Here is a 72089-nt window from a genome sequence, read left to right as displayed (position 1 = left end):
AGAGGCCCTCGGGGCCCAGAGAGTCCTCGGCCGGAACCCGAGCCCTTGCCTCTGGCGTTCACCTGACTCTGTGCTCTGGTTAGAAGCAACACTGCATTTACAGCTGCTCAGAGCAGCACTTTTCTTCTGGGAAACGTTCCTCCAACCTCACTCTAGTGAAGGTTGCCAAAAACAGTACCTCACCCTAGACATGATGACTGGGCCAGAGACAGGCATTTAACCGGCCAAGACAAACAGGAGTAGATTTTTCAACTTTAAAAAAAAATCACAGCATTTCATATCCTAACTAGGCAATACATTTATGTAGTTCAAAAATCAGAAATCCTAGAAAGGAATAAAGGGTAGCCTTTTCCTCCTACAACTGGATACTTTGGATACAAATACTGAATACAAACAAACGCAAATTTATCATCCCCTTTTTTGTTACCAAAATGCAGCATGAAGTACACATTTTCTGCTCCTGGATTTTTCCCCTAATGTTGTATTTTGGTAGTGATCTTTCCATATCACTATGAGAAGTACTTCCTCACCTGTATTTTTCTAATCACAGTGCCACAAAGTATTCTGTTGAATATATGCACCATGCTTTATTTAATTGGGCTTCCTTTGTGGCTCAGCTGGGAAAGAATCTGCCTGCAATGCAGGAGTCCCCAGTTTGATTCCTGGGTCAGGAAGATCCTCTAGAGAAGGGATAGGCTACCCACTCCAGTACTCTTGGGCTTCCCTGGTGGCTCAGCTGGTAAAGAATCTGCCTGCAATGTGGGAGACCTGGGTTCAATCCCTGGGCTGGGAAGATCCCCTGGAGAAGGGAAAGGCTACTCACTCCAGTATTCTGGCCCGGAGAATTCTATGGACTGTATAGTCCATGGGGTCTCAAAGAGTTGGACATGACTGAGCCACTTTCACTTTCACACTTATTTAATCAGTGCCCTCTCAAGGGATATTTATAATAGGTTATTTCCTATCATAGAGCTTCCCAGGTAGTGTAGTGGTAAAGAATCCGCCTGCCAATGCAGGTGACTCAAGAGACTCGGGTTCAATTCCTGGGTCAGGAAGATCCCCTGGAGAAGGAAATGGCAACCCACTCCAGTATTCTTGCTGGAAAATTCCATGGACAGAGAAGCCTGGGTGTGATCCATGGGGGTCACAAAGAGTTGGACATGACTGAGCACACACACAATGTTAAATATTCAACTTCCTATCACAGCTGTTTCAAACAACACAGGAATGACTAACTTTATACATATATCATTTTACACATCTAAGAATACATATGACAAATTCTTAGAAGTGAAGTTGTTCGACTTGCTACACATGGGCTAATACAGGAGTTGCACCGATTTTTCACTCTCATCTTTAATGTTCAGAAATGTCCATTTCCCCACAACCATTGCAGGTGGTGCTAGTGGTAAAGAATCTGCCTGCCAATGCAGGAGACGCAAGAGATGCGGGTTTGATCCTTGGGTCGGGAAGATCCCCTGGAGGAGGAAATGACAATCCACTCCAGTGTTCTTACCTGGAGAAGCCCGTGGACAGAGGAGCCTGGTGGGTTACACTCCATGGGGTCGCAAAGAGACAGACACGACTGGACAGAAGCACACACACACACACGTCAGTAGAGAACCATGGAACTTTTACGGGAAGTTATTTTAAGGATTATTTTATAAAAATATTAATATTCCCAACAAGATTTGGAAGGGATAGCCAGCAACTATCTAGTTTAGTTGGTTTAATTTAATACAACCTGTTTTGATGGTTTAACTGGTTTGAGCCACTCCACAAATGCATGTCGAATCTCTCTACTTTCCCTAATTACCTACTTGAGTACACAGAAGCCTCATTAACAGTTGGCTGAATATATCCCTCTTGAGACTTGCCATCCACCCAAAGTGTATTACCCAAAACTCCCAGGAGGTTACTTAGTCACAAAGGAAGCAGCCTCGCCTTGTTCAGTAATTCGGGAGAGAACCAGGATCCTGGTATCCTGGGACAAACACAGCCCCTCACACCAGACTGTGGCTGCTGGACCCACACTTGTCCTTGCATGTTCGCGCCCAGGGATAGATCCTGTGCGAGCACCGAGGGTCACAAGCTCAGGCACCGAGGTGGTGGCTCTGCTAGTCCGCATTCACACCCGCAGTCTCTTCCATGGGCTGGAAAGCGGCAAACCGGCCTAAAAAGTGCCCCGGGAGTTTCTCGTTCTAGCACCTGCCACATTACAGATGATCAGGGAGAAAGAAAACTTTTTCTCTACCCTCTTATGTTTAGTCCTTGGGGATGTGCAAGTTAAACTGACAAAAGCCAGATTAGCAAGAAAAAAGACAGGTATTTATTCATGGCTGTACACAGGAGTTCAAAGGGGGAAAAACCGTGACTCACGGGGAGGGGAAAATGTGACTTGCAGTTAGAATTGGGCCTTATGTAACATCTTAACAGGGGATGAGGAGGGCAGAAGGGTGCTAATGGAAAAACAAATGACTTTTTAGAAAGATAAATGGACCCTTAGGAGAACAGATAGGAATATGATAATTTTGTGACAAGGTCTGATGGAGCATGGTGCCAACTTCTTGTCTTTTGAGAAGATTAGAGTTGTTCCTGGAGAGGGTATGGCTGACCACTGAGTTTGTGGGGGAGGTTCTGCTTTTAGACAAATAGAGGGTTTTAGGTAATCAAATGCCTTGAACTCAAAATAATTTTTATGCCAAAGGGGTATATTTAGGGTGGCATATCCTGATCCCCTTGACAACCCAGAACCACTACCTACCCATCCAACTCCCCACGGGTAATGCCGATTTCATGGAGATTCCTTAAAATAATGGAAATAGAACTGCCTTATGACCCAGCAAGCCCACTGCTGGGCATACACTCTGAGGAAACCAGAATTAAAAGAGACATGTGTACCCCAATGTTCATCGCAGCACTGTTTATAATAGCCAGGACATGGAAGCAACCTAGATGTCCATCAGCAGATGAATGGATAAGAAAGCTGTGGTACATATACACAATGGAGTATTACTCAGCCATTAAAAAGAATACATTTGAATCAGTTCTAATGAGGTGGATGAAACTGGAGCCTATTATACAGAGTGAAGTAAGCCAGAAAGAAAAACACCAATACAGTATGCTGCTGCTAAGCTGCTAAGTCGCTTCAGTCGTGTCCGACTCTGTGTGACCCTATAGACAGCAGCCCACCAGGCTCCCCCATCCCTGGGATTCTCCAAGCAAGAACACTGCAGTGGGTTGCCATTTCCTTCTCCAATGCATGAAAGTGAAAAGTAAAAGTGAAGTCGCTCAGTCGTGTCCGACTCTAGCGACCCCATGGACTGCAGCCTAGCAGGCTCCTCCGTCCATGGGATTTTCTAGGCAAAAGTACTGGAGTGGGGTGCCATTGCCTTCTCTGCAATACAGTATACTAACGCATATATATGGAATTTAGAAAGATGGTAACGATAACCCTGTATGCAAGACAGCAAAAGAGACACAGATGTATAGAACAGTCTTTTGGACTCTGTGGGAGAGGGAGACAGGGGCATGATTTGGGAGAATGGCATTGAAACATGTATAATATCATATATGAAATGAATCGCCAGTCCAGGTTCAATGCATGATACTGGATGCTTGGGGCTGGTGCACTGGGACGACCCAGAGGGATGGTACAGGTGGATGGAGGGAGGGGGTTCGGGATGGGGAACACATGTATACCTGTGGTGGATTCATGTTGATGTATGACAAAACCGATATAATATTGTAAAGTAATTAACCTCCAATTAAAATAAATAAATTTATATTTTAAATAAAGAGCAACACATTTTGAAAAATGCTTTTCCCTTGACAGTGGAGGCCACTCTCCTTATCCCAGCCTTTTTGAGAAAGTTGCCCTCAGAGGTACCAAGATAACTCTCTCAGCGGCTACACCATGACATAGAGGATGACTCCTCTCACTAAGACAGCGAGAGCAAAGTACGCTTGGCAGCAAGGTGCTCTGACTCTGAGCCATCTTCCCACGGAGCTACTTGACACAGTTCTGACACAGTGACATGACGGGGGCCCTCATATCTGGGGACTACAGGGACAGAAGGCTCAAAAAGTAAAAGAGTGGCAGATTTCAGTTCAATACTGGGAAGAAATTTATAATGATGAAAGCTGTTCCAAGAAAACTAGGTCTAAAGTTATCAGGACCTGTGCAAATGCACAGCTGTGCACAGATTATAGGGCTCATAAACTAAGAAGGACACATGGATTATTGAACAAACGGTACTGGGGAGAATGACCATTTCTGAAGGGGGACGGGTAGTTAGATTTCATTCAGACTTCACAATAAACAAAAATTCATCTGTGTTAAATATGGGCTAAACACTTTTAAAGAATGTAAAAATATAGACTAAAATGTAAGTGATAGCTTTTTCTAAAACGAAGGTGTTTCTATGGATAAAAGATTTCAGCGAGAAAGATACAAGTCCATAAAATTAAAAATATCTTTCCATCAGGCTCTGTATCAACCTAGAGGGGTGGGGTGGGGAGGGAGGTGGGAGGGAAGTTCAAGAGGGAGGGGATACATGTATACCTAACAGCTGATTCATGTTGAGGTTTGACAGAAAACAACTCTGTAAAGCAATTACCCTTCAATTAAAAAATAAACAAATTTTAAAAATATCTTTCCATCAAAATCAACAATAGCAAAAAGGCAAATTATAACTTAGGAAAGAAATATTAAAAATAACTATGAAAATATAAATATTGCTTTAAGTCATAGAGAGTTCTTTGAAGGTAACTTTCAAAACAATATCATCCAGCAATCCCACTCTTTTCCATCAATGGAAACAACCTAAATCTCCAACCTAAATGACTGGATGAAAAAGATGTGGTTTCACATATATACATACACACACACACACACACATGCAATGGAAATAGCCATAAAAAAGAACAAAATAATGCCATTTGCAGCAGCATGGACAGAGCTAGAGATGATCCCGCTAAGTGAAGTTAAGTCAGAGAAAGACAAATATGATATGATATCACTTAGATGTGGATTAAAAAAAAATGAACTTTGTATTTACAAAACAGAGACTCACAGACATAGAAAACAAACCTATGGTTACCAAAAAGAAAGGGCGGAGGGATAAATTGATGAGACTGAGATTAACAGATACACACTGTTAAGTGTTAGCTGCTTGGCTGTGTCCGACTCTTTGCGGCCCCATGGACTGTAGCTCACCAGGCTTCTCTGTCCATGGAATTCTCCAGGCATCAATACTGGAGTGGGTTGCCATTTCCTTGTCCAGGGGATCTTCCCCACCCAGGGACTGAACCCAGGTCTCCTGCATCGCAGGCAGACTCTTTACAATCTGAGCCACCAAGGAATACCCACTGCTATATATAAAATAGAAAACCAACAAGGACCTACCGTAGAGCACAGGGAACTGTATTCAATATCTCGTAATAACCTATAATGGAAAAGAGTCTAAAAAAGAATATATATATAACTGAGTCACTTTGCTATATACCTGAAACTAAGGTAACATTGTAAATCAACCATATTTCAATTAAAAAAAAATAACTAAAAACAATATCACATCAATAGAAAAAAATGAGCAGAGAAAAGATAGAATTACAACACAGCACAATGAATATCTATTGTAAGCGTATGAAAAGAGCCATTGACTATCTCTAGATCCAAGAAACACGAAATAAAACACTGGCATGTGTCATTTTTTTTTTTTTACTATAAAATTGACAGAGCTTTAAAATGATAAAGCAGGCAAACTCTTATTGCACTTAAAAAAAAATAAATAAGAGGGGCAGGGCTGGTTTTACAGTGGGAAGCTCCCCACCCTTGAAGAGACTGAAGAGAAACTGGCTACTAACCCATAGCGACTTCCCTGGTGGCTCAGACAGTAAAGCGTCCGCCTACAATGTGGGAGACCAGGGTTTGATCCCTGGGTCGGGAAGATTCCCTGGAGAAGGAAATGGCAACCCCCTCCAGTACTCTTGCCTGGAAAATCCCATGGACGGAGGAGCCTGGTTGGCTACTGTTCATGGCGTCGCAAAGAGTCAGACACGACTGAGCGACTTCACTATCTATCCATCTAACCCATAGCGAAGGGGACACTGAGGACGCTGGGCTGCAGGGAGAGGTGGGGGCTGAAAAGTGACAAGCACCGCTCTGCTTCTCTGGGCTTTCAGTGCCGTCCCAGGGTTGGATTGCCACACCACAGACCTTCACAGTAGAGACCTTCCAGAAAAACAGGTTCTGCACGACCTTGTTGTCTACATTTCTAAGTTAATGCATCCAGTGCTTATATCCTCCAAGAAGTGGCTTGCGGCGGGGGGCCAAGATAAGCAGTCAAATTAAGGACAAGCTCAGTTTGTCCAAGGTAATGTGATACAGTATGTACCAAAAAAAAAAAAAAAAAAGTCTGCCTACATCTGTCTGGCAGCTCTTTTGTCAGTGATGAGTTATCGAATGCCGCCCAGTGCAAGGGCACTCCAGAGGCCCAGTTGAGCTGGCACGGCGTGACAGCTTCCTGCGTTCCCCTGGGGAAGCAGCCTCAGTAAGTAGCAGCTACTGCTGCAAACCAGAAGCCTGTGACCAGCAGGTTCACTGCACAAAGTATTGATCCTTAATTATTGATCCTCTTAAAAAGAAGACGAGTCTTCCTCTCTCTGGCCTGCTTCCTCTCCCTCTCTCCCTCTGTCTCTCTTTCTCCATTAATACACCTACGCAAGGAGGTATGTCAGGGCGAAAATATTCAAAATGGGTGCTCTCTAATAATTCCCATCGAGGCCATCACTGAACCGTGGGGGCTGGCTGACACACTGTTAGGCTCATCCCCAATAATGTTAACCTTGCCTCCTCCAGCTCAAGGTCAGCTTCGCTCTTCAACTGCATCTAAAACTATTATCGTTTTGAATGTCCTAGAAATTAGCTGCCACCTTGGCTACTGTGTTAGTGCCAGTCCCTGTAGGATTCTACACCTCCTGAGAGGCAGGGCACACTTTTCTTTGAGCTCCAGGACAATCCAAACCCTTATGAGTACTGCAGGTCTCAACCGGGTAGATGGATACTCTGTATCCCCTGTTAGGGGGCTGGGCCTACAGGGACAGGAGACCTGGGACCAGCCCTCTTTCTCTGTCTCACAGGCTCAGCCCCCAGGCTCATCTCTGCTCTTAAACATGTCAGCCAGCAGACACACACCAGAAGCCCCATACAACAGGGCCAGTCTGCAGTGCTACCCAACTCCTTGCTGCAAACAAGCCCTGCTTAAGCCCCTGGTGGCCCAGATGGTAAAGAACCTGCCTGCAATGCAGGAGACCTGGGTTCGATCCCGGGGTTGGGAAGATCCCCTGGAGGAGGGCATGGCACCCCACTCCAGCATTCTTGCCTGGAGAATCCCCATGGACAGAGGAGCCTGGCGGGCTGCCGTCCATGGGGTCACAGAGAATCAGACTCGACTAAGAGACTAAGCACACAAGCACCAAAACTATTATCAAAAATAGTAAACAATACAATAAACGTTAAAAGATTTAATGAAGTTCTGATTTTTTCCATGTAACTTCTTCAGGTTTTTTTTTTTTGAGGTATAGTTGACTAAAATACATTAGTTTCAGGTGTACAACATAATCATTCAGTATTTGTATCTATCACAAAATGACCACCACAATAAGTCTAGTTAGTTAACATCCATCCCCACACAGAGTTACAAAGAAATTTCTTCTTGTGATGGGAACACTTTTGTGTGTGATGAGAACTTTTCAATATCCACTCCCTCAGCAAACTTGCAAATATGCAGTGCAGTATTAGCCACTGTAATCACCCTGCTGTACGTTTTACGCCCGGGATTTATCTTATAACTGGGTGGTTGCACCTCTTGCCTTCCTTCACCCATTTCGCCTACCTGCACTCCCACCTCAGGCAGCCAACCATCTGTTCTCCGCCTCTGTGCACTTACTTGTTTGTTTTTAAGATTTCACAGATAAGTGGTATCAAACAGCCTTTGTCTTTCTCTGCCTGATTTATTTCACACAGCAATATGCCCTCCAGATCCATCCATGTTGTTGTAAACAGATTTCATTCTTTTTTATAACTGAGTAATATTCCATTGTATATATATACCACATCTTCTTTAACCACTGATCAACTGACAGACACTTAGGTTTTGAGGGTTTTTTAAAACATAAATATATTTTTCAGGTTTTTTTTCCTTATGGAAAAGTTAGTCTCTCAGTCGTGTCTGACTCTTTGTGACCCCATGGACTGTAGCCCACCAGGCTCCTCTGTCCACACACTTTTCCAGGCAAGAATACTGGAGTAGGTTGCCATTCCCTTCTCCAGGGGATCTTCCTGACCCAGGGATAAGTTATAATAAAACATTGAGACTAGTTCCCTGTGCTGTACAGAGAGGCCAGGTCGTCTGCCCAAGTCACATAGCTAGTATGTAATGGAGATGGTGTCTAGACATCTTCTCTGAACTGCCTGGAAGCCACGGCCACTGGCAAAATGGAGGAGGGACCTCACCATCTGGCTCTGATTTTCAAATGAGAGCCTGTGGCTGGAGGTCTCTCTGCCCTCTCTGATCTGCAGGATGTCCTTCCTGGTCCCTGGTGGGCAGCCTCTCTCTGCAGGAGCAACAGGCTCCACGAGGGCTGGGGGAAGTGAGAGAAGAGGAAGAGGCACCTCCCGAATGGACTCATCTTTCCCGACCTTTCTAGGACATCCGGTTCCTGAGCAATAGGAACTCATAATCCAGCTGCTTCTGCACACTCAGGTGTTCACCCAGGTGGCATCCATGCGGTCAACAACCGCTTGTTCCTCCAAGGCAACAGCTGGCTCTCGGGAGCTGGAGAACCTCTGGCCGGGCAGCTGCCCTCATTCCTACTGCCCACAGCCATCCAGCCTCCTCCTGTGCCTTCCAGCCCTGAGCGCCTGTTTCTTCCCTTCCCAGGCACCACCAGCAGCAGGCTGGCATGGGAGAAGGACAACGTTTGCTTCCAACCATCAGTGGTTGGTCCGGGGGCCCGCCCCGAGCTGTGGATTCTGGGCCCAGCCCTCTCTTCTGAAAGGTGGTGGTTTGACTTGGATGGAGATGTGTAGGCACCTGCCAAGTTCAACACACAGTGGAGACAAACACGGCTCTATCCCTGAAAGCCTCCACCTAAGACCAGGCACAGACAGGGCAGTTCATCTGGGGAACAAGGCGAGGGGTGGAGGCGGGAAGGGGGGATGTCGGGGGATGCCAGGCTCCAGGGCAGCCAGATGGAGGGGGGAGAGGGTGGCTGGAGGGCTGCACCCCCGAGGCTCTGAGGGAGGAGCGGCGGGTTGATCTTTCCACCGCTGCCCACCTCCTTCTTCCATCTAGACACTTTCCCTTTGGCTGCAAGAGCACCCCATAAGGTTTGATTGATGTCTTTGGTGGTTGTTTTAACCGGTCCTCCTCAGAGAGGGTTTTCAGCCTGTCCAGGGGCTGGCGCAGCCTCAGAGCAAAGCAGGCTCTCCCACACCCACTCCCTTCTTCCCCGAGCATCGGGGCCCCCCACCCCACCCCCGGGGTGACAAACCTCCTCCCCCGCACCCAGCTCCAGCCCCTTCTCTGTCACCATTGCACCCAGGGAGAAAATGCACCACGTGTAAAGCAGATTCAGACCAAACAGCCCTGGAATGTAGAAGAAAGCCTTGCTAGGATGCCCAACAGCTCTGTGTTATGTGTCCCGGGCAGAGAGGAAGGACAGGGCAGACCACAGAATTACCACTTCCGGATGGTTCCCACCTCCTTCCTATAATCAACTGCTTTGGCCTCCTTGAAGAGCTCTTTAAGAGTCTCCACATTAGCTGATTTGAGTTTTAGTCGTTGTTCTTCAATGGAAATGAATTTTTTTTAAAAAGGTAACCACCCACCCTGAACAGCAGGCACCCAGATAACAGAGAGAGTCTGTAAGTTTCTAGATAGAGCTGACCCTGATCTGACACACATACAGCTGAACTTCACTCATTACTACAAAATTACTAGTTATACCAGTCCTCCCACTTTTAATAGCAACTTAATGGCTGTTTATTAAACTCTCCCCAGTTATGCCACAGCACTGGAAAAGGTCAGTTTTCATTCCAATCCCAATGAAAGGCAATGCCAAAAAATGCTCAAACTAGTGCACAATTGCACTCATCTCACATGCTAGTAAAGTAATGCTCAAAATTCTCCAAGCCAGGCTTCAGCAATACATGAACTGTGAACTTCCTGATGTTCAAGCTGCTTTTAGAAAAGGCAGAGGAACCAGAGATCAAATTGCCAATATCTGCTGGATCATGGAAAAAGCAAGAGAGTTCCAGAAAAACATCTGCTTTATTGACTATGCCAAAGCCTTTGACTGTGTGGATCACAATAAACTGTGGACAATTCTGAAAGGGATGGGAATACCACACCACCTGACCTGCCTCTTGAGAAACCTATATGCAGGTCAGGAAGCAACAGTTAGAACTGGACATGGAACAACAGACTGGTTCCAAATAGGAAAAGGAGTACATCAAGGCTGTATATTGTCACCCTGCTTATTTAACTTTTATGCAGAGTATATCATGAGAAACGCTGGGCTGGAGGAAGCACAAGCTGGAATCAAGACTGCCAAGAGAAATATCAATAACCTCAGATATGCAGATGACACCACCCTTATGGCAGAAAGTGAAGAAGAACTAAAGAGCCTCTTGATGAAAGTGAAAGAGGAGAGTGAAAAAGTTGGCTTAAAGCTCAACATTCAGAAAACTAAGATCATGGCATCCAGCCCCATCACCTCATGGTAAATAAATGGCGAAACAGTGGAAACAGTGGCTGACTTATTTTTGGGGGGCTCCTAAATCACTGCAGATGGTGACTGCAGCCATGAAATTAAAAGACGCTTACTCCTTGGAAGAAAAGTTATGACCAACCTAGACAGCATATTGAAAAGCAGAGACATTACTTTGTCAACAAAGGTCTGTCTAGTCAAGGCTATGGTTTTTCCAGTGGTCATGTATGGATGTTAGAGTTGGACTGTGAAGAAAGCTGAGCGCTGAAGAATTGATGCTTTTGAACTGTGGTGCTGGAGAAGACTCTTGAGAGTCCCTTGGACTGCAAGGAGATCCAACGAGTCCATCCTAAAGGGGATTAGTCCTGGGTGTTCAATGGAAGGACTGATGTTGAAGCTGAAACTCCAATACTTTGGCCACCTGATGCGAAGAGCTGACTCATTGGAAAAGACCCTGATGCTGGGAAAGATTGAGTGCAGGAGGAGAGGATGAGATGGTTGGATGGCATTACTGACTCAATAGACATGAGTTTGGGTAGACTCTGGGAGTTGATGATGGACAGGGAGGCCTGGCGTGCTTCGGTTCATGGGGTCACAAAGAGTCGGACATGACTGAGTGACTGAACTGAACTGAACTGAACTGAATTACGGCTGCTTAGCATATCAAAGGGCTTGGGAAAATACCCGCCAGATAACCTTGGGAAGAAAGACTGACCCAAGTATAATGGCTTAGCATGGACCTCAGGAAAACAGCAAGAAAGAAGGTGAAAGTCATCCTTAAAAAAAACAAACCATGAATTGAAAAGTGATAATACACATACATAGGAGCCTGATGTACAATATTCAACAACTCCCTCCCGCTTTTAAGTAATTTAAAATACAGTGACATGCTTTACACTTGGACTCAGCATGATGTAATTCCCATTGTGATGACAAATAGAGCTCTCACATGTACATACTGTATATAAACACAAACCCTGGTACCCTCTGGGCAGGTTAAGTGATTCTAATCCCTCATGTTCACCAAGCTTGATTTCTACCTTGTGCTGTCTCTAGACTTTCACAGCTGAGTGGGATCCCCCTGTGCTACCAGCAGTACCTACATTGAGATTTTTCTGCACATCAGGCACTTCCCATATTCATTTAATTTAACCCTTAGGACAGCTCTTAGGTTTTGCTATCATTCCCATTTTACAGATGAGGCACTGAGGTTCAGAATGACTTATGTTAAAACTAAAAAGTGCCCAAAGCCAAGATATAATCAATGATTAGCAAATTCCAGAACCCCTAGCTTAATCACTATGCCATACTTCCCTAGCTCGATACTAATTCATTAACTGTTACCTTAACATCTTATTAAAGGGAGTAGGTGTCACTGGGGTACCCCTTCTCCCTTGTTTAATAAACCTTTGCCTTTGTATTAGTTTCCTATTGCTTCTGTAACAAATTGCCACAGACTCAGTGACCTAAGACATCATGTACTGGGCTTCCCTGATGGCTCAGTGGTAAAGAATCCGCCCGCCAATGCAGAAGACACGGGTTTGATCCTTGGTCTGGGAAGATTCCCACACAGCACGGAACAACTAAGCCCGTGTGCCACAACTATTGAACCTGTGCTCTAGAGCCTGGGAGCCACAACCACTGAAGCCGGAGCACACAAGAGCGCACCTCCACAGTAAGAGAAACCACCTCAATGAGCAGCCCAAGCACGCAACCAGAGAATAGCCCCCACTCTCTGCATCTAGAGAAATCCCACACAGTAACAAAGACCCAGCACAGCCAAAAATAAATAAATGAGACAAAAACATCATATACTTATTATCTTACAGTTCTAGAAATCAGAAATACAAAATAGGTCTCATGGGGCTAAAATCAGCATCACATGGTTATAGTCCTTTGGGAGATGCTGGAAGAGAATCCATCTGCCTTTCCAGCTTCCAGAGGCTGACTGCATTCCTTGGCTTGCGGCTCTACCTGCAAAGCCAGCAACGGCATCGTTCTGATCTCGCTTCTGTCATCACATCTCCTCCGACTCTCCTGCCTCCCTCTTCCACTTCCAAGGATCCTGGTGGTTATACTGGGCCCACTTGGATAATCCAGCATAATCTCTCCAGCTCAAGATCCTTAATTTAATCACATCTGCAAAGTCCCTTGTGTCATCTAAGATAAAGTAGTCACAGGTTCTGGGGATTAGGATGTGGACACCTAGTGGGGAGGGGCATCATTCTGCCCACCCTGCCTCTAATGACTGTGACTCTTCCAAGGACCTCCTTTGGGTTCCTGGAGTCACTCTTCCCGCAAGCAGAGAGAGCTGGAAGCGTCTGTTAGTGCTGCCAACTATCCTCATTCCTGGGAATGAGACTTCTCATGCTAAAACCAGGATAGTCCCAAATCAACTAGGGTGGCTGGTTGCCTCATCCCAGGACAGACCTTAGCCCGTTGGATTATAAAAACCCAACTCTCTTGCCTTAAGTTTGGACAAACTCTGAGGAACATTAACCCTCCAGGGTTCAGCTAAAGGAATGGGCAGAGGCTGTTATTAATTAATTTTGCCTAAAATTACATTCTTGCCTCACTTCTCTCCCCTTCCTGTCCCGCTTTCCCCTCTTTTAGTGAATCCTACTAGGAGCAGTTCTTTAACAAACCATACTTTGAGGTGACAAGCCTAAGAAAGAAAGGTTACAGTCGCTTTGTTTACGTCTATTGAACAAACACTGAGTTCCTCGAATGTTTCAGGATGAAAAGCTAACAGAAGCCCGTCCCCACCCTCAGGAAGCTCCGTGAAAAGAGTAGAGACAACTGAGTGGAACCCATGCAGTATCATCAGCATTGAGACAGGCACTCAAAGCACCTCACGGAGGGAGTTTCTCTGGTGGCCCAGGGGTTAAGAACCTGCTTCGCAACACAGAGGATGTGGATTCAATCCTCCGTCCAGGAACTAAGATCCCCCAGGCTGTGGAGCAACTAAGCCCACGTGCCGTAGTTAGAGAGTCTGTAGTTAGAGAGTCTGCGTTCTGCAGTGAAAGATCCCGCAGGCCGCAACTAAGACCCGACACAGCGAAATAAAGAAATATTTTTGAAAAAAGCAAAAACAAACACATCATGGAAAAGCAAAGGAAGGATGCAGACCTTGAGGGAAAAGCCACAGGCAGAGTTGATCATTAAAGACGCTCAGAGTATATTTTGAAAGCTACACAGCGCCATTAAAGAAGACACACATTTCAAGCAATTTGTGTGGGTCAAGGTCAAACCTCTCTGGAGGTACAGCAACAGGGAAACGTCCTCACCAACACTTGTTAGTTGTCGTTTTGATAACAGCCATTCTAACAGGTGTGACAGGCTATCTCACTGTGGTTTTGATTCAAAGCTTTTTTGATTAAAAAAAAAATGCAGAATAGTAAGTGTAGACTTGTATTTCATATTTTCAACTAAACATATATATATAGTACTTGGATAAACAATCAAAATCATTTTTTAAAAGATCACTCTGGCAGAATGGGAGGAGACCTGATGAACGGGAGCACACCAGGGTAAAAGACTGCAATAAGAGACTGATGAAACGCTTAATGCCATAGTGAAGTGACCAGATTTAAGGACCTGGAGTGAGGCAGCAATGATGAGAGAGAAAGAGATGAATTCAAGAGATACTGTCAATGTATCAAATGAGAGAGCTAAGCTTAAGCTCTTGCTTTGAGAAACTGAGTGGGTGGAGGTGCCATTAACAGAATGAAGAATACCAAAGGGAAGCACGTTTGAAGGGCAAAGAGACAGGGAGAATTGGGCCTGTGGGATTTTCTTTGGGAGATGTTTAAGAGGCTTTTGAAAACATTTGGTTAATATCGATTTTTACATATCCAGTGACAAGGCCCCTAGCGGGAGGGGACAGGGAGGGCAAAGTGGGGACAGAGAGGGCAAAGTAGGGACAGGATTTAAGCAGCCAGCCCTCTCCCTGTTTTCTTCCTCTTCTAAATGAAGTTTCGTCCTGGAGGAGGCAGAGGTGGGTGGTGACCAAGTCCTCAAGTTGGTACACTGAGCTCCCATCCCCCAAACCTGGGAGGCAGCTAATACAGCTGCAGATGCCCCTGGGCGTCCTCTCATAAGAAAAGGAAATCGCCTCCCGGAAAAGCCAATTCTAGGTTCAGTTAATAGCTGAAGTGTTCACAGACGACTCCCTTTGATAGAAGAAGCTGAAAATAATTCACTTTCTCCTATCGCCACAGATCAAACTGGGGAAATTGTCAGAAACTACTCCACAAAAAAAGTGACAGTTTTAAACTGTTTCAGGAATAAGTTACTTCAAAATCAAACCTCATATGCTATTTGGAGTGGGGCGGGGTGGGGGGACCTTCCCCGATGGCTCAGTGGGTAAAGAATCCACCTGCAGTACAGGAGACACAAAACACCCAGGTTCAATCCCTGGTTTGGGATGATCCCCTGGAGAAGGAAATGGCAACCCACCCCAGTATCTTGCCTGGAGAATTCCATGGATGGAGGAGCCTGGCGGGCTGCAGTCCACGGGGTCACAAAGAGTCAGACACCACTGAGCGACTGAGCTCACACAGAGCACATGCTATCTAGGACACACCAGAGAAAAAGGAAAGGAAGAAAATGTCTTCACTCTGTTAAAGACATTGACATAGTGCTGACATCAGATATTTTAAAAAAATATGATATTTTTTAAAAAAATCACTCCAATATTTATAAATATATATATGAAAAGTCAGAATATAATAGCAATAGACTCTTAGGATATTTTAGAAAATAATTCAAGTGGGATTTATTCCAGGAAGGTAAGCACAATACAAAATTAGGAAATTTAATATTGTATCTCTTCATATTAATGAATCAGAGGAAATCATGTGATAATCCTGAAAGGTTTCCAAAAAGCACAACATCCAGATTTTTTTAGAAATTCAATAGAATTAATGACATATACGTACACAAAGCCAATGACTTATATCCTGCTTAATAGTGAAACAAGCATCTGATAAAAGGTCTCAAACAGATAAAGACACTAAACAATAAAAAAGCATTAATATTCTAAATGAGAAAGCACCCTTCCCACTATTTGTATAATTGTCATTGCATTCCTCAAAAACACAAGAAAATCAATTGAAAAACTTTTGGAAATAATAAGCAAATTCAATAAAGCGATCGACTATAGAATAAGTGCAGAAAATCAGTAGGCTTCTTTTTCACCAAGAAAAAAATTCACTTAGAAATCACAATATAAAAACAGATCCCATCACATTAATGTAAAGTACGTATGAGTAAATCCAAAAAACCAGTACATGACCTATCAGATTAAAACTATAAAATTGTACTAAAGGATCTTAAAAAAAACCATAGGAATATGGAGAGGGATGTTATGTTCTTCTACAGGAAGATTAAAAATTTTTAAATGTCACTTCTCTACATCTATAATTGAACTACTGCTCAATCAAAATCCCTAACTTTTCTAGAAACTTGATAAAAATGATTATAAAGTTCATCTGGAAAAACAAAGGTGTAAGCATAGCCAGAATATTCCCAAAATGACAATAATGAAGGGGATTAATTCCATCATATTAAATGTGCTATATAAATCTACAGTTATTAAAACAATGATAAACAGAAACAAAATAAAGGGTTAGTTATATATTTAAAGGATGGAATTTCAAATCAGTGAGGCACTGAGGAAAATAAATATCTATAACTGCCTCTCTTCTTACATAAAAACAATCTTTTTCCTAGGTCTCCTCCCTAATAAATCATTTCACATGAATCCTCAACCCAGTCTGCTACTGAAGAATTCAATTGAACCTGCATCCCCTTATTTAATTCTCAAATACAAACCTATGAAGCAGGTTTTATTCTATTTTACAAATAAAGAAAACTGAAACTTAGAATATTAAGAAACATGGCCAAGTTAAGTAGAGACCTAGGAATAAAACCCAGGTCGGGGAAGTTCCGAAGCTTATTTCTTCGGCCACTTTTAAGGCCTATTCCCCTCCCAGTCTCTCACCAGCTCCACCAGGTCGAGGCCTGGAATACCCCTTCTGAGGTTGACCCCAGTGAGTAAGGCTGGTGTGTCATGGACAAAGCTAAGTCGTTGCCTAACCATTGCTCCAAGAGTCACAAGATAAAAACTGCAGATAAAAATACCTGAAATAGTCACAAGTTCTGCTCACTATAAAGCAGTCTACCACCACATCACACCATTTTCAAAGAGCACCACCTATAAAATTCTCTCTGGTTACACATTCTACACCTAAGAATGTCAGGTCTATTCAATTGAAAATATTTCTATTTGTCCTCTCTGCCTATGCCGACTCACCCAGTGACTTGCCACTGAGCAAATGGGACAAGCTCAGAGTTCTTGATTCCACCCAAGAGCTCCAGCAGATTAGTTACCTTCCAAGAAATCTTTAAAGATTATAACACCAAGGCCTCTCATATGTGCACACCCCTAACAGTGTACTAGTCACCCTAGTTTCCAAGGCTCTTTCTCCCTGTTTACGTATGGACTTTCTGAAAACAGAAACTCATTCATATCCTTAAAACCTACAAAGATGCCTGACATTTAGTACAAATTTAATGTTCATGAATGAATGACGGATGGATGAATGATGATTGACAAGTGGATAAAGGCATTCCTCTTCAGACTAGATCAGAACAAATCTCAGAGAGGACACTGATGGTCTGACTGTGTGTGTGGCCACTTGTCTAAGGTACTTTTTTGTTCATAGAGGAGTTCTGGGAATCTTGGTTAAACTGATTGAAAAGGAGGCTGCCATGGCAGACCTGGCAGGTAACATGTTCTTTAGTCACTAAGTCGCATTTGACTCTTTGCAACCCCATGGACTCTGTCAAACCCCTCTATCCATGGGATTTCCCAAGCAGAATACTAGAGTGGGTTGCCATTTCTTTCTCCAGGGGATCTTCCCAACCCAGAATCAAACCTGCGTCTCCTGCATTAGTAGGTGGGTTCTTTACTCAGAACATACTCAAAATATAATTTGTGTCCCATTTGTCATTTGGGATTGCAGCCAACAAAGGAAATAATGCTGTGCTGAAAGGAAAAATAAATTAAAAGGAAACAAAGCTTAAGCATGCAACCTAGCTGCAAGCCAAGAATACTTCCTTCTTAAACAGGACGCTGGAGCAATAGGCATGACCCCAAACTTCGGAGGCTGCAGATGCTATATCAGAGTGGCCATCTGGAAGGAGAGTTCTCCATTTCAAACTCAGCTGTCAGTCAGAAGAGGCCAGAGAGTTCAACCAGAAGCTGGGAGACAATTATTATTGAGCCTCTAGGAGAAATTCAACATTATAATTATAGTAACTATTGCTATTATTTAATCTTAAGAGGTCTAACACTGTCCTAGGTCATTTTTAGTCCTTTGAGAAACACAGTCTTCCTTTGTTAATAATAACCTAAGACATCTGTGGAATTTATATGTAGTTATATTCTGTTCACATTTTTCTTTATCTGCATAAAATTCCCCAAGAAATTCATTAACCAGAATTTTTTATTATAACAAACTAACCCATATTTTACAAAAAATAAACCCAAGGAAAGGTTACCCCTAGACTTTTCTCTGTAACCTGGCAAGCAGGTAACAACTTAAGACAGTCTCAAGAAATCCTTGTTTATAACTAATTTAAATCCCTTGTATCAGATAGAAAGTCCTTTGGAACAGATTCAACCCCAAACTACCAGAGTCCACTCACTCATCTGCAGTAGTAAATCAAGATGAGTCTACACCCAAATCAATGTCAACATGACTCAATATGTATAAGGCTATTTGTGTGTATAAATACACACACACACTTTTTCTATCACCATAATATTATTAATTTGTTCTAAAGGTTTTTTCTCCTAATATATGCTACTACTGGATCTTTTTACATTTTAACATTTTATAGGTATTTTCCAACTCATTGATCAGCATGCTGCTGCTGCCAAGTCACTTCAGTCATGTCCAACTCTGTGCGACCCCACGGACTGCAGCCCACCAGGCTCCCCCGTCCCTGGGATTCTCCAGGCAAGAACACTGGAGTGGGTGCCATTTCTTTCTCCAATACATGAAAGTGAAAAGTGAAAGTGAAGTTGCTCAGTCGTGTCCAACTTAGTGACCCCATGGACTGCAGCCTACCAGGCTCCTCCATCCATGGGGTTTTCCAGGCAAGAGTACTAGAGTGGGGTGCCATTGCCTTCTCCTATTAATCTCCCCTAAACCAATAACAAGTTCTCCTTAAACCTGTAACTACAAAACCTGACCCTGAAGAATAACCAAACCATTTGCTATGGCAACAAATACAAAGGGAGAGGCAAGATCACTGGATATTTACCAACTCAGGATTTTTATCAATACTTTGAAAACATGTAAAATGTTTACTCATACCGACCATCAGCTCTAAGTGTCTCCTCCCCAGGGCATGAGATATCACCATAAATGAAATCTCATCTTAATTTCTTATCTAATATGAGCCCTGACTCTTTTTTTCTACCAGCCCTGACTCTTTTTTTCTACCAGGACTTTCACTGAACAATTTTGGATCCATCTTTCTTCACCAAGATACATAAAAATGAGCAAGATGGTGACTTTGCACTCAAAGGGGGAGAAGTGAAGTGAAAGTCGCTCAGTCGTGTCCGACTCATTGCAACCCCATGGACTATACAGTCCACGGAATTCTCCAGGCCAGAATACTGGAGTGGGTAGCCTTTCCCTTCTCCAGGGGATCTTCCCAACCCAGGGATCGAACCCAGGTCTCCCACATTGCAGGTGGATTCTTTACCACTTGAACCACAGGGGAAGCCCCAAAGGAGGGGGAGAACAGACATGCAAACAAAAAGATTAAACGCTGTAGTATGAAAAGCAATAATTACCATTAGTATTTACCATATGCTGGTCATGAAGCTAAACATATCTCCTACAGCCTTCCACCACAATCCTACAATGCAGACCCTAGAATTATTCCCATCTCACAGATGAGGGCCTTAGAGAGACCAGTCACATACTCAGAGTCCTATAACTACACAGTGGGAAGACAGAAGAGACGAGGCAGCTCAGGCTCCATAATGCACAAAAGACTTCAAGGAGCAGGAAGTCCCCAGGCTGAGTCTTGAAGAATGAGTGGAAGGAAGGATGAGAGGGAGGAAGGAAGAGAAAAAGAAAGGGAAAGAAGGAAAGAGAAAGAGGAAGGAATAAATTATATATATATATAAAATTCACTTTGCTGAACACCTAAAACTAACACAACATTGTAAATCAACTATGGTGGTGGCTTAGTGGCTCAGTTGTGTCCAACTCTTGCGACCCCATGGACTGTAGTCCACCAGGCTCCTTTGTTCATGGAATTCTCCAGGCGAGAACACTGGAGTGGGTTGCCATCTCCTTCTCCAGGGGATCTTCCCAATCCAGGGATTGAACCTGGGTCTTCTGCACTGCAGGCAGATTCTTTACCAACTGAGCTACCAGGGAAATTTGCCTTGTAGCAAAGCAACTATATTTATATTTTTTTTTTAAAAATGAGGAGGAGGCTTCTGGGCCAACAATTGCCTGGCTAGGGATTTAAAACAGACAATGTTGTAGGAGGTCAAATTTCTAAAAGGGCTTATAGTCACCAACTGAAATTTCTTTTTGGTTTCTTTTCCCATTTAACCAAAGTAACAAGATCACTAAAAAATTGAGTGATGTGAAATGGGGTATACACAGAAGATCCTCTTCTAATTTTCCCCACCCAGCTTGATCTTCCTCTCTTCCTAAGACATTAAGATCAGAGGTTCCTTCTTTTGGGTTAAGGTGTCTTGTCTGCTCTCTATAAGTTCCCTATTAAATGCACAGATTAGACACATAACTTATTACCCGTTAACACTCCAGCATGAACCAGTATATCAGATCAATGCTAGCCCTGGGATGTGATTGCCAGTTACTGACTGCCTAGGTGACCTGGAGCAACTCTCTGAAATATAAGATGAGGATGATTTATCTACCAAATAGGGTTGTTGCAAGGATAGGAGATGATACATGCAAAGCGCTTAATACAGTGCCTAGCATACTGTAAGCACTCAATAAATGTTAGCTCACCTAATAATTAACAAGACCTCGAGGAAGGGTGAATTAGAGGGGTTAGTCTCTAGATGAAGGGAACACCACCAGTTAGGGCAGACTTGGAAGAGAACATAACAGTGTCCAGAGGGTTAGCTCCAGAGAGATACAGAGGAACAAGAAGTCAGAGACTGGGCAAGGGGAGTCAGAGACTCGAGGGTCCTCTCCACAGTAAGGAACTGGTTAAGTCTCATATGGTCACACTTTGGTTTCCCCATGAAACTTATCAGTCTTATTCATCACTGTATTCTCAGCACCCAGTACCTCCCAAGTGCTCAATGGAATGACTAAATGACTAAATGAGGAATTACCTTTTGTATTTAAAAAGACAGTCATGCCTAGAATAAACGTAGGAGGGACACACTCTAAAATGTTCATTGAAGTTACATTCACAAGATTACAGATGACTATCTTTTCCTTTGTTTTGTTTCAAATTTTCTGCATCCATATTTAGTTTTATAATTTGGAGGTGGGGGGGGGGGCAGAAATTCCGACCGTCCTCAGTTTTCTGGACTATTCAAGATTAGATTGCTCATACTTTTCCCTCATGAAGAAGAGAACTTGATGAAACAGAGCTTCTCAAGCTCTCACGCGTGTGTTAGTCGCTCAGTCGTGTCCAACTCTTGCAATCCCATGGACTGTAGCCCTGCCAAGCTCCTCTGTCCATGGGAATCTCCAGGCAAGAATACTGGAGCAGGTGTCCATTTCCTCCTCCAGGGGATCTTCCCCACCCTGGGATTGAACCCAGGTCTCCCACATTGCAGGCAGATTCTTTACCATCTGAGCCACTAGGAAAGCCCTCTCAAGCTCTAATGTGCTTACAAATCATCCGGAATCTGGTTAAAATGTAGATTCAAATTCAGCAGGTGTTGGGCTGCGCCTGAAAGTCTGCATTTCTAACAGGTCTCAGGGGATGCTGCTAATGTTGGCCTGTGGACCACAGAGTGACAAGGCAGGTTACAGTCTGATGTAAAACAAACCCCTCCCCAAGCATATACACAAAGAAAACAAAAGCGGAAGAGAAGATGCGTCCACAGCAGATGGCATCTCCTCCTGAAACCATGGCGACTTCAGGACGGTTTTCTCTTAGATTGTGCCTTCTTCAGGATTCTGTTTTGCTCGCTTGGTCTGTTTGGAGGCCATATTGTTCAAAAGAAGGGATTAGAGTCTATGAAAGCCCTGGAGATACTCATATTTTCTCAACAAAAGGAAGCGCTGTGGCAGGCCTGGCTCGTTTGTTCACTCTGTCTTCCATTAACCACCACCACTGTTTCTGTCAGTCAATTTCTCTTTAGATTAATGTCTCAGAAATTCATTTTGTGTTCAATAAACCTCCATAAATATGTTTGTTCAGCAGGCCAAATTGGACCCTTCGATTTAACTAAGGCTGAGAGCGCAGCCACACAACACTCATCCCCGTTCCTTCATTGCTCACCGTCACCAGTGGTATTCACTGGTCCCTGCTAAGCTCCTCCATATAATCAAATATTGCTTCTATTGAAATACAATCCTCCCCGAGCACAGAGAGGCATTTCCTAAATTGGCTGAAGAGGATTACAAAGCACTGGAGAAGAAAATAAGGAAAAGTGGAAGCAACCCTTAATTTAAAATTCCCTGACAGCAGTGAATCTTGACTTTCCTTTTAATCCTCATTTTCTCATAGAAATCTTAATACACTCCCCTCCAACCCGCCTTGTCCCACTGCATTCCCACAGTCTGCTCCCACCCTTCTAAATCCTAATATGACAGACTCTGGAGTTGGTTCAAACTCCTCAGTGTACAGATGAGGAGTCCATAGACTCCTTGAGACCATAGACTCGGGAGTGAACAAATCAGGTTTGTTGTTGTTTTGCCAGCAGGGTATTCCTGGTAAACAGCTTCAAAAATCAAGTGGTGGGACTTCCCTGGTGGTCCAGTGGCTGAGACTCTGTGCTCTCAATGCAGGAGGCCAGGTTCAATTCCTAGTCAGAGAACTAGATCTCATATGCCACAGCTTTTAAAACAAACAAACCTGAATGCTGCAACTAAAGATTCCATATGCTTAAGATTCCACATGCCTAAGACTCAGTGCAGTCAAACAAATAAATAAACATATATATGTAGGTATGTATGAGCACTCAGTGACTTCAGCAATGTCCAACTCTTTGTGACCCCACAGACCATTCGACCAGGCTCCTCTGTACATGGGATTTTCCAGGCAAGAATACTGGAGTGGGTTGCCATGTCCTGACCTCCAGGGTATCTTCCCAACCCAGGATGCAAACCTACATCTCCCGCATGGGACGCAAGTTCTTTACCCGCTAAGCCATTGGGGAAGCCACATATATGTATGTATCAGATCAGATCAGAACAGATCAGTCGCTCAGTCGTGTCCGACTCTTTGAGACCCCATGAATCGCATCACGCCAGGCCTCCCTGTCCATCACCAACTCCCGGAGTTCATGGAGACTCACGTCCATCGAGTCAGTGATGCCATCCAGCCATCTCATCCTCTGTCGTCCCCTTCTCCTCCTGCCCCCAATCCCTCCCAGCATCAGAGTCTTTTCCAATGAGTCAACTCTTTGCATGAGGTGGCCAAAGTACTGGAGTTTCAGCTTCAGCATCATTCCTTCCAAAGAAATCCCAGGGCTGATCTCCTTCAGAATGGACTGGTTGGATCTCCTTGCAGTCCAAGGGACTCTCAAGAGTCTTCTCCAACACCACAGCTCAAAAGCATCAATTCTTCGGCGCTCAGCTTTCTTCACAGTCCAACTCTCACATCCATACATGACCACAGGAAAAACCACAGCCTTGACTAGACGAACCTTTTTTGGCAAAGTATGTCTCTGCTTTTGATTATGCTATCTAGGTTGGTCATAACTTTCCTTCCAAGGAGTAAGCGTCTTTTAATTTCATGGCTGCAGTCACCATCTGTAGTGATTTTGGAGGCCAGAAAAATAAAGTCTGACACTGTTTCCACTGTTTCCCCATCTATTTCCCATGAAGTGGTGGGACCAGATGCCATGATCTTAGTTTTCTGAATGTTGAGCTTTAAGCCAACTTTTTCACTCTCCACTTTCACTTTCATCAAGAGGCTTTTGAGTTCCTCTTCACTTTCTGCCATAAGGGTGGTGTCATGTGCATATCTGAGGTTATTGATATTTCTCCCGGCAATCTTGATTCCAGCTTGTGTTTCTTCCAGTCCAGCGTTTCTCATGATGTACTCTGCATATAAGTTAAACAAACAGGGTGACAATATACAGCCTTGACGAACTCCTTTTCCTATTTGGAACCAGTCTGTTGTTCCATGTCCAGTTCTAACTCTTGCTTCCTGACTGCATACAAATTTCTCAAGAGGCAGATCAGGTGGTCTGGTATTCCCATCTCTTTCAGAATTTTCTACAGTTTATTGTGATCCACACAGTCAAAGGCTTTGGCATAGTCAATAAAGCAGAAATAGATGTTTTTCTGGAACTCTCTTGCTTTTTCCATGATCCAGCGGATGTTGGCAATTTGATCTCTGGTTCCTCTGCCTTTTCTAAAACCAGCTTGAACATCTGGAAGTTCACGGTTCACATATTGCTGAAGCCTGGCTTGGAGAATTTTGAGCATTACTTTACTAGCGTGTGAGATGAGTGCAATTGTGCGGTAGTTTGAACATTCTTTGGCATTGCCTTTCTTTGGGATTGGAATGAAAACTGACCTTTTCCAGTCCTGTGGCCACTGCTGAGTTTTCCAAATTTGCTGGCATATTCAGTGCAGCACTTTCACAGCATCATCTTTCAGGGTTTGGAATAGCTCAACTGGAATTCCATCACCTCCACTAGCTTTGTTCGTAGTGATGCTTTCTAAGGCCCACTTGACTTCACATTCCAGGATGTCTGGCTCTAGGCCAGTGATCACACCATCGTGATTATCTGGGTCGTGAAGATCTTTTTTGTACAGTTCTTCTGTGTATTCTTGCCATCTCTTCTTAATATCTTCTGCTTCTGTTAGGTCCATACCATTTCTGTCCTTTATCGAGCTCATCTTTGCATGAAATGTTCCTTTGGTATCTCTGATTTTCTTGAAGAGATCCCTAGTCTTTCCCATTCTGTTGTTTTCCTCTATTTCTTTGCATTGATCGCTGAAGAAGGCTTTCTTATCTCTTCTTGCTATTCTTTGGAACTCTGCATTCAGATGTTTATATCTTTCCTTTTCTCCTTTGCTTTTCGCTTCTCTTCTTTTCACAGCTATTTGTAAGGCCTCCCCAGACAGCCATTTTGCTTTTTTGCATTTCTTTTCCACAGGAATGGTCTTGATCCCTGTCTCCTGTACAATGTCACGAACCTGATTCCATAGTTCATCAGGCACTCTATCTATCAGATCTAGGCCCTTAAATTTATTTCTCACTTCCACTGTATAATCATAAGGGATTTGATTTAGGTCATACCTGAATGGTCTAGTGGTTTTCCCTACTTTCTTCAATTTAAGTCTGAATTTGGCAATAAGGAGTTCATGGTCTGAGCCACAGTCAGCTCCTGGTCTTGTTTTTGCTGACTGTATAGAGCTTCTCCATCTTTGGCTGCAAAGGATATAATCAATCTGATTTTGGTGTTGACCATCTGGTGATGTCCATGTATAGAGTCTTCTCTTGTGTTGTTGGAAGAGGGTGTTTGCTATGACCAGTGCATTTTCTTGGCAAAACTCTATTAGTCTTTGCCCTGCTTCATTCCATATTCCAAGGCCAAATTTGCCTGTTACTCCAGGTGTTTCCTGACTTCCTACTTTTGCATTCCAGTCCCCTATAATGAAAAGGACATCTTTTTTGGGTGTTAGTTCTAAAAGGTCTTGTAGGTCTTCATAGAACCGTTCAACTTCAGCTTCTTCAGCGTTACTGGTTGGGGCATAGACTTGGATTACTGTGATATTGAATGGTTTGCCTTGGAAACGAACAGAGATCATTCTGTCGTTTTTGAGATTGCATCCAAGTACTGCATTTCGGACTCTTTTGTTGACCATGATGGCCACTCCATTTCTTCTGAGGGATTCCTGCCCGCAGTAGTAGATATAATGGTCATCTGAGTTAAATTCACCCATTCCAGTCCATTTCAGTTCGCTGATTCCTAGAATGTTGACATTCACTCTTGCTATCTCTTGTTTGACCACTTCCAATTTGCCTTGATTCATGGACCTGACATTCCAGGTTCCTATGCAATATCGCTCTTCACAGCATCGGACCTTGCTTCTATCACCAGTCACATCCACAGCTGGGTATTCTTTTTGCTTTGGCTCCATCCCTTCATTCTTTCTGGAGTTATTTCTCCACTGATCTCCAGTAGCATATTGGGCACCTACTGACCTGGGGAGTTTCTCTTTCAGTATCCTATCATTTTGCCTTTTCATACTGTTCATGGGGTTCTCAAGGCAAGAATACTGAAGTGGTTTGCCATTCCCTTATCCAGTGGACCACATTCTGTCAAATCTCTCCACCATGTCCTGCCCGTCTTATGTATATATGTATATAAAATTCAAGTGGTGCTTCCCTCTGTGTTTTTCCAATCTTCTAAGTTTATTGAGGCTTTCAATGGCTATGTCAAAGATTTCTCTTGGTAAATGTCACATTGCACTTGAAAATATGTGGGTTATTTTCAAATATCTTTCGATATTAATTTCTAACATAATTATACTGAAGGAGGAAACAGAACAGGCTCTATCTTGAAAGCAGGACTCCATCTTGGGCCGGACTATGGACTTTTGAGCTATATGCCCATTATCTATGGAAACGACATACCAACTGGAAAACCAGGCCCCTGGAAGGAAGAGCTCCAGGGCTCTCCATCGCCTAAAAGAATAGTCTAATTATCTGTGTAACCAAATAGAATCATACATTCTGTTTATTGGGGTATGACCACAGGCCCATTGATAATTGTTCACTGTTAACTACCTAGGCTTAAGGCATATGATCATGGATTAACTTTGATTGTATCTTTCTTTTTCCTTTGTTCAGACTAGTTTCAGGGAAACTTATACACTTAGAGTATATAAGGTTTTCACAAAAACTGGTCGGGGTCCTTGGCTATGAGGAGACTCTGCCTTGACCCTGCAGGTGTAATAAACTGTACTCTACTATCTTCATTGTCCTTCTGAGTGAGTTTGTTTCCCGGAATGCATGGCTACAACAATACAATAAGAGAACAGATTTTGTAAGATTTCAATTCCTTTAGACAATGAAATTTTTGCACCTTGCTTTATGCCCTGGATATGTTCCAGTGTCTCCTAGTTTATAGTCTAAAGGAACTTGAATAGAATTTATATCCTACTGTTTTGGGAAAACTGTATAAATCTTAATTATGCTGAATTGGTTCATAGTGGTTTTCAGGTCTACTATATCCTTTTACTTTTCTGTATACTCATTCTATTACTTTTTGAGAGTTTGATATTGAAACTTCAACTAAAAATCTTAATTTATCAACATAAAAATAATTGTAATATATAGTATAACTATATGTAACTTTGTTCTATATTTTCCAAGTCTCCTGTAACTGTGTTATCATACTTTCATAATTTAAAAAATAAAAAGAAAAATAGTCAAGTGGTGCTTTAATAATAATGATTAAAAGTGGCCCTTGGTTTTATAATTTTTAATTAGAGAAATTTTCAAACATACACAAAAATAGAGAGAATGGTACGATGAATCTCCAAGTACTTGTTACACAGTTTCAATGATTATTGACATTTGACATTTTGACATTCTTATTTCATCTATCTCCCATTTTATCGTTTATATATTTATTTCTGTTTGCTGCTACTAAGTCACTTCAGTCGTGTCCGACTCTGTGTGACCCATAGACGGCAGCCCACCAGGCTCCTCCGTCCCTGGGATTCTCCAGGCAAGAACACTGGAGTAGGTTGCCATTTCCTTCTCCAATGCATGAAAGTGAAAAGTGAAAATGAAGTTGCTCAGTCATGTTCAACTCTTCGCGACCCCGTGGACTGCAGCCTACCAGGCTCCTCCATCCATGGGATTTTCCAGGCAAGAGTACTGGAGTGGGGTGCCATTGCCTTCTCCATTATTTCTGTTTAAGCAATCATTTTTAACATCTTGGGTTATTTTTTACTGCTATGCCTCCAAATGATACACATTTGCTGTTCTCTCTAGATTTATCAATTTTACATATTACCTACTGATTTCCTGTTAAGGCAAATCAAGACACAGCTGTCTTTCCCAGCCCTGCATCTTATCCCCTCTGATTCAGTTTCTCTGAAGATTAAATTCTAGGTCCCTTGCAGAAATGGGATGAGAATCAAATACCTAAGTGCCTCTTACATCAGCTTTCAAATAAGCACTGTCTTCAGTGTCCCACCTCACCCAGCATTTTGGGGGGATGGGGGGACCACACGACACTGCTTGGGGGATCCCTGTTCAATCAGAAATTGATCATAAGCAGTGGAAACCCTTAAGTAGTTCAGAGTCTGAACTACTGGACCGCCAGGGAAGTCCCCTCATCCAGCATTTTGAGGCTCCTATGCTATCCATATCTGAGTCTTTCCCGTATTCTGCATGACAAAAGCAAGAAGCAGAGCTATGTGCAGACTCAAATGCACACTCATCCAAATGCTCACACACACCTTGCAGCCACTCAGTTTTGAGCTTCATCCTCTTGGCAAAGCCATGAATCATTTTTCTGGGTTCCAAATGCGTCATAATTCCCTATTTCTTGTTCTCTCTGTTGATAATAATTGGAGAAATTGGATAATATATGGAGAAAAGTACTAGGAAACACCTTCACTCCATCATCCTGCAGAATATTCTACTGACCAATATTTGAAGCTGGCTCCACCACTTATTAGCTATTGCATTCTGAGAGCTTTCTTGAATCTCAGTTTTCTCAGCTTTCCTAATAATCTTCTCTTCCTGGGATGTAGGGACTGAATAAGCATGATGCCTGGGACACACACGAGTCTTGTTACATCAAGGGATGGATAATGGGAAATTCCTTGTGTTGGTCCACTGGTTAAGACTCCAGGCTGCCACTGCAGAGGGCATGATTCAATGCCTGGTCAGAGAACTAAGATCTCTCAAGGTGCATAGCGTGGCCAAAAGAGAGAGAGAGATGGATAGTGGCTGGTACAAAAAGTGCTAGAACTTCAATGGGGCTGGAGAGGACAGCAGGTCCCATCCCCATGGTGGAGCATCCTGCTACCCTGAGGAAGAACCCAAAGGTCAAAATTCACGGTCGTGCCCCTAGAATTGAAATTCTGCTTTCCACTTCAGTGTTCAATCTGTGCAACTATAAAAATTATGATTTGGCTCAGCAACTGCACGTCTACAAATTTATCCCAGAGACACACTGGCAAAAATAAGGAATGATATGTTCATATGACTATTTGCTGCCATGTTATCTGTAACAGTAGAGAACTAGAAAAAATTTAAATGCCCATGAGCAGAAAATGATTGAATAAAGAATGGTGTATCTACACATTGGAGTGCTGTACATCTGTCAAAATAAGTATTGTGTCAGGAAGTAGCTAAGGAAAAATAGCTAAGTAAAGATTTCGATGTGGTGGAGTTTGTATACAACTCTTAAAAGGGGTAGATATGAAGATATGCATGTATATGCAAATACATATTTTAAAACAGAAGAATGAACCATACAGTTTTTTAGTGGTTACTTATAAAAAGAGGGAAATAGGATAAAATCCAGGCTTCTCTGAATATACCCAGTTTTGATGACTTTACCTGAAATGATGCACATAATTTACATAAGTTCAAAATGAAATTAAATTTTAAAAATGCAATTCCTAAAATCAAAAACAAAGTTAAGCAAGTGAACATAGATATATATATCCTCTGACAGCCTAGTCCCAAGGCAAAGTATTCTAAGAGATTCTAAAATAATTATCTGTACATCCCTAGAAAGACACACCTTGAAGATGGAAATTCAAAATCCTTGTTTTCAGTAATCACATTGACAGGAGTGTTGGTATGATTATCCAAGAGTTTGTTATATGTGTACTATTTTTTAAAAATGTGTACTTGTGATGGTGTCATTGAGAATAAGGCTACTCAGTGTGAGGAAAAAGAGACACAGATGTCAGATCATTGAGGTTTGCTTTGTAATCCTAAATTTGAATCAACTGCATTAATACAAACATATAAGGTTTTTTTAGCTTCTTTTGGTTTTTATCATTCTTTTAACTTTTTATTTTGAAATAACTAAAAATTCACAGGAACTTGCAGAAATAGAGAGATCTTGTGAATCCTTCCAGTTTCCCCCAATAGTTACTTGGTATTTGTAACTATAGTACAATATCGAAGCCAGGAAGCTGACATTGGAACATGTGTATATAGCTCTATGTCATTTTATCACATGTGTGAATATTTGTAACCACCACGACACTCAAACTACAAAATCATTGTCATCACAAAAATCTCCCTCATGCTAATCCTTCATGATTGTACTGACCTCCTCCCACTCATCCCTAACTCCTGGCAAACACTAATCCATTTTCCATTATCTATAATTTTGGCATGCCAAAAATGTTATATAAATGGAATCATGTAGTATGTGACCTTTTGAGATTGGCTTTTTTCATTCAGCACAATGCCTCTGAGATCCACCCAGTTCAATTCAGTTCAGTTCAGTTCAGTCGCTCAGTCGTGTCCAACTCTTTGCGACCCCATGAATCGCAGCACGCCAGGCCTCCCTGTCCATCACCAACTCCCGGAGTTCACCCAGACTCACGTCCCTGAAGTCAGTGATGCCATCCAGCCATCTCATCCTCCGTTGTCCCCTTATCCTCCTGCCCCCAATCCCTCCCAGCATCAGAGTCTTTTCCAATGAGTCAACTCTTCGCATGAGGTGGCCAAAGTACTGGAGTTTCAGCTTTAGCATCATTCCTTCCAAAGAACACCCAGGGCTGATCTCCTTCAGAATGGACTAGTTGGATCTCCTTCCAGTCCAAGGGACTCTCAAGACCACCCAAGTTATATCAATTGTTTGTTCCTTTCTACTAATGGGTAGTAATGCAGGAGACCCAGGTTGCATCCCCGGGTCTGAAAGATCCCCTGGAGAAGGCAATGGCTACCCACTCCAGTATTCTTGCCTGGAGGATCCCATGGACGGAGGAACCTGGCAGGCTACAGTCCATGGGGTCGCAGAGAGTCAGACACAGCTGAGTGACTAGACACTCATTCCATGATATGGATATACCCCAGTTTGTTTAGCCATTCACCCACTTGAAAAATATTTGGTTCCTATTTTGGGCTATTAACAAAAAAGCTGCCCTAAACATTCACATTATGGTATTTGTATGGACATAAGATTCAGTTCTCAGGGGTAAATGGTCAGGAGTATGGTTGCTGCGTTGTTATATAAGTGTATGTTTCCTTTGTAAGAAACTGCCAAACCACTTTCCAGAGTGGGGATTTTAAATTCCCAGCAGTCATTTATGAAAGAACCAGATTCTCTGCATCCCTGTCAGTGCTTGGTATAGTCACTATTTTTTATTTTGACTATTCAACACTAAGACAGTGATATCTCTTCCTGGTCTTAATTTGCATTCCCCTAGCAACTAGTGATATTGAATATCTTTTCAGGTGTCTATTTTCCATCTGTATATACCTTTTAGTAAAATATCTCTTCATGTTTTTGCCCTTTTTCTAATTGGATTGTGATTTTGCCATTGAGTGTTGAAACTTCTTTAATATCCTTGATTCATATCCTTTGTCATATATATTATTTGCAAAACTTTTCTCCAAGTATACAGCTTGTCTTTTCATCCTCTTAACAGGGTCTTCTGCAGAGCAAAAGCTTAAATTTTGATGAAGTCAAATTTATCAGCTGTTTTCTTTTGTGAATCACGTATTGGGTATTTTGTCTAAGAACTTTTCACCCAGCTACAGCTCCCAAATATTTTCTCCTATGTTGTTCAGTCTCCAAATCATGTCTGACACTTCGCAACCCCAAGGACTGCAGGGTGCCAGGCTTCCCTGTCCCTCAGCATCTCTCAGAGTTTGCCTACGTTCATGTCCATTGAATCAGTGATGCCATCCAACCATCTCATCTTCTATCACCCTCTTCTCCTTCTGCCTTCACTATTTCCCAGCATCAGGGTCTTTTCCAGTGAGTTAGCTGTTCACAACACATGGCCCAAGTATTGGAGCTCCAGCTTCAGCTTTGTTCCTGCCAAAGAGTACTCAGGGTTGATTTCCTTTAAGATTGGTTTGATCTCCTTGCTTTCCAAGAGACTCTCAAGAGTGTTCTCCCATACCACAGTTCAAAAGCATCCATTTTTCAGCGCTCTGCCTTCTTCATTGTCCAGCTCTCACATCAGTACATGACTACTGGGAAGACCACAGCCTTGACTACAGGGACCTGTGTCAGTGAAGTGATGTCTTTGCCTTTTAACACACTGTCTAGGTTTTTCATAGCTTACCACTTGCTGCTTGGAGCCCGCGGGACTCACCACCCCTTCACCGGGTCAGTGAAAAAATTATCAGAGTAGTGGTATTTTAATGGTGGCCTGCAAGGCCAGGGGACCCCACCGCACCCCCTCACAGTGGGCAGGGGGGCATTGGGAGACCGCCGAGGTTTCTCTTTTATCTTCTTCTAAAAATGTTATAGTTTAGCCATATTGTGTCTTAAAATCAGGTGGATTGATTCCTCTCACTTTTTTTTAAAAGATTTCTTTAGCTATTATTTCATTATCTTTCCATAAAAATTTTAGAATACATTGGTCTATTTCTACAAAAAATCTTGCTGGGATTTAAATAGGAATAATGTTGACTTATACATAGATAAATTTGGGGAGAAATTAATTTTCTGTTTAGTCTTTCAATCCATGAACATGGTATATATATCTCTCCACTTACTTAGATCTTCAATTTCTTTCATTAAAATTTTGCAGTTTTCAGCATACAATTTATGTATGAGTTCTGCTGGATTTATAACTAAATATTTTTAAGTGATCATAAATGGTATGTTTATTATTTCAGTTTCCATGCATACGTTGCTAGTGTATAGAACTACAATTTTCTTTTTCATGTTGATCTTTTATCCTGCAAATTTATTCAGCTCATGTATTAGTTCTGTAAGTTTTTTGGTAGATTTATGAGGATTTTCTATATGGGTTATCATGTCCTCTATGAATACTTTTATTCTTTTCTAATCTGTATACCTGTTATTTCCTTTTATTGCCTACTGCACTATAACCTTCAACTGCTATGCTGAATAAGAGTGGTGAGAGTACTAGGTGAGTTACTCTGAGTGGGGTCTCAGCTCCCCACTCAGCCATTGCTGATGGGGATAAGGAAAATGTATGTCTAGTTTAACTGGATGAGATAATAATCTGTAATAATCATAAAATCATTTTTCTATCCTTCCAAGCTGTAACTTTCATGGTCCTTTGGCTAAAGAGAGGTTTTTCTTGCCCTATTTTTGCCTTTACCCATCAACATTTCTGGATTGCCAGCTTCTGGAAAGGTGGACTGGGTTGTATCCAGTCTGGGATATAAGGAGGCAAAAAGAAAGACCAGGGAACTACAAACAGTGCAGGTCCTCAAGCTCTGAAGTTTCTGGCTGATTCACTTCTTCATATCTTCCAGAATCTTCTGTTTATAATGTCCAGTTTTTCTATTAAGTAGGAAGAGTAAGAAGAAATGCATCTACTCCATCTCATTTGGAACTGGAAGTACAAGATATTTGCTTTTCAAGTAGATACAAATATTTCCAATTTTCCTTCTTCGGAAAACTCATAGAAAGGTTTTCTGAATATGTTCCTTCATTGATATGTCAATTGGTACTCTTCAGCCGCAGTCCATGGGGTCGCAAAGAGTTGGACATGACTGAATGACTGAACTGAACTGAACTGAGTCTTCAGCTGAAAACAGAGAGAGGAAAAGTCTCAGACCTACAAACAGGTGCTCCATCAAATAGAATTCTTCGCCCTGACAGAAAGAGGGCTCTGGCATATCTTCATAGGCTTTCAGAAATTCAATATCGCTCTTTAGAGATCGAGTCACTAACACAAAGGAAACACTTATACTAGAAACATCTAATATAGGCAGCTGGTGAGTAAGTGCTGGAGCACACTATTCTCCTTCAGGTCTCTGGAATTCCCTCAATCTAATCGATGGCCATTGAATCACTGGGATTTTATGCTGAAATCCTCAATAAGATCCAGAAAGATGGTCTGTAAGATTAAAATGTAAACCCCAATCTTCATTCTAACCCCTTCCCACATAATCGTTTTATTCTCTTCTATATACAGATCTCAGAAGTCTCTCAGTCCTCAGAGAACTACAAAGGTAGAAAGAAGGAGAGGAAAATCAAAAGTCAATCACCTGGGACTTGGTCTTTAACTCCTTTACCTGATTGATGTCTCCTGATGTATCCTGAAGATTCATGGCAACTGTCTCCTCTATAGGAAGAAGAATGATAAAACAGAGGAGCCCAACTGCACAGAAGAAATAGAACTGGACTCAAAGCTCACTAAGTTTCTCCAGAAAAAGGAGATGGGTGTCCATCATCTCACGCACAGTGCTGCCTCAGGCAGCGGGCACTGAGATGCGCGACGTATCCTGCACACCTTCCAGGATGGGCGCTGCATTCCAGAGTCCTCCAGATGCGCACTGCATTCTAGAAGGGGATGGAGCAGTCACAAAGGGCTCCCACCCCTACCACTCAGCCGAAGAGGCTCACCACTCCTGGGCCTCTAGATCCCTCTCTTCTCTGGGACTTTCTATGTCAGCCCAGTCCTCTCATCATATCACATTTATACCTTGGTGTGATTTTCTACTTATTCTACCTATAATCCAGACAAGCTGGAAAGCTCTTTACCCCTTGGAGATCTGGCTTGGACACTGCCAATTCCATAGCCTTTGAAAGTCTGGAGTTTTCCCAGGAATTTTGCTAATTTCTAGGTACTAATAAAAAGAAGAGGGTGTGACATAGACGGAGAAAATGCACACAACTTCAGCACACAGCTCCATGAGCTTCCGCAATCTGAACATTTCTATGAAATCAGCACCCAGGTCATGAAATAAGTTATTCCTACTGCTACTGATTAGCAGAGCTGAGATTCAGCACAGCTATCTGGCTCCAAAGCCACAGTCCAGAACCACTAAACTGTGCTGCCAAAAACACGAAGATTGGAAAGAGAGTCTAAATCAAAGTTCTGAAGAATCACTTCCACGTGGTTCTTTGTATGTAACTTCCATGTGCTCTTCTGTTCACATCTTCCCGCTTGCTGCTCAGAGCCCAGAGAGAGGGTGTGAGGCATAGAGCCACAGGAGTTGGGCCCAAGGGCCACAGCTGGAAGGGCAGAGTGGGGTCTGAGTCCAGACTAAATCAATGTCTTCTCACTTCACGTGGGGGAAACTGAGGCCTGGAGAGGTTGAGTTACCTCACCCCTTCCTTCAGTAAACCTGGCACAGGATTTTGCTCACGGGTGGGGCTGATTTGTCTTTAGAGTCCATGTCTAGATTGAATGATAAGGTCACTTGACCCTTCAGACTCCCTGGTAGAGCCTGGGGCCCTGGCTGCACCGGTGGTAGTGACAGGAGATCACTAGATACTTAGGCAGTGGCGCCCACTCCAGTGCCCTTGCCTGGAGAATCCCATGGAGGGAGGAGCCTGGTGGGCTACAGTTCATGGGGTCGCAAAGAGTCGGACGCGACTGAGCGACTTCACGACGTCACTACGACGACGTAGGCGGAAGGGAGGAAGACAAGAGGATTTGTGCAACAGAGGGTGAGCAGGGCAGAGGCCTCTGTACATTAGGGGCCCAGCAGGGATGACTTGGCTTGACAAACAGGGACAGCCCATAACAGCCTTGGCACTTCCTGTACTTTCCCATCGTAATATTTATCACACATCATTGTGGGTGCAAAAAGCTCCTTGAACAAAGACACAGTGATGGCCATCATCTGTTCTTCCTCTGAGCCTTCAATGCAGCCTTTCGCAGCAGTGGGTAACCGATGTCCTTCCAGAAGTGGTAACTGGCTGAGTGTCCCAGAGGCAATTCCTTACTAGATCTACCATAAGAGGCACCATGAGCACCGAATTCCCTCAGGAACAAAGACACAGTCACTAGGACTTGAGCAGAGAGATTTTTCTCCAAATGAAATATGATTCTAATTTGCACAATATGCACATTTATAATAATAATAGCTTCATGAGAAGTGCAATAATAAGTCCCTAATGCTAACCTGGGGCAAAAATCTAATACACACTAAATTGGCTCTGTTCCTAGGAATTTTAGTATATTGCATGGTGATGTTTTAGCCAAAATTGTGTAGAGTGTAGCTGATTAATACTCTAATTAAGATCAGAATGGGACAATAGCAAATTGTTGGTATTCCCCCAGTAATGAATAAACAAATGCCTTCCCAATAAAAGGCTTCCAACAGACATCTGAATGAACGATGCTCTATCTTCTGTGGAACCAGGGAGAAGGCCTACCCAAAAGGCTGTGAAGCCTTAAAATGCTGATGTCTCCAAAATCTACCCCATGAATGCCCTTTTGACTACAGAAGCATTTTTGGCCTTTGAAGGAAACCTAGGTAAGTGTAATCATTTTCTTCTCTATTGTACCACAACATGGAGAAACTCTCCCACTCACAGTCCTGAACAGGCAGCCAACTATAAGATTGTACCTTTGGTCACAGATGGTCGAAACAGATATGGATATTTGTACCAGAATGGGTCAATCCCAAGGGGACACGAACCTAGGGAGCTGAGCTAGGAGGACAAGTGGTCCCTGGGTCTGAGGGAACCCCTTGAGGGCAGCCATGATGCTCACTGAACCTTGGTGAACGGGCAGAACCCCAAGCCTGCAGGGCCGGCAACTATAAGAGGCACCACGGCAGAAGTCAAAAACCAGAGGACCCAAATGGCAGAGAGAAATCAAAGCACATACCATCTCCCACAGTGCCAAAATAAACCCTCCTTTTCGTGATCTAGCTCGAGCCATTTTCTATTCTTTGCTATTCAACAACTCCAAGAGAAAAGGAGGTGGTCATGTGATTTCTCACCTAGACTCTTGCCTTCACTCCCAGTTAAGAACTGAACCGATGCCTTGGATGAGGACGGAGGTGAGGGACAGCCTGAGGGAGGCTGTGGAGACTGTGAGGGTGACAGGATCAACAAGGATAAAGTAGAAGAATCAGCAGCCAAATAACTGGAAACACAACAAGTCACAGGAAAACGATCAATAGGGGTGAAGGTAAAGACCCATGCTTGGACTGCAGAAAAGGAAAAGAATTAAGCAGACAGTTCAGGATGAGTAGTAGAAGGAGACAATGGATGTAAGAGTAATGTACATTGAAATAACTGAGGGGGCTTAGTCGAAAAACATATCTAACATGTTCAGGCTCATGAATTCAGCAACCACTATACAGACCTACTGTATTAGGTGCTATACAGCCATACATCAAAATTTTATTATGGCCTTCCCATATCTAATCAACAGAGAAGCCCTCCTGTTCAGCTAAGTGCTCCACAATTGTGCTCTTTGGGCTTGGTGTAAGGATCAAAAGAAGGGCTGATTCTTTTATAGCAAGCAGAAGATGGCAGAATCTGGAGTCTAAGGAAAAGGAAGAGGATAGCTAGTGTACTGTACAAAGTTCTTGCCACCATGTGGCAGGAGAAACATGTCTGGCAGAATCCTAAGGTATATCTATTCACTAAACGTGCACAAGGGAATTTCCCTGGCAGTCCAGCGGCTAAGACTCCACACATTCCCAATGCAGGGTGCCCAAGTTTGATCCCTGACCAGGGAACTAGATCCCACATCCCACAACTAAGAGTTTGCCTGCCCCAACTAAAGATCCCATGTGCCACAACTAAGACCTGGAGCAGGAAAATCAATATTTTTTAAGTAAAATAAAGCATGCACTGGACAAAGCGTCCCAGTGTCTGACCATCTAAAACTCCCTTCACAGCAGCAAATTCTAAGGAGACCGTTCATTTTCTAACGTGACCCAGTTAGTCAACAGGGCCCTGAGATGTTGAAAAAGTTCGATGAAAGTGAAATTCTTTCTTTCTTCATAAAGCCCTTGACTTCATTCTCTTTCACAGTTGAAAACAGAGAATTATGACAAACTCATTCACAATAAGGAAAGTGTATGGTTTCACAGGAGAGGCACAGGGCTTCCCAGGAGGATCAGTGGTAAAGAATCCTTCTGCCAATGTAGAAGCCACAGGAGGCGCAGGTTCAATCCCTGGGGCGGGAAGATTCCCCTGGAAAAGGAAATGGCAACTCCCTCCAGCATTCTTGCCTGGGAAATCCCATGAAGACAGGAGCCTGGAGGCCACAGTCCATGGGGGTCACAAGAGTCAGACGCAACTGAGCATGTGTACATAAGACCTAACAAGAAGCTCAGAACCAGATGGAAAATCAGAGATGAACTAGTGCACCCCCTTTATTTGACCCTAAGCTGTCCAGACTCAAAGTACTTAACACAGCTTAGAATTGTTGAGCTGGTTCCAGAACACTCTAGAATACGTCTCCTGCCTCATCACCCTTCATCTCCCAACCCCCTACCTTCTCCTCCACCATGACCACCCCATACAACATACCTTCCATTACTCACAGAGAAACCTAGAACAAGGGTATGAAACTCTTAATGGCTGAGGGGCCAGGCAGAGGATATCCATGCATAAAGTGGGCCACATGGGGGCTGTGGGGTTCCAGGGAAGGGTCCCCCTACATGGGAGAAGTTGCCACTCAGGCAATTCTACCATGCAGGTGTGCAGTCTACGGTGGCCAGATGTTCTTCAAGAGACACCCTTTTTATGTGAAATGTCCTGGCTTGTAAATGAAGCAAATTAACTTGGATTCTTTTTAAGCACCATATACAAAGCAAAGCCAGATCTGGTCCACAGGCTGAGTCTCTGCACTGGGTGACAGACCCCGTGAAGGAATGATAAGACCCCCTATCACTCACCACTGGGTGGTCTATGATGAGTCAGTGTCTCTGAGCCTTGGGTTCTTCATTTATAGAAAGGCTCTTGGAAGAACTAAGTTTATATTGAGTACACAGCACGGTGGCTGGCCCAGGCAATGCTCTGAGAGACAGCTGCTCACGTCCCTGCGCGTGGGGACACGTGCATGTGGGTGTGGGGAGAATTCTGTAGCGCCTTCCACATGCCCCTTTCCCTACTGTTACGAAAAAGTGCCCGCTGCTCAAGGCAGTGGTGGGGGGGGGGGGCTGTCTTTACCCTCTCTGGACATCTTTACCCTAAATCAGGATTTTTGTAAATAAACCATGTTGGTTTTACATGTTTCTTGGCCTAAGGACAATAAGAATAAACAAATACATAATAAAAATAAACAAATAAAACTCTATCCTTACAAGTAGCATTTAAACAGAAAACATCATAGCTTTGGACAATGAAGGCAGGGTGCTCACTTCAGGCCACAGCTGCGAAGGTCATGCTAGAACACACATGCTCAGATCCAATTTACCACATCCTGCTGGGTGGCCGAGGGCAGAAAGCAGCTGGAAGCTGAGAACACACTCATGTCTCCTATGCAAAGGTGAGTGGGTCACTGCCTTCAAAAGGACTGAGCGGGGCTGCATTTAGCTGTTGACAACGTAATAGCAGGAAGTGGGGCTAGGGCTTAGGGGGAGGTCAGAGGCCACTGGAGCTGGGAGAGTTCTTGGAGCATCAGGCTTGTTCACAGGTGCCCCGCTTGTCCCCTCCCCAGTCGTTATGTGGGGTGCTTGACAGCAGTGGGATGCTTGAGGTCAGATTCAGGCCCAGCTTATTATTGCTCAAATTTTGTGTTTCATTCTCATTTATATTTGGTGATGATTTTCATACCTCAATCATAATAGGCAGAAAATACTCAAAGCTACATTTTCCAAAGTTAGTAAGAAATCGGGTGCAAAGTCATTAGAGTCAAATAACTGGGGACATCTCAATTCATGCCAGGTGAAAACACTGTCTAATTTAAAATTTAATAAATGACACAGAGAATTGATGACCCTTATAGGCCCAAAAGCCCCAAGCATTAGGTCTTCACACAGCAAGCTCTCTCTCCATAGTGGTTACTGAATAAAATTCTTGACCAGAGAAAATAGTGATCCATGAAATATTAATAGAATGAAAGTTGAAACTCTTCAAAAGCATGAATTTACTCCTGTATTCTATTTCTTATTCATCAACAGTCTTTCTCCATTGGCTCATTCACTCATTCATTTATTCAGTAAATGTTTATTGAATACTATCCTTCAAGCACACTGCTAAAGCCTTAGTATAAACAGATGATCATCTACCTGCACCCCAACATTCACTGCCAAACAACTCACAGTTGCCAAGACATGGAAGTCACCAAAATGTCCATCAACAGATGAATGCATAAAGAAGATGCAGTATATATACACACTGGAATATTTCTCAGCCACAAAAAGACAATGAAATAATGCCATTTGCAGCAACATGGATGGAACCTAGGGATGATAATACTCAGTAAGTCAAACAGAGAAAGATAAATATCATATGATATCATATATACATGGAACCTAAAAAGATGATACAAATAAACTTATTTACAAAACAGAAATAGATTCACAGACATAGAGAACAAACTTATGGTTACCCAAGAGAACAGTGGGTTTGGGGGAGATAAATTAGGAGTTTGAGATTAACAGATACATACTACTATATATAAAATAGATGAATGACAAGGATCTAATGTATAGCACAGGGAACTATATTCAGTATACTGTAATAACCTATAATGGAAAAGAATCTGAAAAACAATACATAGAGAGATACATACATATGTATAACTGAATCACTCTGCTGTACACCTGAAACTAACAAAACACTGTAAATTAGCTATACTTCAACTTTCAAAATAGTTTAAAAAATGTTGATTGGGAGAAAGAAAAGATGATCTTCAATTACATCATTATAGCTCCTTTGTGAAAATGATGTGGCAGCCGGATCATCCACTGTGGACGTCAATCCATAAATTCCATCTGTTTAAAGCAGCAGGTGTGCGGGAAACTGTCTTGCTCTCAGGTTTCCTCTGCACTGACACAGCATAAACATCACTTGGCCAAACTGAAAAAAGCTTAAAAGAGGGAGGGAGCATTTGCTTATGAATTTATCCTCCTTTTGGATTCTGAGTTTATTTCACATCTGAGCTGATAACTCTTGAACCAAAAGCCTTCACGTGAAATACACCAATATTGTCCCAGATCAGTCTGTCCTCATGAAGAATGAATCAGAGGAGTAAATGTGACAAAGACCAGGAACTCTCAGGTGTACCATAAATACCATTGAACCACAGCTTGCATAAAGAGAGTTACAATTAGAAGAACCAATAACGCTTGCTGACTCATGCAGATCAATGAACACTCCCATTTACCTGGAGTACTTCGTGCCATTCACTGTGATAAATGTTCATTTATATTATCTTTTATAATCCCCGTAACAACTTTTTCATTACCTCTCCCTTCTTATAGCTGAGGAAACAAAGATCTTTCCAAGGGACTAAACACCTGTCCAAGGTCACAAAGTTAAGAAAAGATGAAGCCAGACATCCAAGCCCAAATGGTCTGAGTCTAGAGCCCCAGTTCTGAAGCACACAGTTTCTGAGGCTCTGCCATATACATCACTTCCCTTGAGAGTCACTACCCATCTGTGTCCGTCAGAAAGCCTCTATTCCCATGGGGAATGACAACTCAGATCTCACAGCTCTCAGGCATACTGCATTACAAGAGAACAGAGCAGAGACACACCAAGTTTGGCTGCAGAGACTTGAGGAATCTGGAAAGACCAGCGCTCCTCCCTGGAGGTATTCTAAGATACTGCAACCAAGACTGAGCTCTGCTCACAGGCTTCTGTTTAACTGAGTGCTTTGCCTGGTGGTGGCAACCTCTGGAAAAATTATATACTGAGCACTAGCTTGAATGTGTGCTGGACCTTCCCAGGAACCACATTCAAATATCTGCAGGAGCAGATATCCATGAAAATTATAAATGCATTTTACATCCTGACCAAATCATCCCATGTTTAGACATGTGTCCTACTGATATTCCTGCACTCAAGATTACTCTTTGTTCACTGTCTGTAACAACAAGGGTGGAAACAATTCAAGCATCCATCAAGAAAGAACAGGTTAAATTAATTATGACAGTCATTTGATGGAATACTACATAGCTCTGAAAAAATGAAGAAGTCATGTATTGATATGAAAAGGTGTCTTAGGCTTATTGTTAAACAAAGAATATAAAATGAAGCAATCTGCATATACATGCTTATACTTAATATACTAAATATGCTTATTTATATAAATATAAATAAAATTTATGTTTATATAAATTCTAGAAGAATACAAAAGAAGCTAACAAAAATAGTGACCCCTTTGTGTGTTAAACGAGGCACAGATATAGGATAGATAGGGCAAAGTTGAGATGCAGCACCATCTGTCTTTTCATAACATTTTACTTTTTGAACCATGACTGGATCACCTACTCAAAAAGGATGACCACATTGAGCCCAACTAAAGATTATTTGGATGTTTTTGGAGATTCAGCTGCTGAGTCTGGTCATGAACAAGAGTGTGCCAGAATCTATGTACACAGATTTGGGGACTATCTTTGATCATTTTCTCTGCCCTGCATTCCTCTGGCTCAGACTGGGAGTATTCTGTTTCTCGGTGTAAACCCAGAGGCTGTGATAAAGAGATCCATACGTATAATGTTCTGACACGGTAAAAGTTTGTCTTGCTCACGTACCCAGAAGGATGTTCGAGCCTGCCGGTGGCTCCCCTCTCTGTGGTCATTCAGACACCAGGAACTTTTCTACCTGCTGCGTTCCCTGAGGCCTCAGCATCACACATATCCAACCAGCAGAAGGGGAATGAGTGTGGAGGGGGCACTGTATGCCCATGCTTCTTTTATTAAAAGCCTTGGCCCAGCAGCAACACATATCACTTCCTCTCATATTCTATTGGTGAGAGCAAGTCACATGACTACAAACGAGTACAAGGTGGGCTGGGAAATACTCTTTATCTGGGCAACCTCTTTCCAACTCAGCATCTTCCTATGGAAGTGAAGAGCAGACTGTAACGCATCTCAGACGCTATCTCTTTCTCTATTACTGAAGGGATTCTGAGAGAGTTCCTAGATGTCATTCACCCAGAAAAACTTTCCCAGGAACCCCTGCTTCAGTCCTGCTGATTAAAAGATAACTTTGCTGGGGCTTGTGGAGATGAAGAAGTTTATCTCCAGTCAGAATGGTAAAGACAGCCACAAGAACTAGTTGGAGACCCTGCTTACCCTGAGCCTCTACATGGCACAGTATAGAAACCAGAGTCACTGTCTTTTTCCATCCTGCGTCCCTGATTCTCTCATCACTGTCTTCTTGCTCTCCTCTGACTTTTTCTGCTTAGTTTTTCACCTCCTCAATGGCAGGAGGACCCTTCAATGACCAACTGTGTGTTATTCTTCTTGATCCACCTGACTCCAGTTTCAGCCCTCATTTTCAGCAGAGTGGCTCCCTTGTTTTCCTGGAGATGCCCCTCCCAGCCCTGTCTGCCCGGTGCCTGACACATGGCTACAAGCATGGGCACACACGTGCATGCCTTGAGGCTGGGAGACAGCTGTTACTGTGCCCAGCCCCAAGGAAGCATAAGCAAGGTGGCCCAGGGGATAACACTACCCACAACCTGTAGAAAGGAAGAGAGAAACATACAGACAGGTATCTGATGGATTCTGAGCTGAAATCCCTCTGCCAAGAACCTAAAGTAACACAGATGTGATCCAGTCCATGGAATTCAGCAGGTGGAAGCAACAGATGCAGACTGCGAAGGCTGCTGCGTTAAAACCAGAGCAAATGAAAGCAAAATTCAACCAGATCATGCATCTCTAGGAGTTACTCACTTTTTCACCACCAAGGGCCCATTTAATTATTTCTCTACATCACATGAGCTCATGTTTGCAAAGATTTTTCCTCCCAGAGAAATTACATTTATTAGAGAAAGATGTCTTCCTTTCCCCTGTGTCTTATTAAACAAAGACATATGCAACTACTGAGCAGAGTTTCTGATCATTCATTTGTTCATTCAACAAATATTTACTAAATCTTCACCGGATGCCAGGCACTGGGGATACAGTAGAGAACACAGCAGACAAGGTCCCTGCCTTCCAATTCTTACCTCAGGGGCAAATGTTCATCAAATAATCATACACAAGTAAGCACAAATTAGAAAAGAGCATAAAGGAGGCCAGGAGGTAGCATGAGGTGAGATTTGCATGAAGTGGGGCTTCAGAGAAGACATCTCTGCCTAAGGGACGCGGGAGTTGGGACCAAGAGGTGTGATGGCCCTAAGTTCAGTAATTCCCTCTAAAAGGGATGAATACACATGGTCTGCGTATCTCCACTGTGCCAGGTACCAGGCCAGGTCATTTCTCAGCACTATTTCATCTCCTCCTCTGCCCAGTGTGTCCAGGTAAGTGAACTGCTCCCTAATTTTTACAGATTAAGAACCAAGACTCCAAAATGTCAGTATCCTGACTGCATCTCCTGGTTAGTAGGAGGCGAATCAGAGAGTCCAATCTGGATCCAAGGTTCTGAGGAAGCAGTGAGGAGGAATATTTAAGGGGACTCCGCTCCAGTGCTGGAAGGAAAGACACGAAGAGGCACCTGTGTCTGCTATGAAGGAAGGGTGGACGCTCCCAGGTGACACTCAGGTGCTTAAACCCCCTAGAGGGGGCGTGTCAAAAAACCATCACCACACAGGTTCTTGGCACCACCACCTCTCATTCCCAGACCGTGTAAACGGGTCCCCCGTGAGAACAGCCCTGCCGATAAGACAGGGTCATCCTTTTGTACAGATTTCTACAAATGAAATCTGTGATTTGACAGAATTTGACCTCTCAAGCTGAGTCTTTTACAGGGTCCCATCATCGTTCCTGGCAGGACTCCCAATCTCCCTTAAAAAGGAACGTGTGACCTATTTTAAAATTCCTCCAGGGAAAGAGTCAGCATGTTGCCTTGGCAACTGAGGCACCCTCTAGGAGTCCTGCGTGGTTCTTCCTTCAGTCTAACCTACTTCCGCCCTGATGTAATTCAAAGCCCACTCACCCTGTGCTGGACTCCCAGAGCTGGAGGAGCAGACAAAAGGATTCCCACCAAAACACCCTCCCTACCTCTGCCCTGCTCTGTGAGAGTTTGGGGGGCACAGAGAAAAAAGGAGTGTGAAAAGGAGGGGGACTGGAGGCCCACAGGAGGGCCCTCTCACCCAGAAATGGAGGCTCTCTGAGTTTTGCTGACCCTGTCCTTCTGCCTTCCCCTCCACTGACCACTCTCAGCCCTGGACCCAACAGCGTTAAGAAGCCTGCCTCTCTACCAGCCGCTCTACCCTTCATGAACTCCTACGACCCTGACTGTCTATGTCTCCCTGCAGGGCCTGTCTTCAGCTTTACCTGCACGTGCATCTGTCACCCTTTCCCAAAACCAAAGTTCCTGGAAGGGAGGTTCAAGAGGGAGGGGACATATATACACCTATGGCTAATTCATGTTGCTATATGGCAGAAATCAAACCAATATTATAAAGCAAATATCCTTCCATTAAAAATAAATAATCTTAAAAAACCCCAAAGTTCCTGGAGTCAACAACCCATATCTGAGGTCTCTCTGCAGCCACCACATCCTGGCATGTATTATTAACACACGTTTCTACTGACTTCAAAGACAGTTTCAAGGCTTCTTTCCCCTGGTCCAGGCTCCCGAGCACATGGCAAACTCCCCTTCACCCACTGTCCACATGGAGAAGAAATTATGGCACCTATAGGTATCAGGACCTTAGTGGGACTCCCCATAAGGCAAAGTCCTCTGTCCTGGCTCTGTTTAGAAGGTGGGAAGCAGATCTTTGGTGGACAGAGTAAGGAACTGGCACAATTGCTTTCCAGGACTATTTTGGCTGCCTATGACAAAAGCCCAAGTCAAAGTGGGTAAAGCAAAAACAAAGGAGGAGAGAAGAAAGAGATTCACTTCATTGAAAAGGCTGGATCCAGGAGATCCAACAACGTGATCTCCATCTCTTAACATCATCCTCTCTATTTTCACTGCATTCCCAGTGGGTCTTCCCCACATGATGACCACGAGGACCACAAAGAGAACCGCTTGTCTACCCTACCAGGCTTGTGATTTTAGCACAAATAAAATGCCACCTTGCCAGATTTTCATCCGAGTCCCAGGACTGATGCTCCCAGGGTCCTGTTGAGTACTGAACTATCTCCCCAGGCCAAGCCTGAGTCCTGTCTCTGCCCCTGGCAGCTGGGTGGAATCACCCTCACGAGCCTTGTCTGCTTGAGCAGGGGAGTGGTGGTATCCCAATGCAAAATCAAAGTGGTGTTAGCAGAAGAAGGGGGCATGGAGGCAGGGCTGACAAGCACAGCAGAAGTCCACGGCCATTTGCACGTTCTTTTTTCATCTTTTGTCATGTTCAGAATAGTAAGACATGGACTTGAAGGATCTACCCCTAAAGTAACATCTTTAGTTCTGAAGGAGTGGGCAGAGCCAGAGAAGAAGCGAGCTGAGAAAAAAAAAAGTGAGTCTCCTAAAATTGGCACTCACCCTAAGTTTACGGAGAGAGGAGTGAATGGGCGTCTCATTGAAATGCCCAGTTCCGCTCCACCTGGAGGCCCGTCTCGCTGGCTGTTCACTGCCAGCCGGACTTCGCAGCCATCGGAATGTTTTTCTTAATTATACGTCTGTATTTAAAGAACAAATCATGGTGCTTATCATGCTGCCTGCACACAGGGACCTGGATGAGCCTGCTGACACAAAGCAGTTTCTAAGCAACTTGTGGAGCTGGTGCCTAATGCAACAGCCACAAGACTTGGAGGAAAAAGAAAATAAAGCCCAAGGAAACTCAACGTGGAGCCAACCGTGACTGGTTCTTCAAGGCTGCACAGGATCCTAGAGGAGGTTAATTCCATCTCAGGCCGACGGAAAGGGGTTTGTTTCCAGAGACCTGGGACCTCTCTGGTGTGGGATGCTTGATAAGCAGGCTTCTGGAAAATTCCAATAAGCACTCTGTTTCAGTGAGACCTGATGCCTATAATGTGTGATAACAGAAATGCTGATGTTCGGAACTATGAGAGGCTCTGAGCATTGTAGGCAACTCCAGGGAAGAGGCGAGGAAAGAGGGGCAGGGCAGGTCAAGGCTTCCAGCGCTTCTTCTCCCTTATCCTCGTGTGGCATCACTGCCCCAAAGAGGGGATGCGCATCCCGACTGAAAGAAGTAAAGGTTCCCACCTACTGGACTGACGTGACGGCATACAAAGAGAGTGGACAATCGCAAGCAAACTGGCGTCTTGAAAAAGATCATGGGCTTTCACATCAATGAGGTCAACATCTGCAAGTGGCTACAACACTCACCATCTGTATGACTCTGGAAGCGTCATTTAACTCCTCTTTGTCTAGCCTGTCTCGCTTTTCTAATGGGAATCCTAAGAGGATCACCATGAGCATTAAACAAAATAATGATAACAAAGCTCCCTGTTCCCTGGAGGCACTTAGCAGACACCTATTTGTTCCCTTTAGGTCTTTCCCAGTACAGACTCACTCCGTGTGTCCTCCACCTGCCTCTTGTCTACAGAAAACTTTAACCTCCTAGGCCTTCCTTGAGTTCCAAGAGTAAATTTAATCAGAAGTGAGACAATGCACCATGCAAGGAAAACAGTCAAGCAAGACAAAATAACAACAGTTTAGCCACTAAATAAAGTCAAGGACCTTTAGGTCCTCCTCAAGGACTATAGGTACTATTCTGAGCCCTGTCCTTTGAGCTGTTTTTCAGACACTGAAACCCCCACCAGGTGGAAGAAGTGAACTGTATGCTGCCCACACACACATAGATCCCGACTGGTTGGAGCCAGACAGTTAATGATGGGTGACTCCCAATTACCTCACCACCAACCAATCAGAAGAACATCCATGAGCTGATCACACACCCTGCAACCCTCCTCCCTTGCCCTGTCTTTAAAAGCCTTTCCCTGAAAGCCTTCGGGGAGTTTGGTCTTTTGAACACTAGCTGCCTGGACTCCTTGCTTGGCACCCTGCAATAAACACTGCACTTTCCTTCAATGCAACTCAGTATCAGTAGATTGGCTTTAGTGCATGTTAGCAAGCAGACTCAAGTATGGTCTGGTAAGAGTAGATGCTTAGCAAATACCTATTTCTTCCCTTTCCCTCAAAATCTTCTCTTACCTGCTCCTGATGCTTCTCTTTGCATCATTTAAATCTGCGTGTCCATTCTATAGGCAGCACTTGAGGGCCAGTAGCACACCAGCTGCCGGGGCTGTGCGTACAGAAGCCACATGGGCCTTCCTAGCCCTAGAGGTGCTCACAGCAGCTGGAGTGACCCAGAGACCAGACGAAGTGGCCAGAGAATCACAGGTTGATGGATGAGTACCAGACAGGCCAGTGCAACAGGAAACAACGTCAGGCACGTAAGGGCAGTGAAGGGGTGAATGGGGGCCATGGGAGCATCAGGTTTGAAACTTGCAGGGCTAGGGGATACTTGTGAGCCACCAGCCTGGAGAGCTGGAGCACCCTGGAGCTTGTGAGCCTTGCTAAGAGGTTGGTGCTTTACCTTACGTATAGAAAAGCGAATGGATCAGATTTTCATTTTACAAAGGTCACTCTGGCTGTTGGGAGGAATATGAGTTAGAGGAATGGGGTGGGTCAGACTGGACACGAGGCTACAGTAGAAATGGTTGGAATAGATATCAGTGCCCTCACCCCAAAACCTGGAGCACCCACTGGCCTGTCTCTCCACTGCCAAGGCTGGCATCTCTTTGCCAGAGGACCTTCCTTGCCTTGGTTTTGCCCCTACTTTGCAAACTCCACAGTAGGTCAAAAGTGATGACTGGTTGGAGTTAGGTTATGGACACCTTGGCTCTATTACCCTATGGGTAGGATAAGCTCTGAGATGTGTCTACTGCGGCTTCTTCAATGGGGTGAAGGGCCAGTTTCCCACAGCAGTCGCTGAAGTGTGGCACACTCTACGTTGGCCTCCTCCCTTTCTTTGATTCACTTTCCCTCTTGCCCACCTCACTTTCCAAATAAATAGCTTATATATGAATCCTTGTCTCAGAGACAGCTGCTGGAGAAACCCAAACCAAGGTTACCAACAGCAAAACCTTTCCTAAGAAGTGATTTTGACATCAGGGAAGAGAAAAAAGGCACTGGCATTCACAGGAGAACAGGCATGGGGGATAAAGTTTGCCTGTACCTCCTGTTTCACTCCATTCTGCTACAGTAACATGAAGGATCAAGTGGGAATTGAGAGGTTACATCTTGGACACCATACACATCATCATTTAGCTCTACATGGAATCCCAAAGCCCTGAGATTGTGGGGAGGGTCTTTGGCTCTTCCTTAAGCATCCCCTGGCATTCTCCTCCAGCTGATGCAACAGAAGAATACTTAATGCCGATTTTACACACCCAAGACCCTGCCATGAAACCATCTGCAGAAGCAGAAACCAAGTTCTGGAAGGAATTCAGTGTCAGAAAAATAAAACAAGCTCCAGCATTTGGCAATCATTCATTTGTTAATTAGAAATTCAGTAAATATTTATTAAGCACTTCTTGTGTGCCAGCCCTTATGGTAGGTTCTATGGATATGACCTTGAACAAAGATAGAGTTTCCTTTGTTCTCCTTGTGACCAGATGGATTGTCAATGGTCACTTTCCTGTTTGAGTGCTCTGAGTTATATGCTTAGTTGAGGGCACTAAAGACAGATTCCCTCTTCTTCTCAACATGATATTCCAACAACTCAAAGTAATGGAAAAACACCAACGACCCAATAGCATAGAAAAATGCACAAATGACAGAGACAGTTCACCAAAACAAAATCAATAACTCTTATACACATGAAAAGATTCGCAATGTACTCACAATAGAAAAGTTATCAGCTCATCAAAGATCAAAACTTTGATTAGCATACTGTATTGGAAACAATGTAGAAAAATAGGCATTTCATATATTGCTGATAGAGGCATAAACTATAAAATCTCTGTGAAGGAAATTTGGAAACCTCCTGCAATAGTACAAATGCATAATGCTATTTCATTCCAATTCATTTTTCTCTAAGGTAAACTCACACTTTTGTGAGCCATGGCATATGTATAAGGACAGGGTCATTGCAGCATTTGACAAAATGGTAATCAACTTAAATTATAATATGTCCATCAATGTGGGGGAAAAAAGAAGCTGTTTGTGTACTATAAGGAAAGTTCTCCAAAATTGTGTTAAATTTTTTTTAAGTAAGGAAACAACAATATGTAAAATATGCTACCATTTGCAAAATACATATGTATATATGTATGTAGTAGACATTTGGAATATATATATTCACTTATTTGCCCATGCACAAAATAGTTCTGGACAAAACATAGGAACTATCTAACGCTGCCTTGAAAGAAAAGATTCAATGGCTAGAGAATAGATGAAAAGATTTTTTTTTCATTCCAAACCTTATTATATCTTTTTAATTTTGAAGCATGTGGATGTAGTACTTAATTTTAATTTATATTGTATTTTATATTGTAATTTATACTGTAGTATTTACAATAAATAATATAATTAATCTCTTGAAAATAAATTTCATCAGAGCACTAAAGCATTAACTGTGCCTTGTCTCTGACTAGGTATTAGTCAGGGTAAACAATGCCAGCTGCTGTAACAAACAATTCCAAATCTCAGTAGCTTCAAAAAACATAAAATGACTTACATCAAAGCTGGATACCGCTGAGGCATCCTGTTCAAAGCAGTCTGATTCCATCTCATGGTCTTTGATGTCACCCTGGTTTCATCCAGCTGGCAAATGAAGTAAAGAAAGACTCTGAGGAAAGTACACTGAACATTCAATGACTCCAGTGCAGAAACGAAACTCATTACTTCTGCTCACATTACATGCGGAAGGAGACTGGGAGATTTAGTACTCCTGTATGGCCAGGAGGAAAATGAAATGGTTTACAGAGCACAAAGCATTCTCTCTGCCACAAAGGGTCATACTGAACCTCCATGGCAACTACACTGGATTCTGGAGATTCTATTGGTCATTTCCCTAATCAACTCTTTATATCTGTTAATGAAAAAAAATAAAAGATCTTTCTTTTAGGGTGGTTATACATTTACACCAAAACTGAGAGGAAGGTACAGCAATTTCCCATATACTCCCTGCCCCTATGCATGCCGAGACTCTCCCATTATTAACATCCTCCACCAAAGTGATATTGTCATTGCAACTGGTGAACCTACAGCAACAAGTCACAATCACCCAAAGTGCGTATTTTCCAGCAGTGTTTACTCCTGGCTTTGTACAGTCTACAGATTTTATCTGTTAACTTTTGCTATGTGACGAATCATCAAAAACGTAACAACTTAAAATGCCCATGATTCTTTAACGATTTGAACTGGTCTCAGATGATGGTTCTTCTGGTCTCACCTCATTCACGCCTCTGCAGACAGCTGCCAGGTCAGCTGGGAACTGACTGACTGAGAACAGCCTCAGCTAAGATGGCTTGTCTCCACTCAACATGACTGTCACTCTCTAGCTTGCTAGCCTGGGTTGTCACGTGACGGCTGATCATGCGCGGAACAGGCACCGTGCCACTGCCACCACTTTGTAGTGGTCAAATTAAGCTACAGAGCCGTCTCAGGCTGAGAGTGTACGTAAATGAACTCCACGTCATGGTGAGAGGAGTTGCAAAGTCACATTGTAAATACGGGAAGGACAGTAACCATGCCCGTGTTTGCCATCTACCACGGTTCTGTTCAGAGCTTCCCTGGTGGCTCAGATGATAAAGAATCTGCCCGCAATGTGGGAAAGCCAGGTTCGTTCAATCCCTGGGGCAAGAAGATCCCCTGGTGAAGGGAAGGGCAACCCACTCCAGTATTCTCGCCTGGAAAATTCCATGGACAGAGAAGCCTCGCAGGCTACAGTCCAAGAGGTTGCAAAGAGTCGGACACGACTGAGCGACTAACTTTCACCTTCACTTTTATAGTTCTATACAAAGACCTCTGAGGAAAAAAAAAATTGGTTCACATCCATGCCAAGGCCTTCCTGGGAATAGTTCTTGATGAAGTTGTCAACCAAGGTCAGTCTTCTGCTAGAAAAGGTCATGGAACTGCCTTTACATAACCCCTGACATCAAAACCTACACAGGTATCGACAGAGTTAAATCATAGGTGCTAAAGTAAATCAAGGAGAACTCCAAGATGACAAAAACACAGGACAATTTATGGAGAAATTTGTTAATAATACAAATCATTCACTCAGAGTTAGAACTGGCCTTAGAGATCATTTATCCTACTGTTTTTTAAATGTCTGACATGAAACCAAGAGAGTTCCAGAAAGGTGATTCATAAGATCACTAAGGAGAAAATCATATACCAAATACGATTGGAAAGGAACTCTGAGTCTTTGCACCCCTGCTTTTACAAAGGTTACCATGATTTTTATAATGAAGAAGCCATTAGCATCCTTATTGCAAAGATCCTTCTACTCACTATACAGATGTTCGCTTAGAATTGCCCTGAGGTTATCTGGATTCATTTGATTTTTACTACGCAATATCTTTTGATGTTGAAGGAGCCAATATATGTTGAAGGCCTACTACACAGAAAGCATTGTGTTAAATCCTTCAGTATAGAGTCTGTTTCTCTCTGCCTTAAGACTTAAGAGTCTTTCAAATGTCTTCTCTATGTCTGTTTTTATTCTAGACAGATGCCTGTCGATTCACCTTCCAAGTCAAGCCTTTATTCCAAGCCAAGTTTCCAGTCTCCCTCACTGTCCCATTCAAGGGTCCGTTCCTGCTCTAGTGAACATCAACCTGATTTTTTATATATATAAATGTTTTTTTTTTTGGCTGTGCTGGGTCTTTGTTGCTACAAGCGGGCTTTCTCCAGTTACAGTGAAGGGGGCTCCTCGCCAGTTGCAGTGTGTGTGGGCTTCTCAATGCGGGGGCTCCTCTTGCTGCAGAGCCTGGGCTCTAGAGCGTACAGGCTCAGTAACTGCAGCACACAGGCTCAGCTGCTCCATGGCACAAGGGATCTTCCTAGACCAGGGATCAAACCCATGTCCCCTGCACTGGCAGGCAGATTCCTAACCACTGGGCCACCAGGGAAGTCGTCAACCTGCTTTTTACATCCACCAGTTTTATGCTGCCTCTCGTCAGCACTAGCCCACCCAGGTCTCCAATTGCTCTCTCAGTCTGAGTAGCAGGAGGTCCTCACTAGCCCCCCACACTCCCACTTTCCATCTATAGCCATGGCCCTTCTTTGAAAACACCTGCTTCATGTCCATTTGTTATTAAAATCATACAGCAAACCAGGAATCATTTTTCCACTTCTCTTCAAGCCTGGTTCTCTTTGACTCACATGATATCATCTCATTTCTGGAAACTCCATTGCTACATGATAAATAATAAAAAGATTAATAGGAAATGACTGAAATCTTTATTTTGAAATAAGAATCCCACATGGCAACAAGAGGTTAGTTGCTATGAGACAAATCTCTGACATCTGATCACGTAAAAATTCTATTCTTGGCCCTGCCATCTATTCTTGGCCCAGCCAGGAGAATTAATTGAGTCACTCTATCTCTCTGGGCCTTTTTTTCCTCCTCTCCCTCCTGTTGGTAAGAGGGCCACTGACTGCCTACCATCTCCCTAAATTTCCAGCTCCCAGAAGAGCTGGTTGGAAGTGCTGGTGAACAAGGATGCCAAGAGTTAATGGGAATGTCCCCATCCCAAGAGAATTCTGGGACGGCTTGGCTAACTCCATCTGTTGAGGCTCCATAAATGTCAGAAGTTAGCAGGGAAGTTATGTCTAGCTGGTCAATGAATTGGGATTTCCTGTGTGCATTAGTATACCATTTAGGAGGTAGATTAAGAATATCTACCTCCGGGCTTCCCTGATGGCTCAGCTGGTAAAGAATCTGCCTGCAATGTGGGAGACCTGGGTTCAATCCCTGGGTTGGGAAGATCCCCTGGAGAAAGGAACAGCTACCCACTCCAGTATTCTGGCCTGGAGAATTCCATGGACTGTATAGTCCATGGGGTCCCAAAGAGGTGGACACGACTGAGCGACTTTTTCACTTTCCTAAATGGTGCGACCACTGTGGAAAGCAACACGGAAGTGTGACTGAACGCAAGTCTAGGTGTCCGAAGCGCACAGAGACCCAACAATAGTGAAATGTCACAGTTGGAAGAGAGAAAGGCTTGCTGTGCGGCCAGGTAAGGAGATGGGTGGCTCCTGCCTTAAAATCTCTGAACTCTGAAGGCTCTCAGCAAAGCCCTTTTATAGGTGAGGGAGGGACATGGCTAGTTGTCACAAACTTCTTAGTGTGGAACCTTTTGTTCACAATGTTCCTGTAAACTTCAACTTCCATCAAAACAAATGTTATTCTCTGTTCTGCAACTTTTTATCTAAAGTTGTAATATTCTTAAAGGTCATGACCTGAGGATTATACAAATAAGGCAAAGGGAGGCACTGAATTCGGTCTCCATTCCTCCTTGCGACTTTTAACACTTAACAAATCTGTAAGCAAAGCTACATCATTACCTCTCATTTCACTGGTTCAAGATCCCAAGACTCAACTTTCACCCTCCCAGGGCCAGACCCTGGCTTAGAGAAGGGGTCCCCACGCAGGCCAGTCACCCTGCACAGGAGTTCTGGTCCAGCCCCCAGCCTGGGTCCTCCCGCCAGTGCCCAGCCCAGCTTAGGAGGCAAATCTCAGCCCAAGACGCCCTCAGAGCCAGGCCCCCAGACTCCATCTGGCCATCATCACTGAGGGAGCCAGGCACCCAGCACCCAGCAGACCTCAGGCTCCTCAGGCTGAGCAAACTGGTCATAGCAATGCTGACCGCTGGTGCAGTGGTACCGGCCAGGTGTTAATGGGCCTGTGTCCACCCCACCCCTATTACAGAAGTTCCTCAAAAAACTTAGAACTACCACATATAATCCAGCAATCCCTCTTCCGTGTATTTATCCAAGAGAACTGAAATCACGATCTCAAAAAGATATTTGGACCCCTATGTTTATTCAGCCCTATTCACAATAACCAAACGATGGGAACTACCTAAATAGTCCACCAGTAGAATGAATGAAGAAAATGTGGCATCTGCACACAGTGGAAAATTATTCAACCAGTCAAAGGACAAATGCATGAATCCGATCATAGGAGGTATTTAAAGCAGTCAAACTCATAGAAACACAAAGTAGAATGTGCTTGACTGACTGCGGGGAGCAGGACATGGGGAGCTGCTCAATGAGTACAGAGTGGAAAGTTCTAGAGAAATTCTACACAACACTGTGTCCACAGCTGACAATATCGCACTGTGTACTTAAAACTCTGTGAAGAGGATATACTTATGTTATATGGTCTTTACCACAATAAAAAAATGATAATAGTAAAATCTATCCCCTACCTTCCTATTGGTCTATGATAGAAAAATTAAAAATGGTCAGAAGTGGGTAAGAGCTATACAAATGTAAGAGATCATTACTTTGGTTATTACCCCATCTTGTTTTTTATCTATTTCAGAATACAAGATTATTCTCTAATTAAGTCTAAATTGGTGCGGGGGGAGGCTTTGTTTTAGCCCCGATCCACCAGGACTCCTCTGGTGCCAAAGAGCAGACAGGGCAGCAACACAAATGAGCCGAAGCCAGCAAGACTCCTTAACCACGGACAGAGAGGAGCTGATAGTGTGAAGCTGAGAAAACACTGCCTTACAGAGCTTTCCTCAGCTCATGTGTACATCCAAAGGCAGAGCTGTGCTCTTTAGCCAGGAAAGCAAGGGTATTCTTCATACCCTGGTCAGAGATGTTTCAGAGTCCTGGAGAGTCAGAGGCAGGAGCATACAAAGAAAAATGCCACTGCATCCCCAGCTTAGAAGGAAAAAAAATACCAATTGATCTCCAGAAGCTAGCCCAGAGCTTAGCACTCATCAGTCTAAATACACAGAAAATATTGGTTGTATAGGGGAGGGATGGATGGATGGATAGAAGAGGGGAGTGGGAATGAATGAACAAGCAAAAAAATGTTTCCAAGTTGGGCTTCTATCTTTAGGAAGAGATGTCTCTCTGCCAAAATGATCGTACACTGCTATTTCAACAAGTACCCAGGCAGACTTTGCTCATGAAAAGTTTTTCATCGATGTTCACCACAATGCCTCTGCAGACTTAAAGGATGACTTTTTACAAAATTATAAAAAGTACTCCTTATCATACACCATTCCCAAGGGGATGTATTCCAGAGACGCAAGGATGGTTCATATTCTGCAAATCAGTGTGATACACCACATGAACAAAAGGAAGGATAAAAATCATATGATCATCTCAATAGATGCACAAAAGTACAAAACGTACTTGACAAAATTCAACATTCATTTATGATTAAAAACTTTCAATAGAGTAGTATAGAGGAAACATACTGCACCACAATGGAGACCACACATGACAAACCAATAACTGAAATCATTCTCCATGTGGAAAAGCTGAAAGCTTCTCCTCTCAGGTCAAAAACAAAACAAGGATGCCACTCTTGCCATCCTCATTCAACACAGTATCAGAAGTCCTGAGACAGGAGATAGATGGGCTGCAGGGCAAACAGCTGGAGTCTGTTCCCTGTGGACCCACACTCTGAGATGAAGATTATAGAATAATAGGAGAGGCTGAGCCTTCCCATATAGGAGATAAAAGACCACATATTCCCCATTCCCAAAGTCAAGACCTTCCAGACTAATAAGACCCTTGGAGGTCAAAAGTGGAATATTAACCTTCCGATAGGCCTCTTCACTAGAATCCAACTTGGCTGAGAGATGTGCACACACATATTGGAGGACCCCAAAATATACCAAATACAGATTCATAACCAGCTAAATCAAAATGATTGGCCATAGGACACCCACAAGAAACTCTGTGTTAAACTGTTTAATATCACAAAGGTGCAACTCTCTGAGTCCACCCCTGTGTCTATCCACATACTGTATTCTTTTCCTTCTAAGAAACACTTTGTTTCACTACTTGCTGTCTTTGTGGGAATTCTTTTCTGCAAAGCCAAAGGGCCAGGGCCTTGTCACTGACCAATAGTCTAGAAGCTAGGATTCAGCACTCTCTGCTGTGGCCCAACCTTAATCTCTGGCCAGGAACCGAAACCCTGCTTCAAGCTGAGGCCACCCGAGATCAGTCCCAACCATGATAATTAGGCAAGAAAAAGAAATATTAATACAAGGCACCCAAATTGAAAAAGAAGAAGTAAACCTATTACTATGGTTTGCTCTATGATGCTCTGTAGGAAAAACCCTGACTAGACCAAGAAATTAAGAACTAATCATTGAATTCAGTCAAGTTACACGACACAAAATCATATAGTATGTTCTCCTTTTTGTCTGGCTTCTTTAACATAATGTGTTTGAAATTAGTCAGTTATTGTGAACAGCAGAAGCTCATTCCTTTGCGCGCTGAGGAAGATATTCCAATGGCCAGATCACATATGGAAGTGTTCAAAGTCACTGATTGCCGAGGGAAGGAAAACCAGGACCAAAATGCAAGATATCTACAGACTCGCTAGAACAGCTACAAACAAATGCGGACAGCACCAGTGGCAGTGAGGGTAAGTGGGAACTGGAACTCCTGGACACCACGGCAAAGGAGTGTAAGCTAGGAAAGTCACTGCGGAAGACTGCTTGGCTTTCTAGTGAAACTGAAACACTCGCCTGTTCCATGAACTAGCGATCTCACCCCTTGATATTTATGTACTCAAGAGAAATGAAAACATAAATCCACAAGACCTGTACGAGAATATTCATAGCAGCTTTACTTATAAAAGTCCCAAGTGGAAACAGCTTTGTGTGTGAGCTGCTCAGTGGTGCTTGGCTCTTTGAGGCCTCATGAACTGTCACCCTCCAGGATCCTCTGTTCACGGGACTCTCCAGGCAAGAATACCAGAGTGGGCTGCCATTCCCTTCTCCAAGGGATCTTCCTGACCCAGGGATTGAACCTGGGTCTCCCACACTGTGGGCAGATTCTCTGCCATCCAGGGGAACAGCTTTAATGTCCACCAATTAGAGAGTGGATAAATAAATTGCAGTGTATCTATACAATGGGCATAATGCTCTGGGGCTTCAGTTTATGGAAAGAATAAAGTTTATCCCTCTAACAATTTTGTGTATGGCATAATGTGGGCACTGGCTTACAAATATGGGATTTTTGTTTTTGTTGTTACATAAATAAGAAACAAAGAAAAGTAGGTGAAAAAAGACATAAATCAACATGCTGACTGCCAACTCCTCAGTCAGTTCAGTTCAGTTCAGTTGCTCAGTCGTGTCCCTAAGCCTACTTAAATTTCTCATCTCCCTGGATCTAGCTGCCATTACTCTGACTTACTACAAGTGGGAAGTAGTCAGGAAATAAAACCATTTTTGCAACAACAACAAAAAGTAACCATAAAGCTTTGTTTTAGAGCCTTAACTTTCATAAAAGAGCCAAATTTCCTGCACATGTTTAATCTGTTCAACTCAGACATTTTAAAGTACCTACTTCCACATCCTTTCCATAATCTTTATTCCATTTTATTAGCAAATGATTCATTTCCTAGTCTGTTTTCATCTTGAAACCACCTCAAAACTCTCTGGAAAGAATCAGGAAAATAATCACATGCACTCATAAAGAAACATAGATGTTTATACACATACACGCATTCAAATACGGACACGCACACATGTCGCCTTCACCTACGTACATAGGGAAGTCTTCATGTTTTCTACATGGATGTACGGTAAGCATCATATCAAACAATGAGCCACTTGATAGCAAATATGCCAGATCACACATCCGAGTGAGGTTCCCTGAAGGGCAGACTCTCTATCCTTATGCTGACAATGCTATTCTTGCTCAAAACATTTTTGGATTTTTGGAAGCTACATAACATAGCGAAGAAATGAAAAAATATTATAGCAGAGCCTGGAGGAGAAAACCTACCCTAAAATATTTGAAGAACCACTGTTCAAAAGAAGAATTACACTTATCATCTCCAATTTATAGATGAGGAAACTGAAGCTACATCACTTGTCCAAGGTCACTTGCCAATAAGGAGTGATGTCAAGTCTGTCCGTGATCTGCTTTATCACTGGTCCCCTTAGAACAGAATGGGACAGACTAGTGATGAAGAATGATAAAGACGGAAGCAGATGTTTCCCACTCTGGTGGGAGAGTACTGGTGTACAGTGGGTGCTTCAAGGGGAAAATGTTCAATCAAGCCCCGGGGTGGGGGATGGGGGAGTGGTAGGTATCAGGAAGGACTTCACGGAAGAGCTACCACTCACAGGAAGGGGCTTTAAAAAGCTGATTCAGCTCTTTGCATATAATGGGTTTTTATTTGCTCACCTTTTTCCAAGGTCATTTCAGAAAAAAGCCAGGAGGGACTTGGAACATCCTTAATACAATTGGCTGGCCCTCAAAGGGTGTCTAACCCCTCTAGCGTGGATAGGACGAGGAGACAGCCTTGGAAAATGGGACCACTGTGGGGATTTAGGGCTTCCCTGGCGGCTCAGAGGGTAAAGAATCTCCTTGAAACGCAGGAGACTTGGGTTCAATCCCTGGGTGAGGAAGATCTCCTGGAAGAGGTCATGGCAATCCACTCCAGTATTCTTGTCTGGAGAATCCCATGGATAGAGGAGTCTGGCAGGCTACAGTCCATGAGGTCGCAAAGACTTGGACATGACTTAGCAACTAACACTTTCACACTTTGATGGGGATTTAAGTGGGCTCCCGATGCCTTCTCCCCTCTGCCTCTCAGACTCCAGAAATCCATGCTCAGATCTTCTTTAGCAATCATGTGGTAATCCAAGAAGGGTAGGTGCACGTGTGCACGCGTGTGCGTGTGTGTGTGTGCTGGGCGGGCAGGGAAAAGGGCCCAAGGCCTGGGGCCGTCTCTCCCTCAGCTCAGAGCATCCAGCTCCTGCACACAGGAAGCTGAAGCTGCCTGGCCCTTTGATCGGGACCCCATGCTGTGCCTGGTTCAGGGAATTTTTAAATTCTCTTTCATTTTATTGAGCGGCTTCCCACCCCACCTCCCATCCCCGAGCCAGGTCTCAAGATTATTGGGTCCTTCTTCTTATTGATTTGTTTTTCTGACCTTTGTAGTAGATACAGAAATATATGGATGGAAGAAAGAGAAGGGGAGGAAGCTGAGGCAGCCTCGGAAGGGAGGGCGCGTGGCGAGGGCCTTGTGTCTGCCCACATTTCACAGAAAAGAGGCAAGCAGGATGGCAGTGCCTGGTGCCCGGGAAGGGGAAGCCCCTGGCTCATGGGGGCAGCCACTGAAGACCAGGCCAGGCCACCACTCCGTGTCCCCCACAGCACCAGAGACTGACACCACCCTCTGTTTCTCTGTATACCTGCTTCCTGAGCCTGCTCCGTGAGCACCCACTCCCTGCCAAACTGCACTAGGAGCAGGAATGCACCCATTCTTTCCTTGCCCTCCCTCCATGAGTCCCGTTTTTGCATTAAACCCACATCCTCTGGCCAACCACACTGGTGCATGTCCCATCCTTGACACGGAGGAGGAGGAAGTGAGGATTTGTGGATGCGTTGCATCGGCACTGAGAAAGGGGTTTTATTATATGACCAAGCGCTGGGCAAGACTGTTCCTCCAGAAACAGAAGCTGGGGCCCACGGTGCAGCCAACTGGAAGGCCATGCTGGATATGAGTGTGATTCTTGCCCCTGACCTCTCCTCAAAGCCAAGGAAGAAGGCTTCAAAATGAGGATCTGGGATTCCTACAAGAGGGTTCCTACAAGTCTGGCCCCTCAAGTCCCAGGCATGAGCTGTGCCTACGTTAGCAGGGACATGCCTAGAGAGGTGGGGCGTGGCAGAAGAGGAGCACCTGGGACAGCCTGTCTGCTGAGGACGGTGCTGTTAAGTCCCCCACAGGTCAAGCAGACATCACAGACTGGACTGGACTCGTCTTTCTGGGCTGCATGCCAGGCAGGGGAGGGCGGCAGCAGGAGGCTGAGAGGTAGGCTCCACGGTGAAAGCTGAGTGGGGTGTGGGAGCGGTCAGTCTCCATCAGGGAGTGACCGCAGGGCCCTTCCAGACCCAAGCCCCTCACAAGCAAGCCTGGCCTTTGGACTTGGGTCACAGAGAGCATCAATAACTGGTCAGGGTCGGCCCAAGAAACACCATCACTGGGACTTACCTGGTGGTCCAGTGGCTAAGACTTTGCGCTCCCAATGCTGGGGGCCTGGGTTCTATCCCTAGTTGAGGAACTAGATCCCATATGCTGCAATTAAGACCTGGCACAACAAAATAAGTAAATAAAAATAATTTTTTGTTTTTTTTTTTAAAAGAAACACCAACGCCCATCAAAGGGAGCACCCAAGAAAGGACTATTATAGAAAGAGATGCTTGACTTCTCTCCCCTTTACCAGGGACAACATCCTGCAGGAACCAGGCTCTAAAAAGAAAGTAGGGGCTCCAAGCTTGCCTGGGGGAATGGAAGTAATAGACGTGAGATTTCAATTGAGTTTGAGAGTTAGCAGGCTCTAGGAAGCCCCCGGACTCCTATCTCCTCACCGCTACCTTTGGGTACACACAGGCTTGACTTCCAACTGCCAGAACCTGCATCTCTATACCTGCAGGCTCCCTCTGCAGTAAACACCTCTCCGCCCTCAGGGGGGTGAATCAACACCCCTGAGAAGCAGCCCACATCCACTGACACATGGGCATCTCTCATTTGGGCAGAATAGACCCTAAGTCACTTGTTCTACACTGTATTCATTATCTTTGAGTGCATAAGAACTCACTCCCAAAACCTAGCAGCTTGAGATTGGCTGGTCTGGCTCCAGGTCACTCATGAGCTTGTAACCAAGATGTCGGCTGGGGCTGCAGTCAGTCCCAGGCTTGACTGGGCCTGCATGATCTGCTTCCAAGGTGGCTCATCCACATATCTGGCCACTGGCAGGAGGCCTCATCACATCACATCATCCATCATCACACATGCTTGCCCATATGGCTTCTTGAGTGTCCTCACAACCTGTGGCTAGCTTTCCCCAGGGCTGTAATCCAAGAGAGACCAAAGTATAGAGAGGAAAGTCTGTTATGACCCTGCCTCAAAAATCAGATCCTGTGTTAATTATCTACAGCTGCGTAACTAATGACCCCAAGACTTATCAGCTTAAATATGTATTAAGTCACAGTTTCTATGGGTCAGGAATCTGGGAACAGCTTAGTCGGGGGAAGGGGGTACCTTTTGGTGTCTATGGGAGTCTCTCTCAAGGCTGCAGCCAGGGCTGAAGTCATTGCAAGGCTCGACTGGGGAAGGATCCCCTTCCAGGTTCCCTTGCGTGGCTAGTGGCAGATCACAGGGCCTTGGGGGCTGTTTTCTGGAGACACTAGTCCTCACCACATGGGTCCCTCCATAGGGTAGCTCACAGCACAGGGGCTGGTTTGTTCTCAGGGCCAGTGGAGAAAAGAGCAAGAGGGCATAACCAAGGCAAAAGCCAGAGTCTTTCTGGGACCTAATCTTGGAAGTGAGAACTACCACCTTTGTTATATTCCTTTGGTTAGAACAGAGTTACTTCTTACTGGTTACAAGTTCTACTCCTCCAGGAAAGGGACTTCCACAGGGCATGGACTCAGGAGGTGGAGATAACTGAGGCCATCTCGGAGGTTGCCCATCATGGATGGCATCACTCATTTCTGCCCTGTCTTTCTGGACACATGGGCCACATACATAGCTCACTGTGGGAGGGAGTTACACAGGGGACATGAACTTGGGGGGCCAGGATCACTGGGGGCCAACTTGAAGATGGCTTCCACAAAAACTGTTGCCAGAGAGCCTGAGTGAGGTTAAGCACCTCTTGATAATACATTCTCAAACGTCCCTCTTCCCTTCCCTGGCCACTTCCTCACTCTCCTGCTGGTCTTTCCTGGCATCACCTCCCACATAAACCACCTGCACATGAGCCCTTATCTTGAGGTCTACTTTTGGGGGAACCCAGGTTAAGACCAAGAGTGAAACTTTAAACTAAACTCATACAAAAGCCGTGTGTGTGTGTGTCTGTGTGTGTTAGGAACTGATGCAAAATTGACTTCTTACCATGGAACACACCAAACATTTTGAAGGCCATTGCAGTAAGTACACGATTTCTGAGCATGAGAGGCTTCATTTAACCCTGATGAAATCTAGAGGACTAGGCCTTAGAGAAGATTCAGAGCTGATAGACAGAAGCCGAAGAAATATGAAACGTCGGAAAGTACACTGAATATCCAGAAACAATAACATGCGAAATGAGACTATTCCCTTGAGCTCATCTCCCCTTGTGTTTTGGAGTTATGCCCTCATGCCTATCTGCTTATCACCTTCCTTCAATAGGGGCCTTGTGTCAAGACGTCCATATTCTGCTTGGGCTCCAGTCAAGCCTTGTGCCCAGCAAATATTTCATACATTCATGAGGGAGACTTGCTCAGTAACCAAAATGTAAAGATGAAATGCAAAACACTTCAGAGCATGTTGGGGGATGGGGGTGGCAGTGGGGAGTTTCCCAGGAGGAAGCTAAATCACTTGAAACAACTGTACGTTTTCATACATTTTTCAAAACTCACTTTGAGACTGACTGTAGATAGACAGGTATCAAATGACTCTTGACCTCTAAGTACCCAAAAAATGCCCAGGAGAAATCAAGGCCTTCCAATGCACTCAGTTGTGGTTCTATCAAGGGCTGGCTGGAGGAGCTTAAATCCAAATTAATTACCCAGACGTCTCTAGTTCAGAAGTTGGGCCACAGACAAACTCATCAGCATGCAACGGCAGCACCATTCCCACGGTGAGAAGAAAAGGGAGCAGGATAATGAGGGCAGCAGATAAAAGGGAGGCCACGGAGGAGGATCTTAATTGTATCTTAATTGAGTCACACACTTTCTCCTTCAGGCAGATCTCAGCCCTCAAGTCAAAAAAGAGAGTGGCCTTTCTGCTGGGGTGCTTCCTGTGTCCCAGCCACATCCCGTGTCCAAGGTCAATATACTGTGGCATTCGATTAGGAAACAAGCAAATTCGTGAACTGCTGCCGCAATAATGCTAGACAGCAAACCACCTCAGGTCTTAGCAATAATCACGCATTTCCACTCATGCTTCAGTGGGTCCCCAGGTCATCTGGGGTTGGCAGATCCAGGCTGGGCTTGGCTGAGTGTTTCTGCCCCAAGCTTTGGCCTTCCCTGAGGTTTGGCCCATCTCTGCTCCACATGTGTTCATTCCAGGGCCCAGACTCAATGGGATGCAGATACCGAGAAGGTCTTCACTGAGCATAAGAGAAAGATTTGATGTGTCTGAGACCTCTCCAGGCCTGAGCTTAGAAGTGGTACCCACTCATTTCTGTCCATAGACCACCAGCCCAAAGAAGTCATATGGCCAAGCCCAAAGTTAAGAGGTGGAGACGACACCGCACCCACAATGGATGAGGATGAGGGTGTCAGGCAGTTTAAGGATGCAGACTGATAATGTCATCTGCCAAAGCCTGAGTCTCCCTCCACACTGAAATTCCAATCATTTTGTGTTGTTTCTGGTAATCAGGAAGTATAAAGGTGGGCATGGCATGTGCACACCCCTGGCCCCCACGAATCCTGGAGGACACCCCCCACTTCACTTGCACTGCAGGGCTGGTTGGGGTGGACCTTGGCACTCGGGAGACTGTACTGTCAGAACCGGTTATCACTGTGTTATCCAGAGAGTGTGACGTGGCCTCTGGCTTTGGAATGTGAGGGTAATTGTGGGTTATGTGGTCATTCCCAGGGAAAGAAGAAGGCGGCCTTTCTTCAAAGACAGATGGGCTACTCTACAATTACGAATGGTCTACAACCATATTGTCCCTTTTACACTGGGTTTGGCCTATGTGGTTGGCTGGCAAGGCTATTTCTGGGAAAGAAAAGGCTTCATTTATTTTCTGAAGGTAGGGTCAAAAAAGGGGGAAAAAAAAAAACACACATTTTTTGGGCTTGGATTGACAACTACAGAAAACTACCCCCAGACTGCACCAACCTGCATGGCTTGAACTCAGTTGTGACAAAAGTACCTCCTCAGGTCCTGTGAGCCACCCCTGGCTATGCCCAGGGTCACAAGGCACAGACCTGCAGGGTGACCTGGCTCCAGGGTGCCTGCCCAAGGAGTGAGTGGCGACTGGATTCCAGCCCATCCTCCACTTGGCAAGCCAACCCCCCAGACTAGGGCTGTATCATCCCATAGGAAGGAGTACCTTTGATTGTCCATCTGCCCACAAGGGGCAGCTTTTGGTAATTCACAGAAAGACAACTTGCCAGCAAAGGGGCATGAATCTCCTTGGAAGTCAGATGCTCGGCTCTAGCAGATGGCCCAGGGCTGCCTGGCACAAGGTGGCACACTGGACTGCTGTTTCCTACTCCTCAGCACCCACATCCTTTGCCACATGACTCTGCAGGGCCCCCCACTAGACAAGGAGGGCCGCACACCTCCGTCTACTCACAGGGGTCTTGGCTGTATGACTTGCTTTGCTTGGTGGAATGTCAGTGGAGCTGTGGTGAGCAGTGGCTTTCAAATGCACTTACTTCATCAAACCTGGCCCCCTGAGCCTCTGCCACCTGCCACAGGAAGGGCATGCTCCTAACAGCCACTGGTACTAGGTGAAGGAGCCCCATGGAGACCCACAGCCACCTTCAAGGTCCCACAGATCAATAAGCAAAAGTGATAAATGTGTGCTCTTTGTTATGCTGCACTATTGCAACAAAAACTGACTAATACACACGGTGATTCACAGAGTGAGATAAACTCCCTCAGAGCAAGAAGCCTGGGTAGTGCAGCTAAGAGAAAGCATCTGGGGTGAAAAGAAAACAGAAAAACCAAGTTGATATTCTGCCAAAGGACTGAGCAGAGAGGCCGACTCCAGCTGGAATGGAACCTGAGGACATCAGATGAAAGCTAATGAATTCAAAAGAGGAGCTGGAAGTGACGCCCTGCCAGATTCAGGAACTGAACTCCTGGGACTTCACAGAAGCACGCCTGAGGCTTCCACTGTGGCTGAGGAGGGGCTACCAAGAGTTCTGAGTGTGCCCAGATATTTATGATGTTAATCAAGGTGGCCCCAAAGTGAGTGCCACTCAAGGGAGCAAAGGCTCACCATGCTGGGCATCATGGGGGATGGGGGGACAAGGATGCCCAGAACACCCTGCTTTCAGCACAAGGGCTACAACGCACTCCCAGGGCAGCCCTTCTGAGGACAGCGGACATTCTGTCTGCAAGAGTCTTTCCACAGAGTCAGCCAGTTTTTAACGAGGGCTGTACACCAGGAAGTGCAGCCACCTCACTGCCCATTTTTTCCGCCTTGATCACAGTCCATCCAGCTGCAGTTGCTTTGGCTTTTGCTAATACAGATGCACATCTCACCACTTGCAGCGGTGAACTACAGAACGTTCAGGTTTTACTGGCTTGTGGGGAGAGATACTGGAAAGGAGAAAGGAAGGAGATTCCTCTGCTACACGGCTTCCAAGCCAAAACCAAATACCCAAGTCAAATGCTTAATACCCAAAGGTCACCCGGGAAAACAAGCCCAAGCGTAACGTGCGCCACACTTGGACAGAAAGGACACAGTAGGCACTCTCCAAGTGTCCTGCTTCCCTGGTATGACTGTGCCAGACTCCAGGGCCATGAGGACAATGACACTGGGGTTCACTCCTTTAGGAACTGTTTACAACAGTACCCAGAAAGAATCGCTTTGCTAAGAACTTTTTCAATAACAAGAAGATTCTAGGAGAAGAACAGCAGGTAAAGGAGATTTAATAAAATGTAAAACTGTAAACTACTTTCATGTAAAACTGAGCTTCAGTAAAATGATACCTATTGAAAACCAATCACTGGGGCTTTCACATGAGCCACTGCTAATCCCCTCAAAACCTGCAAGCTAAGTGTCCTAATTCCTGGTTTGACACACGCAGGAGTCAAGGTTAGAACTGTAACATGACCAACTGTCAGTTACCCAGCCACTAAGTGACAGAACCTGGGTTCAAATCCACTGCTGATCTGACTCTGAAATTTATTTTCTTTCCATGATACTAGACTGACATTAACCCTGTATTTCATATAAAAGCAGATATAAAATCTCAATGTCTAACAGATGTAATTTTCTTGAGTTTTCTAGTACCCAACTTAATGTCTCTCTCCAGTTCAGTCCACCAGGGCGATGGTAACCCAAACTCAGGCAACTGCTGGGCCCTGTCCTCCCCAGGCTGCACAGCGGGCACTCGAGATGCTCCACAGCATGTCTCCCCAGACACGTGGTTTTAGCCCAGTGGCAGATGACATGTCCACAATGGTCCCCATATGCTGCCAGCACCCAAGTCGAGCAGGAGCCGCCACACCTCTCTGTTCTGCTGCTTCAGTGGAGGGGCGCCCTGGCCTCCAGATCATCTAGGAAGACAATTTTGAGACCCAACCATCCCAGGGTCCCCAGAGAAACTGAGCCCCAGCTTCTGCAGGGCTAACCTGCTCATCACTGCCCCTTCCACTGGCTTTTCCTCCTTTCCTGACTCACTCCTCCCACCCCCTCACTTCTACTTCCTGGAATCTCCTCCCAAATAAACTACTTACACTCCCTGATGGCTCAGGCAGTAAAGAATCCACCTGCAATGCAGGAGCCACAAAAGACTCAAATTCCACCCCTGGGTCGGGAAGATCCCCTAGAAGAGGTCATGGCAACCCACTCCAGTATTCTTGGCTGCAGAATCCCATGGACAGAGGAGCCTGGCGGGCCACAGTCCACAGAGTCACACAGAGTCAGACACGACTGGAGCGACTCAGCACGCATGCACAGGTGAATCCTTGTCTCGGGATCTGTTTCCAGAGAAACTCACACTAATGTGGTTTAGGTCCAGGTTCCTGGGGATTTCTGCAGGGTGAAGGCATAGCAAGGACAGATGGATGGATACGGTTTAACCAATGGGCCCTTCACTTGCCCCCTGAGGTGTCAGCAGGGACATCCCCACCCCAACATCCCAGCCACCAGGCTACGGAGCTGTGGCTGAGTTGCCCTGTGTTCTGTCCTCTGGCTCACTCAGGCCCTCTTTTCTGTTTCTGTGCCAGGCCACACGGGGGTTACAGAATCCTCTGAAACACTCCATATAGCCATTCCCACCTCCCCAGGGCTCCACCCAGGGAAGAACACAGAGGCCTCCTCTCAGGTCTCATCGACTGGTGTTGGCTTTGGCTGCTTCCCCGAAGCTACACCAAGAAACCAGAGCTGGGGTCCCTCTCTCTAGGACCACCAGAGTCCATCCTTTCATCACTTTGCTTCTGGCTCCCTTTATCCCCACCCAGGGAGAAGCCGTCTCCCCTGAAACATCCCCCTCCCTCATGCTATGTCCCCTTAGCGTTTCGTCTATGCCCAAGTCCCCGCCATCCCCCGAGGGCCCCAGTTTGCAGAGCCCAAAGTCAGGAAGAAACCGGCAGGCTACATTCTGCTTTCTGCTTGTCACTTCTGTCTCTGAAACAATTATTTCAGGCTGGTCCCCTAAAATCCTTGGAAGGTTTGGGGGTAGAGGGGGGACCACTGTAGTAAAAATGAGGGAACTAAAAATACAAATATCCATTTCCATTGTTTTAATATCATCCTTCCACCTTTACGGGCTTCCCAGGTAGCTCAGATGGTAAAGAATCCACCTGCAACTCAGGAGACCCGAGTTTGATCCCTGGGTCAGGAAGATCCCCTGGAGAAGGGAATGGCAAACCACTCCAGTATTTTTGCCTGGAGAATCCCATGGACAGAGGAGCCTGATGGGCATGGGGTCACAATGAATCGGACACGACTGAGTGACTAACCCTTTCTTCACTTCTATTCTTTTCCACCTTTATGAGACACATTAAAAATAATCCCTCGTACAATGCAGTCCTAATGTGAAATCCCACTGTTTCTTCCCCAAGTGACTGGAGGAGAGTCCTTCGTTTCCTCCAGATCCTCCCTGTGCCCTCGCCTTCTGGACTGGCTTCCTCATTTCCTGACACCAGGGTTTCTGCACTTTGAGAAGCGCTGCCCAGCCCCTCTGCTCACACTCTGAGTTCAGGTTTGACTACGATTCGGGAGACGCTGGCTTTCCTTCTCATCAGCCTTTCTGTACAATGACTGCTGTGACTGGCAGTTGCCCAAGAAGCACTGCTCCTGCTTTTCCGTCCCCACCCCCACGGTGGCGCTGTGCTGGGAAAGGCACTTTCTGCCCCTGTGGCATCTGACCGCACACCCACCAAGGCCCCGCCTCAGCCAGGTCCCGTGAGGGCATGGCTGGCCCAGGTTTGCATCCAAACCCAGGAGACAACCATGCCATCAGCTCTCAGGAGAAAATGAGGTCCTGATAGAGATGGCTTCTGACACTCACAGAATCACCACGAGGCCCACGTTTTTAACTGTCTCAGAAAGGAGAATCCCCTGGTCAAAAGGAAACAGCCCTCTGCCGCTTCCCCAGGTGCCCTGAACTTGCCGCCCAGTGTGGGGCTCAGTGGGTGGCTTGTGGCTGCCACTTTTAAATATCAGCTCAAACTCTCTTTAAGAACCATTTCTAACTCTGGCTTTGAGACAAGAAATAGCACCAAAACCCATAAAACGTCCCATACAAAATGTACTGTACCACCATTTTTTTTTAATGAGGAAGATCTCAATATGTTGATATGAAACCATAACCAAGATACATCGCATGGGGAAGCAAGCAAGTGACAGAACAATGTATTACAGATTTTTAAGCAGTTTATATAAATAGTTACTGCTTCCCTGCTGGATCAGTGGTAAAGAATCCTCCTAGCAATGCAGGGGACATGGGTTCAGTCCCTGGGTTGGGATGATCCCCTGGAGGAGGGCATGGTAACCACTCCAGTATTTTCGCCTGGGAAATCCCACAGACAGAGGAGCCTGGTGGGCACAGTCCGTGAGGTTGCAGAGAGTCGGACAAGACCTATCAACTAAACAACAACAACAATATAACAATAAATGAAGAATGTCTCTTAAAAGAAGTATTTTTAAAAACCAAAAATGTCAGGAGTTCCTGAGGAGGGAGCCTGGCAACTCAGGATTATTTCTCCTTTTCACTGAACCAGCTTCACCATCTCCCTATATTACTTTTAAAAGGAGGCAAAGAAAAAGGAAGCACACTGTTAAATTGAACAGAGGCTCATAAAAAACAATCTATGGGCACCATATTTACTCAAGGAACTTGTTGAAAATGGCAATTCCAGTTGGTCAGGGAACTCTAGGATCTGCATTTCTAATCAGACCCTGGGTGATCCTCACGTCAATGGACTGTGCTCTGAAAAAAAACCTACCACAAAATGCTAGCCTCACAGGGCTGCAGGGCAGGCTGCTGAAGGCTCTGGAAGAACTGGTGGACGGGAGACAGGCAGTGTTGAGGGCACCTGGGCATCCCGAGGGCCATCCCTGGAAGGGCAGCAACTCTGCTCACCATGACACCGAGTCAAGTAAGGGACAAGCCGCTTCCTTTCTGCACTCACCTCTGAGATCCATGACAACCATCGCACTGGATGGTGGACTTGGTAGCAGCTTACTTTGTTCGCTTGCTCCTTTTCCTTTGTAGAAAATGCTCCCCTAACCTAAATGGTGAGCAAAATTCAAAACAGCATAATTATAAAAGAAAAGGGAAGCTGAGATTCACAAGTGGCATGAAATCTAAACTCGAACCCAACAGACCTTTGTAACAATCTACCAAAAAAAAAAAAAAAAAAAGAAAGACAGAGAAAGCAAAGGCAAACAATTCCAAAATGATTTAAAACTAACTGACATCTGGTTATAAAGGAAAGAGTCGTCAGGCACCCAAACTTGAGGTGATGATGGACTTCTAATGAATCTTAAAAATTACAAAATTGCAGTGACTACTGGGAAGTAAAGATGTCCCCACTAAATGGTGGCGGTGATACAAAAAGCACTAGCTGGTCCTTTAGGTTGATTTCCTGGGGCTGCGAAGGCAAGAGAAACAGGTGCAGAAGAAAAGCAGAGCAATCAGTTGTTTGCAGGCCAATCTGGAATTTTAATTCACGCAGGCTCCAGGTGCCTGGGCCAACACAGTTCTCAGCTGCTCTTAAGTGCTTCACAAACTCTAGCAGGCACTGGTGATGGGACGAGCCCTAGACAGAGGTTCCAGGAGCCCTGCCTAGTCCCGGCATCCTGCATATGTCCCCGAGAAGAGCAGGGAAGAAGGACAGGGTAATCAAACAAAAGATGCATGCTGGGACTCCGTGGTCCAGCATGCAGCTGAACCTGGGACCCCGTTGGACCCCAGCCCCACCCCCCCACCCCCCAGCAAAAAGGAGAGAAAAGCCTATTTTGCCTCAACCTGATAATGAGGCAGCTTCATTATAAGATTAGCTGCTGGGATGAACAACACTCTCTTAATAATGCACACATCGCTATGACAACCATCCACTTCCGCACCTAAAGATAACTTCATGGTATGGCCATGCTTCTGAGACAGGAAGGAAGGGGGCAGGGCACAACCATTAAAAGTAGGGCACAACCATTAAAAGTAGGGCACAACCATTAAAAGTATGACACAACCGTTAAAGACCAGATACAACCGAAACCGGTTAGGACCTACTAGGCCCAAGACGGCAGAAGACTTGACTTCCGGGAGACTTTGAGCCTTATTATGTGCTCACTGTATTATATTAGCATACACTAAATGGCACATCCCTGGGCGCCATGACAGATCCAAGGCCAACCATAAAAGGCCCGAAAATGGGCTGTGGCCCAACTCTTAGAATCCCCTCTGCTTCCCCAAGAGAGCTAGAACTTCCTCCCGTTCCTTAGCCTATGAAATTGTCCAGCCCCTAAAAATTAACCACCCCCACACCTCAGGGCCTGTTCTCACCTTTGTGAGCTCTGTCTGTGGAGCATGTATCTCCCGGGGCTGCTCCTGCCTTCTGAGAGGATCCCCACTCTGCCAGTGTCTCTCTCTAAATAAACCTTTTTTACTTTACTACCACTTGCTCTTGAATGTTTTCCTGCCCAAAGCCAAGGACCCTGCCTTGGCGACTGTCTAGGCACTGAAGGAAACCCGAGACTTGACCATCCTCTTGTGCCCCATTTTTCCCTACAATATGGCCTACTTTGAGAAGAAACGCGGTTTCCCGTGGGCTCCAACATTCTGCTCCTCACTAGTGGCTCCCGCTCAGTGCAGAGCCTGTGCCTGGAAGTGC

The 72089-nt window shown here is 44.5% G+C and overlaps 1 long non-coding RNA gene across 1 annotated transcript; it reads right to left on the bottom strand.

The window, feature by feature from the left end:
* Positions 1-39782: 39782 nt before the first annotated feature.
* LOC129635260 (uncharacterized) lies at positions 39783-70869 on the bottom strand. Its single transcript, XR_008706189.1, has 4 exons — positions 70676-70869; positions 70389-70487; positions 50598-50683; positions 39783-40919 (listed from the first exon to the last, which is right to left on the bottom strand). It is a non-coding gene; the product is annotated as an uncharacterized LOC129635260 (long non-coding RNA).
* Between the last annotated feature and the right edge of the window lie 1220 nt (positions 70870-72089).

This window comes from Bubalus kerabau, chromosome 20 (genome assembly GCF_029407905.1).
Source record: "Bubalus kerabau isolate K-KA32 ecotype Philippines breed swamp buffalo chromosome 20, PCC_UOA_SB_1v2, whole genome shotgun sequence".
In the NCBI taxonomy this organism is placed as follows: domain Eukaryota; kingdom Metazoa; phylum Chordata; class Mammalia; order Artiodactyla; family Bovidae; genus Bubalus; species Bubalus kerabau.
Note: the sequence above shows the minus strand (reverse complement) of the source record. Positions and strands in the feature narration are given on the sequence as shown.